Raw genomic sequence first — 64,752 nt, 5'->3', positions numbered from 1 at the left:
GGTAAGCAAATTTTGGCATTTTGTTCATACGTAAATTGACTAGGTTTACAACACCAACTAACGGACAATTGCACCTATCCAATTTTTTGGACATTCAGCAGGACTCCTTCAAAGATTGCTTTTGCATTAAGGATTGTCTTTTAAATTATTATTCGGTTAATAAAAAAACTAATGAGACCTGTTAATACCCTAATATCCAACATTATTTAAACTGTAGTTTGTATTAGAGACGTGACTTTTAAAAGGCTATGATAAAAAAACACATGAAAGCAAGATTCGGACATGTGTATTGCTTTTGCATAGAATTTGTTTTCTTTTAATTATTTGGTTGATAAAAAACTCACGAGATCCGTTAATACCCTAGTATCCGGTGAGATCAAATAAATTATAGCTTGTATTGACATATGACTTTTAAGATGTTATGTTAGACAACACACGAAAACAAGATTTGAACATATTGCTTTTAGAATCACTAATATAATATCTTATATTGTTGTCATATATTATATATTTCCTGTAATCTTTTTTGCTGTTATAATAAAATTTTATTAGAGTTAACAAATAGTGTAGGTGTTTGTGATTTTGGGTTGCATAATAAGAAGGGAACTAAACTTAGGTCAAGTTTTAGTATGGATTAGAACGATTAAAGAGGTGATAAAATATATAATATTTTGTTTTTTCACTGAATTTGATTCTTTAAAAGCTAACCATATGCGGATCAGATCAACGCAGTTTAAGGTCATTTTAGTAAGTTTGTTTATTTAGTTTGTCTAGGGCTATTTGCCTATCTCTGCACCAGTAAGTACCAAGCTAGTAAGAGATACAAATAATTAAGAGACTTTGAGTTAGTAACTAATTGTGAGTATGCCAATGTTGTAGTGATTGATGGTGGAGGTGGTAGTGGGGCTAGGAGTAAGGAGGTGGCGTGTGAGTGACATAAACGGGTGTTATAAATACATGTAAAGGGATAAAAGAGTAAATTTGCACTCAACATTATTTTGAAGTTTAATGGGTAAGACTGTATGATGTTTGATCACTCATTTAGAAATGTCCTTCCGGTAAACCAAAGAAGCTTAATGTTGACCGATCAAGAGATAACCTATTAATGAAATAATTAAGAGGCTACCAAACAACCCTTTAGTAAAATATTGCCTTCCACAATATGTCCCTAACGGACACAATGTGGTGGTAAGGTTCTCTATTTTAGAGGTCGAGGGTTTAAATCCTAAACGATACAAGTATTAAGTGGCTTATAAAAGTATTTATGAGTATGTTAGTTTGTCGTTAAAAAGATATTATTTTGGCTGATTAAACTAGAGTTGTATTATCCCATCATAGATCTTGTGTAAGACAAGTTGGTCAAAAATTCGAAATATTTATAAAATGTAACATTGTTATCAATATTCATATATTTAATTATCTATTTATCTAAACTATCATTGATCATCGACAACTCATACCCAGTATTTTTTAACAACAGCAATAATGTTTTTACTAATAACTAAATCATAATGCTACTTAAAAAAGTCCAAAATGGCTAGATTCGCTTTTACGAAATCGATAGAAAAATAAAAGATGACAAATAATAAATAAATACATAAACAATTGGTTAGGCGCAATTACTTAAATTTATATCACGGGCTAACGTATGATCCAAACAAGTATTGTTATTTTATTATTTTAGATGTAAAACTCAAGCAATATGAACTTTTAGTTGGGCCTTTAAAATATTTCTTAATTCAAAGATATCAATTAGAATGAATCCAAATTTTTAAATCTTCTAAACTTTTTTTTCAGTTTTAGTTTATTACTTAATATTATAATTATATACAACTCATAATCATTCATATTGTTTTTTTTCCCCTGAGTTGGAAGTATTTCCGGCCTATGAGTGAAAGTTATGATTATTTAAATCCAATAACCTTAGATTTATAACTTAATTTATTTTGACAAATTTAAGAAAATATGTATTTTGACTCAAATGTTTTTATCCAAGCCAATCCATTTACGCCACAAATGATGCATTCACCCACACATTTTATCACCTCATTTTTAGTTGTGATAACAACTGCGGGTCTAAATATTTTAGATTATATTAATAATAGGAATTTGTGTGTTTGGTTTTGTCCAAAAAAATTTAAATCGAACATGAAAACATGTTTAGCTAAATAGGTCTTCTTTGGTTCGAAAATAGATAACAGTTTGTTTGACCATCAAAATCAATATTTATTGTTTAAATGAGTTTTATATCATAACTTAAAAGAGAAATAACTACTAAGCTTTATAGTTTAAACATTCTAATTAACACATATATCTTGTAAATTACGTTGATACAAAAAAAATTTTCGTGTTTAAAGTTTGGGTCGAACAGAGAAATAAATGTAAAGTCCGTCCCTTTAAGCTTGAACTTTGTTGGGCCCAAGCTTTCATAAGAAAATGTGCATTTTTGGGTTGAAGCCCATTAAACACATTTTTTTAATAATCACTTTAGCTTAACTACATACATGCTTACAAAATTCAGTAAACTCTGAGGCTAACCATCAAGGACAAAGCGGACAAAGATATTAGCATACCAGGATATTAGCATACCAGCTTCGAAGGTTAAACGCTTCAGCTGTTGGAAGCATTTCCAATTTGTTGTAGACTAGTCAGAAGGCAACGGTCGAACCCTGCGCCTCAAAAAGAAGAGACAAGCAAGATCTATTTAAGCAAACGAGTTGGCTTAACGGCTCAGCTTAAATAAAAACTCTCCCACCATAAATAGACACCTTAGCATCTCATTCATGGACATTCTGGTTTCATCTTCCCTCTCTCGGGTTTTCTCTCAACAACTGCTTTTTACTCTCTACACTTACTGGAGGAAGCAACTCTCAAGCTCCTAAAGCGTTCTACCACTGAAGCAAGCAGATTCATGCTGCCGAGGCATTACCGTAACTTCTTGCAGCCACACTGGTTCTTCATAACCAACTCTCACTTACCTCGGAAGCATTTGATTAGTTTACAACTAGCCCGAGTGGTCCTAATGGTCGCTTCGCTTCATTCTCTTTTAATCCCACATTAATATACATTTGTTGTCTACTTTACTTGTATTCTTGTATCGTTTACATGGCTAATGTTGAGGGTGGTTCAGAGACCGACCCCTTCTAACGAGTTCTGTCATTCAAGTGAAGGGTGTGACAAAGCTGACAACCCATGTAACATTGGACCTTTCTTTTGTCCCTTGTTTGTTGTGGCAACAAACTCATTAAACGACTATGATATATTATTAATGTAATAAAAACTTAGCAAATAAATCGCTAAGAACAATATAAAAAACTTTAAAACACAATACATCAAGCTTCGAAAAAATATGTCATTATTGGTGACCCAGTAGCAAAGACTCGGACAAAGTTTAAAAGAAATTTAAATTAAAATAACCTTCATAAATAATAGCTATAAAAAAATTTAGTTTTATATATAAGTTCCTTTATCATCCAAAATTATCATATTTTAGAATTGCTAAAAATATAAGTTTGTACATTACACCATGCATAATTCATGGGTATCCAAAAACAGTTAGAACGAAGCGAGTCTGTCGCTTTGAGATCAAAAGTTAGGTTAACGGTTCGTATTAGACAGTTTAATAGTACGGTTCAGTTCATGCAAGTGGAGGTCATCTTGTACGTGGTTGTGAGCTTTCGCCTTGCTCGACTACTAGTAGAGCTGCCTCTCGAACCGTAGAAAATATCGCTTCCTTCTCTAAATCCGAATAGGGAAGAGTGCCAAGCTGGGGTGATAAAAGTTGGACATTGTAGAAGAGTCGGAGTCCATATTTTGAAGAAAATTTTAGAATAGAAAAGAGCATGAAATGATTTTAAAGTATAGAAAAGAGCATGAGATGTTTTGGCAGGGTGTTAATATAAACGAGGTACATAAAGAGAAAAATGGAATTTGAAAATGTTTTTTTTTCCTATTTGGAACGGTCTTATGACCGTTAGACCCCCCCTCCCCCCTGCCGGTGTTCCTTGACTATACCGCCCCTCTTGTACGCTCCATACCCCCCACAACATCAAGTATTAACATCTATCACTTATCTATATCTTTTTTTTAACATATAGCCACTTCATCATTTTAAAATTTCAATACAAACTAATTATTCTGAAAAGAAAATAAATAAAACAGTTCAAACCGCCAAAACCACACCGTTGAACTGCAAAACTGGCTGGTTTGGTTTGTCGTTTTTAAAACCAAAGTCTAGAACTTTTATCAAAACCAGCCGAATCTGGCATTAAACGCTAGTAGCAAACTTTAGCACCGGTTCATACAGGAGGTATGTGAAAAACCAAACTACCCCTGTAAATACCTCACTAACTTAATTCACCATTACATAAACACAATTAATATATTTAACTGATCTCCAGTTATTGAAAATGCAGCATCATCTAATAATGTACCTGTGAAAACATATATAAACTTAGACCCTTCCAAGTTCCAACAGGGGAGACAGGTGGCAGTGAAGCATAAGTTACAGGAGCCACGTCATCATCATCATCCACTCGTTTGGCCACATAAGTCCGGAGTTCCGTATAATGAGATGACTTTCTGCACTCAATGACCGAAATACAGATCGAAAACGCATGTAGAAGCGATAAAGACACGTTGTAGTCAACCGAAAATATTCCTTCATTTATTAGAGAGAGGCTAAAAAACGGTCCCTCGTTTATGACGTCTCCCTGTAATTGTAAACCACATGACACAAAATAATCAGGTTTCGGGTAGATATTTGAATGAAAAATTGTATTTTATAAGGTCAGTTGATCAACCTTACACTTGTTTGCAGCTAGGGTATACAAGCCAAGCAGCTCGTTAAGCTGCTAGAGATAGGCTCGCTTAAATCTCAAACTGAGCCGAGTTTAAATGAGCTCGAGCCCAAGCTTGGGCCTAAAAATAAGCTTGTTTAATAAATGAGCGAGAGCCCGAGCTCCACTTATCGAGCTCGCGAGCCTAAATGAGCCAATTATATAATATTTATTTAGCATATTATGCATTTGTATGATAATAGCTATTGTATACAAAATTATGATATAAAATAACTAAACAATATATTATAATATTATTGTGTTACATATGAAAATTATAATTATAGGTATACTTAAAAAAATAATTATAAAGGTGTATAATTTAATAATAAATAATAACTTAGTCAAGCTCGAGTTTACGCAAGTTAAACGAGCCAAACTTGGGCTCAAGCTCGCACAAGCTAAACAAGCCGACCTTGAGTTTAGAAACACAGCTTGAAACGAGCTGAACTCGGGCTCGAGCTCACACAAGTCAAACGAGCCAAGGTTGTCACCTTTATTTACAACTCACCAACTCGTTTATGACGTTTACAGTTTGATTACCACCTGTCAATCCGTTTACAACCATTCGACTCATTAAAAATGGGTCACACGATTTTTAAGTGTCTTTGTTAGCACTGATGTCTTTTAACACGAATAAAAATATACGTGATTTTCAGATTCCTCAATTCAACCCACCAACCTGACCGTTTACCATCCTACCAAAAAGAAATTCCCATTTCCTTATATTTAATAAAACCCTTTTGTAAATTATTCATAAATTCTCAACTAACATATAAATCTTGAAACTAAACCATACCTGAAGAAAAAGCTCAAAACTTTCAGGTGAATTCAATCTTCCACCAGTTTTCACATTATTACCAAGAGTCCTCAATCTGCAACCGACATCCCAACCGCCACAATCACACCTCCCGCCCGATCTCCACCGTTCAATTAGCGGTGACGGTTCACCTTTTCTCGGCACACTATGATGTCCACCTGGCAAAATAACTGTCATACCAAAACAATCTTGAATATCCTCATGCTCACTCGCCTTCCTTAAAAACCGAACAACAATGCCCGCCAATTCATTTTCCACCTCATCATGGTCAACACCCGAGTCAACAGAGAATAACACAAACTCTCTAATGGTATCATTTGAAACTGAAGGGTTTGAAACCCTCATTTGGGCTGTTACATTAGGAAGGTATGCGTTACTTTTATTATCTTTAGAGTTGTTATATAAAGATAACCAATTGCTTTTCTTTTTTTTAACTTCTTGAATGGTGAAAAATGTGTAAATCCAACTGTTTGAGTCATCTTTCGCAGTTAAACTTCTTACTGTGGCTGCAAGAATATTGTTGTTATTGTTATCGATGGTAAACGTAAATAACGGGCGACCATTTTTTACAGCAATCTGAAAAAAAGCCTGTTTTCTTGATGATGACGACGACGACGACAATGATGATGAACCGTTCTTCTTGTTTGTGCATGAATTATCAACTTTGACTTCTTTGCAACTTCCCAAATCCATTTTCACTTTTGATTTTATTTTTGAATCTTCGGGCGGATTCTGAGAAACTTGAGTAGATTCCAATGTTTTTGTACCAGATTTAGTAGCTGCAAGCTTTGAGCTAAAGAGGTTTTTGCTTCCTGTTTTACATTCTGAATTCTTTGAAGATATATTCAACTCTTTCTCCTCCAGGGTGGTCGTGACTTGGGGTGTAATGCTGGTTTTTGTTTTGGAATCGGCTTCGTTTTTGGATTTCTTTTTGCTCAAAGTTTCGTTTTTAAGTGAAAGCAACTTTGAACCGTCGGTCACATAAGATGAATCTTGAAAATTTCCATTTTTATTTACTAACTCGTCTTGGATTTTCATCTTGCCCTTTGAAGATGATGATGATGCTGCTGTTTGATAACTTCCCGAATCATCTGATAATTTGGGTTCAACAAGATTTTGAGAACGTAAATCATTCTTTTTGGAACCTTTTGGTTTGGTTCTTGATCGGTTGGTAGTCTTCCTATCCCCAGAGTGACTAACCGAAGCATCTTTACTTGAGACGTCTTCAGCTGATATATTTAAATGAGAACGGAGAGACGATCTATTACTTGAATTGCTTGTGACAACACTCGGTTTGTGATGCTGATGATATTGCCATTGCTCTAAACGCCCCCAATCCAAAACACCAAAATTCAAAGCTCGATCTTGGACGGGTTTGCCCCTCTCCAAATAACTTGGTAGATTCGACATGTATCTAACAATCTCTTCCATCTCCATAGATTTGCTTCCATCATGTTTCTTTTGCCTGTGGTTCGAAGACGATGACGATGATGCCATATCTACTAGTTCTTTACAGCATTATAACAAACGAGATGGCATGACAAATATTAATGCTCTAATATTTTACCAGTGTCCTCCAAAACCTGCAATGAGTGCGAGTAATATGAACTCTAAATAACCATAAAATTTAGCAAGTAATACTAAACTGATGCAAATGACATATTTAGACTAAAGAAAACAGTGTCCCTAACATAAATTGAGTGCAATTAATAGGTTCTTGATATAGACAATACAAGTACAAATGTACAAGCAAGATAGTATCACCAAACTGAGCTCATTGGGTGTTTTGTATCACAAATTTGGATACCTGCAATATAGGGACAAGTGTGGTCCTTGAAAATCAATCAATCATCAATGATCAATTCCATATTGATAAAGATAAGGTATTTTTTTGTTTACTTTTTAAAAACTGAAAAAAGCATACGTTTCTTTAAATTTTTTTACTTTTAAAAACCTCCCAACTCCAACCCTCTATCTTTCTTTTATCTCTATCCTACTCACAAACACTTTATTATTTTAGCGGTACGAACCCACCTATTATGGGTGCTCTCGTAAGGGGTGCATTTAATATAAAATTCGAGTGAAATTAAATGCACCCGCAACCTATACCCTTAAAAATATTTTTGCACCCATCATGTCTCTCATTTTTTATTCTTTTACACACTTTTTACTGTGCTATCTCTTACATTCACTCATATTGTTCTCTCTCACACAAGGTTACAACACCAAAACCCTAAAATAACACCATAGCATCACAAGAATCCCATAAACAAGATTCCCTTGATTATGGTCATGATGAATAACAATTATAAAAAAAATCCACTGATTAATGCATGTGTGAGAAAACTCAAAAAGATAATAAAATGTAGTGGGAAAGGAAAAAAGGGCATTAAGCACACTATCTCATTATTATCATCTTTCAAATATATTTATTTATATCTATAATAAAAAAAACTTCACTTTTCCTTTATTTTGTGTACCCTGTTTTCATGGTAATTAATAATTCATTTGACAAAATTGCACTACACCCAGATTAAATTATACTTCAACTTCATAAAAACAAGAGATAATCTGCTACCCTTTTATAACAAATAAAAAAAAATCAAAATTTATGAGCAGTCAAGCTTGTACCCAACCATATGACGTCAGCACATCTTTTAGGGCAATAAGTTGAAAAAAATTGGGGATTTAATTGTTATCCGAATTTGAATATGCTAATAAATAGTAATTTGAGTGAATAATAGCAAAACAAGGGATAATTTAGTTACAGTAATAATTAAGACATGGAAAGAAACAAAAAAGAGATAAAGACAAGAAAGAAGATTAATCAAAAGAAGGGAAATGAGTTGAGTGAGTGAGGCATGGGTTAATTAAATTGAAGATAGATAAATATGTCAGTGTCGGTGGTCACAAAATGACAAACATATAATTTTGTAACAGCATTAATGGGTAATAAGTGAATTCAAAGTTATAAAAAAAGAAAGAAAAACCCAGAAAGAAAGAAAAGATTTGACCTTTTGGTTTGATCTTCTTCTTCGTCTTCGCAGAATCCACAAAGAGAACTTTGACGGAGAGATTTTAGAGAGGTATTTGCGGGTGGTGAGGTGAGGTGATGACCAAAGAAAAGAAAGTTAAATATTGAGATTCAATGATGGATCTGCAGGTGGGACATTTGACAGTGCATAGGGATTTGTGCCAATATTTTCAAAGACAACTCACCCTTTTTGAATATTCACACACCCTCTTATCACACATACTATAAAGAGTGTTTGAATCATCTCGTACAAAATATCTATGCGTTATATGCTTGTTAGTTATTTAAAAAAGTTCAAAAAATAAATACTCCATACTTTTTATTTCAAGTTATTTAATTAATGAATCTTCCAATCTTTTTTTTTTCTTTACGACAAATTTCTTATCAATAGGTGAGACTTGAATTGGATTTTAAAAATTTTAAGTGTTTAAAAGATTTTATCTTTATAAGTGAATTAGTGATACGAAGCCTGTTCTAATTTCTGAAAACTTTAGTTTCTTACTTTGTTTCTTTTTTTTTTTTCTCACAAGATTTAAACTGCTGTTATTTAGTAGTTGGTTGTTCATCAAAAAAAAAAAAGATACCAATAAGCCAAAGTTCTTTGCTTTTTATAAAACTTTTTATAGACCTAATATTTATAACTTAAATGATATCGATGAACCATGTGTAAATCAGAATTACTATTTAATGATTTTTTAAATTGAATGTTAGTATAAAAGGAAAAAGTTTTATATTTGTTGAGTTGAACTATTTAAAGGCATGGGATCCTCCCACACCACCTTGAATCTTCATACACCAATTTTTGTCCCATACGGTTCGTATAGGGCTATACGGACGTATAGGACCTGAATCTTGTCAGAGGTTGTCTGTCATCGTTTATTGTGCCTCGTATAGGCCTATACGGCCGTATAGACACTTTTTTTTTAAAAAAAATGATGACCATATATGCAATATATGTGATTTATACGGGTCGTATTTGGCTCGTTTATAGACACTTTATTTTAAAAAAAAATGATGACCATATATATACAATATATATGTGTGAACCCTCGGGTGGGCAAAAGTGAAATTGCACTAATTTTGACGTTATTTTACTAATCTCGTGAAAATATCGTTAAAAGTGACGGAAGGTTAATCAGGCATCATGTGGTGGTGTTGATAGCCAAAAGACAAGGGTACATGCACCAATCAGCCGGTGTCCCGATGATTTCAGTGCTATGTGCCTTATTTCCAAGGCTTGATGCAAAACTACTATCGAGCCGGGGGTCTCACCGGAAGCAGCCTCTCTATCCCCATAGGATAGAGGTAAGGCTGTCTACATCTTACCCTCCTCATACCCTACCATAGCTTTGCTATTGGTGGGATATACTGAGTACGATGATGATGATATATATATACAATATATGTGATTTATACGGGTCGTATTTTGTTCATTTATCTTAACGGGTTTAAATGTTGAGCTCAAGCTTAACTCGTCAAAAGCTCAAGACTGTCTAGGCATATTTGTTGCTTACATATAATAAAAATTTGAGGTTTTTTTAACATCTAGTCAACATACATTAAAATAAAAATGTATCCCAAAATTTGGGAGGTTTTTTTTAACTCGTTTTCCGGCAGCGATTAAGGTAGCCTGAATGTTTCTGTTTCTGCAAATGTATTCTATACGGTCGTATAGCCCTATACGACTGTATAGCTTTTATTTTCTATACGGTCGTATAGCCCTATACGACCGTATAGCTTTTATGGTTTTGTCTGAATGCAATACGAGACATTTAATGCCTATACGGTCGTATAGGCCTATACGGTCGTATAGGCTGCAAAAAACTGTTTTTTTTTTGTCCCCTTGTCAGGCATGTGTACCCTATACGGCCGTATAGGCCTATACGAGCCGTATAGGCATGTGAGGGTGGTGTGGGAGGATCACATCCCCTGTTTAAATTAAAATAAATAAAATAGTTATGATAACTTGGATTCATGTTTTTTTTATTTAGGTTGGTGAGTTCAAATATAAGTATATTAAAGAATTTTGTAATATTGAAACACATAGTGAAAGTTAACTTACTTTAAGAAAAAAGAAATTAATATGTTTAATGAAACATTTGAGAAGACAATATCTTTTAACTTGAATACTCTTATAACTCTAATTCTGTGAGACATTTTATTTTAGGAAGCTTGAGCTCTCATCACAAGTTAAAAACTTAACATACCTTTCGATACAATTTAAGTCATATGCCTTTGGTCAAGTGTAAGTATAAGATTAAGCATTTAAACTTCAATCTAGCTTAAAGACAAAACTAGTATTTTTATTTCTTTTGACTTGGTGTTTTCTATTTTTAATTAAAACTATTATAAGCATGCTTCTTTCTTTATATTGTTTGCTGACATAAATGTGGTGTCCTATGCATTACATATATACGTTGGTTGTTCGAAATGAAATATAAATATTCTCAAAACACCAACCACCATTTAATAAATTGATTTATTTTAATCAATTTAAGTATTCTTGGAGTACAAGAAAAACCACCCAACTATCTTTACCTTTACCCGTATATTTTCTTTAATTTTTTTAATCAATTACTCTATAATTTTTAAACGATCATAAATTTTTCATATGCTAATATTTTATAAAAAAATTTACGCCATCAAAAGAGCATTTTATTCATTTTAATTTGACTATCATATTGCTGTAGTTTTACGTAATTATGCATGCCTGTGTTCCCCCATCTCCGCCGCATCACACAAACATCTTTGCAATACTCATTATATGCACTAGTGACACCGTGCCTCTTTTCGTGCGTATATGGATATATAAAAGGTCATCATTTCATTATGAAAACAAATTATATGGGATGTCAATTACATTGGGCATAATTTATTCATTATGATTGTGATTAAAAAGCAACTATATTTTGCTACTTACGTCGTTATAAAAAAAATGCTAGTTTTAAAGTTAGAACCGAGTGAAGTATTTTGGAATGACTACCCTTATAGTTAGACAATCTTCATCTTGGGCCCATAGAGCCCTATTGGACTACGTAGAGAAGTCATTTGAAGGTAGAGGTACACAAAAAACCGATACTCGGAATCGGACCCGAAAAAAATACTCGCTGTTTCTTTTTATACCCGGGTATTCTATACGCCAAATCGGAACCGACCCTATGGATAGGGTATGCATTTTGAGGTCAATACCCGTACCCGGAACCGTACAAGATTTATACCTGTAAATACCCAGACCAGGTCATACCCTATACCCATACCCAGTTATACCCGATACCAATTTTCTAATACCCGAAATAATACATGAGTTTTTTATAGTATTTTTTTATGTTTACTTCACAACTTTTATGTTTATTTATGTTTAAGTTTTGTAAAATGCATATTACTAAGTAAATAATTTGTAATTAAGTGGATTTATGGTTTTTGTAATATAGTTTAATTATTTTTATAAATTACAAAGCAAATTTTAATTTTAAACAAATTAAAAAATGTATAAAAAATTACAAATTCAAAACCGGGTATTAATACCCGGTCATACCCGGACACATACCCGGTTCCAATACCTGGTTATACCCGAACCCGATCATACCCTACCCGGGTACATAGGGTTGAGTTTTTCTCCTCAATACCCTACCCGAACCCTACCCGATTTATCTCAATACCCGATTTTCCAATACTCGATCATACATATCCGAACCCGAGTATTAGAAAAAACCCGATTTGTGTACCTCTATTTGAAGGGGTGTAAACCAGTCAATCCCGAGCTCGACTAGGCCCGAGTTCGGCTGGTTGTGACTTACAAGAGCTCAAGTTTGGCTTGTTTTGAGTTTTTTTTTCTTTCTAAAGCTTTAGCTCAAATTGTGAGTTTTTTTTTTAAGTTCAAGTTCGGCTCGTAAATTTTTAATGAATTAACTTATATACATTTTTTATTATTTCAATATAGGTTGGGAGAAAAAAAAAACTTTAAACGAGCTTAAGCTTGGCTCGAGCTGGTGTAGAACCCGTAGTCATTTGAAAGGGCGTGGTCGAAAATATGTAATATTTTAGTTTTAAATTTTAAAAATATTCATTTATATAATGTTTTACTATATTTTATTTCTATAATATATAATTTATTTATAACAACTATGTTAGTAATAAATATTTGTTATAATAATAAGCTGATTTAATATTTTAAATAACTTAGATAAACAAATGTGAGAAATGGTGATATTGCAAGGGATGTAGAGGAAATAAGTGTTTTTTTTCTTTAATGATTACTGATTAGTGATCTACCTATTAGGTGTGTATAGGTGTTTTGAGGTTTTGGTTTTAGATAGTTTTAGAGCTAAGAATCTTGTGGTCTTAAGTGGCAGTGGAAGTTTAAAATACACATTTATGTTCAAGTAGGTTGAATCATCACGGGCATTTTTAGAAGTAATAATTTGGGGAAAACTTTTGGCATGGTACTTGAAATGAAGTATTAAAGCCTGGAGGCATGTAATTAAGGAAATTGAACAAAGCAAACATTTGGAGCTAATAAAAGAGTTAAAAGACTTGCTGAAAGAGGAACTAGAGGAAAAAGTGTATTTGAAAATGAACTAACTGGGGGAGTTAAATAGGATTAGAATCGCGAATCTCAAGCAACAAGCTAGAATTATAGGAGCAACCGAAAGGGACAGAATTTCCCCCTTTCACGGGGTTATAAATGCTCATAATAGAAATTAATGGAATCAACGGACTAATGTTGAATAATATCTGGTTGTCTAATTCATATGACCTCAAAACGGGCATTAACGATTATAATAAATCGAAATGGGATGAGAAAGAAAAATATAGATAGTCTTTTGTTAACGTGAGTTCAAGAAACTGTCTTATGAAGATGCTATGATGATTGAGGACCTGTTCGCAATAGAAGAAATTAAAAGGGCGTTTTGGGACTATAGAGGGAAATAAAGCATCAAGACAGGACATGTTTTTTTTTGTTAATTTATAAATATTTTGGGATGTGTTTTGAGTTGTAATTCCAGTTTTATCGCCCTAATACATAAGTCCAAAGAACCATCCGATTTAGCATATATTCGGCCCATTAATCTTATGAGAAGCATCACCAACGTGTTTGTGTATCATACTTTACCTAAAAACCATCAAAATCAGGCCTTAAACATATTTAATACAAAACATTTACTGTCACAAGTAGATTACATTCGTTTTTATAAATAAAAGGGCTTTTTACCATAGATTGAAAAATGATTTTGATAATTTTTCATGTCTTTTCTTTCTTTTAATCTGTCATTTTTATTATAAATTTCCTTGTGGTATTGTGTAAACCGACTAACGAGTCCAAAATTTATAAAGGTTTGTTTTTAAAGAATTTAACAACTAAACCATCCATGGCACTAATAAAGTTATGCATACAAATGCCCTTTTTATGCCCAATAATTTGAGTTTTGGAAACATTAATAAAATACATAAAGTGTCCCTTGTCACTATGAAAGCAATTTTGTTCTTTTTGACCAAACGGAAACTCGAAAGTGAACATGTCCATTAAAAGACAAATGGGGACCCCCGATTTTAGGGGTGTGGGCTTCAATTTGAGTTTAATTATGTTTTTCTCAACGGCATTTGAGTTTAATATCTATTTTTAAGTATTCAATCCATAACTTACATACACTCAATTTGGGTTCCAAAAACTAGAAGTAGATCAAGTTTAAACGAGTTTGAACTTGAGCCTGAGCTCAAACTTAATAAAAAATGTTCAAGTCTAACCATGGCTAGACTCAAACGGTTCTAAATATGCTTACTATTTATAGTGTTTCTATGTGATATATCAAATATATATTTACCTAATATATATATTCTATAGAAACTTATGATACCAAAATTAAATTGCATATACATAAGTAATTAAAAAATAATTACGAAATTTAAATGTTAAAATATAAAGACTTTTAGTATCAATTAAACTTTGCCATCATATCCTATTGGGACTAAGGTTACATTGTACGTCAATATCTTTTCTTGCATTCATTCATTTGAGGTTTTCGCTCAATTGTATTTATATCCTCACGGACTCACGGTAGTTATCCATGGCTTTATGGGGAAAATGTGAAGGTTGCGCTCATGCATACTCTATGATTAATAAGATCGAAATAGTTACTAGACTCTAATGAAGTAACTATTTTGTAAAATTTATAACACAAAAGGCAAGAAGAAGTTTATATTGTTTTTAATCCGGTCATACTCTTTTGTGCTCCTTTCTCTCTTTTTTTTCTTCGAAAACCAAATTTTATAAAAGCACAGATCCGCCAGACATACTAGGCAAAGACCAAAACCGAACAACATATAGCGCCCCTATTTACATGAGGAATAAAAATTACATGAAAGCAAAATTAGCCGAGTCTATCAATCTAACCGACTTATCTTTAGACTGAATTTTAAACCATAGAAGTCCTATAGATCTAACATTATCAAAAATCCCTTCCACTTTGACCTATTTGACTGCAAAGATAACTTCGTTTTGAGCTTTCCAAAGATAAATAATATAATTGTGTAATTCCAACAAGTCTTTTCCGATCGACCTGAACATTTCTCTTACTCGGAACCAATGAAGTAGATAAGTGATCCATCTCATCTCCCCGCCAAAGAAACATGTTGCTCATATTTTCATCAAGTGATCAAGATGTTCAATATCCAATCGGTCAACACTAATTGAAAATCTCCTCGGAGTTGTGTTAGCATATTCCAATCTATTAGTTTCTACTTTCTATACTACAAAGTTTTTTATTTTAATATGATATTGCTTTTATTTAATTGATTTTTGGTTTCACAGGAAGCAAATATGGAGGCAATGGTAGAACACTCACTTTACTAGTGAGAGGTAGGGGGTTCAAACCTCACTACCACCAATTTATATGGGAGATATGAGGGATGACCATGACTTGCCATGGTTCGAATCCTGATCTCACCCGGTTTTACCGGCTCCTCGCTGTCGTGCTATTTGGCGGGCATGGGGGTTGGTTTTATCCGGTGAATCCCTCAATAGGTGGACCGCTAGGGGCTTCGTCCGTCCGGACTAGTGGCCGGCTCGGGCTACCTTTAGCCAATGGGCCGCGTACGAAGTACCTGGCAACTTAGTTGGTCGTTTAAAAAATATGGAGGCACAACGAAAATGGAATTCACAAATGAATCACGTGGAGTTCAAAATGGCGAACTGGGCCCACAATGATTATTATGATATTTGGGCTTAATGTTGGTTGATGAAACAAAAGCCCAGAAAAGTTTAAAAAAATAAGGCAGATATTATCGGCAAGGGGAGTTCGCACCCGATGGCAGCCCATTGGCTGTGTAGGCTTGACGATTTTTTTTTATCATAACCCAATACTGACCCGAATTATTGTTAGTTTGTTGTTATAAAAAACTTAACCCAATACTGACCCGAATTATTTATTTTAATATGTTAATTTGTTGTATTTGAGTGTTGCCGAATTTATTTTTTTGGTGTAGTTACAGTGTCGTAATCCAATATCGACCAAATTGGTGTTGGCTCATAGCCATATCCTGCGTGTTTTACTAACCGACTACACGTTGTCTTAAATATATTTTCTTACAATAAGCTATAGGAGTGACAATACTATTGTGTGCTTTTACTTTTTTGAGTAACTCATACCGACCGAATTCGTATCGTTGCACCGCCACATCGAAGGGTTTTCTTACCTAATTTATATAGTTTTGAGGAGTGATCCATTTTAGTGGCAATAATACTTATTTTAACAGCTTAGATAAGCTCTTTTTTTATGTTATAACTAGTAACCCCTCAAGTGTGGTCTAATAGAGTAATAGACATACAATTATCAAAGTTTCAAAAACACGTAATCACCAAAATGATTGAAAATAGAATTATGAAAACTGACTACCGTAAAGTTATATTATGAATTTATAACATATGCTCAATACATAAAATATTTAGGATCTTGCCTAAACTAACAGAACGTGTTGTATTATTAAATTATGATAGCTAAACCATATTGATGACTTTTCATCTCTCTTGTGTCTAATCACAATTCCAAAAATCCAATATATATCCTTCTTTATCCTGCAAGCTAGGAGCTTGATGAGTTTCTTTTTCTATAAAAGATAAAGGCTTGTGGGGGTGGGGGTGGGGGTGGGGGTATAGAAGGGACTCAATATATTAATTATTCAAGTATCAGTCAATTTTAAGCATTTAATTGCTCTCTAATCTCTATTACATGCTTATTACCTCATTGGGTGCTTTGTTATTTTCACAAAGAGGGCATTTCCTTGTTGGTATTGACATCTTTTCCTTGTTTGACAAATGAGTCCATTTCAATTACCTAATTATTTATTACTTCATCTTACGTGTAGTACTCTTAAAATGGTTAGTGGTCCTCCACAAATCTTTTTCTAGTTTCCATCCATTTTAGATACTTTCACAATCAAGGTGCTAGAGATTACCCGTTGTTGTCGTCTCGATTTATGTGTTCGACGTTTATTGCACCTATATGGAAAACGCGTACCATAATATTATGTTGTCTAATACAAGTAATGAAAGTGAGACAAATAAGGTGGGACATTAGTCTCAACTCATATTAGATGTTAGATGTGATAATCTTGTGTGTGACTTTGTCTTCCTGGTATACGTATTAAAGGTGCCAACATCATATTAAATAACATACAGTAATGTTGATTAAAGGGCCAAAACGTGTACAAGAAAGTCTTCTGTAAAAGATATTTTTTTAAGTCTAAGTATTATTACAAGTTTATTATCTGAGTTTGACACTTATACATAGAAAATAATCAACATTCACTCATTATATTATTACACGAGTTTGACATTTACAAATAGAAAATAACCAACATTCTCTCATTATATTATTACATGAGTTTGACACTTACAAATAGAAAATAACCAACATTCACTCATTATATTATTAGACGTTTATTATATGAGTTGACACTTATAAAAATAACTAACATTCACTCATTATTTGTAACGTGTCGAATTTAAATTGTCATTATGTATGTTTAATATCTTAAACTTAATCAGTTAATCACACAAAAAATAAATTACAATGACAATTCAGATACATCATGTGTTATAACATAGAGTTTCTATAATTTGAGTTTGATTTCTAATTGAAATTTGAATCTGATGCCAAGATGAATTCTACTAAGTTATTCAAGGAATTAAATGAAGATCCTCCTTTGCATAAACAATATTTAGCCTTTTCTTTCATATTATTTGCTCTCTTCCTTATCTCTTCGCCTTCTTCGTCCACCAAGAGTCTTCTTATTACAGTCATAATCACCCGTCTCTCCAAATATTCCAGTTCCAGACCCACCCGCCATACATAACTTAAGTACCTACAATTTACAAACTGGTCCCCCAAAAACGGCCTACATATCATTGGAACCCCTTGTGATATACTTTCCAAAGTCGAGTTCCAACCACAATGACTCCAAAACCCTCCAACGGCAGAATGTGCCAAAACTTGTTTTTGTGGCGCCCATTTCAGCACCAAACCTCTTCCTCTAACTTCATCCATAAACCCTTCTGGCAAAAACTCAATCCATTCGGACCCTTTGACCGAACCAGGTCGAACCACCCATAGGAACGGCTGGTTACTGTTGGCTAACCCCCATGCAGTCTCAGCTAGCTCATGTTCCTCCATGGTGGCTAGACTTCCTAAACTGACATAAATAACTGATCTTGGAGCTTGCTTATCAAGCCATGAAATGCAATTGGTGTCTTCTTTAAGAAAACTAGTAGACGTATATCGAGCCGTTTCGTTTAATGGACCGATGGCAAAGATTGGAACCTTGTAATGGTGCCGAAGTTTTGTGAGTGCTGAATTCTCAAGAAATTCCATGGTGTTCCAAATAATGGCTGATGGAGCTCTAATAATCTCTGATTGTGCAATCATTTCTTTTGTAACTTTTGTAGATGTGCTGTTGAAAGGTAAATCTTTTTATCGGAGAGGATATAGCTCCGGTACAATCTTCTCCCGCATATAGTCTGCAATAAAACAATAAAGTTATTATCAAACGAGCTTATTATCTGTTATAATTATTGTTATTTTAGTTATCATCTATTATTATTTTATACCAAAGGACATTTGGCCCAATGAAACATTGTTATATAATAATAATAATAATAATAATAATAATAATAAACTATTCCCTTTCTTGTTACATGTTGAGAGTTCGAGTCTCATGTAAACTTTAATCAATGGAAAAATAACAAACCTCTATTTTATCATCTATTAATTGCTATTTTAGTTATCATCTATAATGATTCTGTTATTCATTAATTATGATAGCTACTATTATTTTATTATCATCCATGAGAAAAATTGGGATGGTAGTTTACGTTTCATCATTTCAGTTATTTAATCAATATAAAATATTATTAACAAATAAACTTTAATAATTAAAAAAAATACTAACGAACCTTGCACAGGAAGCTGCCCTTCTGCATGAAGTTTAGGAAGAGCAACGAAAGCGGGCATATACGAAGCACTAGAACTTCTTAAAACAATACTAGGAACATTCAAATTCCTAGCAACTTCTTCTACAGAATACATAATATTATCATGAATAATCGCAATCATCCGAGAATCGTTATCTTCTTTCGCTTCTCGAACCTTTCGATTCAAACGATCTTCTAGTTGCAATCTACAGTTTTCATTAAGAACTTCAAGAAACTTTGTGAAGTTGGCTGACGCATCAATGGCTAAAAAGTTGTCATCAAGCGGTAGAAACTCGATTTCGGGATGGTTTAAGGGATCGCGTGAGTTTAGTTTGGTGTGAGCTAAGGTGATTGAGAAGCCTTTGGAATGAAGAACACTTCCTAGTTGAAGCATAGGTGTCATATGACCTTGAAATGGGCTTGCTACAAGAACCAAGTGTCCCTTATTGCTTGATGATAATGCAAACCATGTAATTAATAAGATATGTATATATATTATAAGTGAAGTTAAATAGGTCAAGATAAAGATTGTATGTCACAATCAGGCAGATGGGATTAGGTCATTGATTAAATTAGCAAGTGGAAAAAATGAATGGGAGTAGGGTGGTGCCACTTGCCATTATCGAAAGAGAAGAATGTATATTCAACTTTGCTAATGTCGAATCCAATAAAGAAGTATTAAAAATCATAGTCATGACATAGTAATCGATGACTCCTATCCAAAGAAAAGTCAAAAACTATGAGAAGCGGTCGGAGTATATATAATATGTTGTGTTTTTCAAAAACCAATACCTCTCAACTTTGGTACCAACTTGGAGAAGAACATACTTTGGTACCAACAACTTTCGATTTATTTTATTTTAATTTAGTTGATAACTAGGAAAGCACGTGTAGTCGGTAAAAAAGTAAATTTAATAACGTTTAATTACAACAATTTAACATATAAAAATCATGCATTGCGATGACACACCAATACAAATTCGATTGGTATCAGTTTGCGACACCGATGCTAAAATAAAAACTTCAACAACAAAACACGGGACGAACAAAAAAAACATGCACGTTATGCCCGTGAACCGACTTAAAATCGACCGGCATCGAAGGTGACAACATTAAATAAAATGATATCAACCAACGCTTTGTGAATGTGAACCAATAGGGTGTAGCAGCAGTAATAATAATAATAATAATAATAATAATAATAATAATAATAATAATAAAACAAAAAGAAAAAAAATGCAAATCAGTTAATCTAATATCATCATATAAACCAATAAATCTGTTACGGCACCAAACCGTCAATTTTAATCCATAGTGATAATAATATGTTAATATAAAACTGATTTAAATAATATGTTACTTGTGGAGTTGGTTTATTTGACAATTCATTTAACATGGGGATTTAATTTTTGTGTTGAATTATTTTTTTCTACGGATATCTTAATTAAGGTTTTACTAGTTATATATGGTCTTATGGATTTTTCTTGGTGAGCCATCGGAAATATTACTTAATTTTAAGATATAAAACAATATCAAAGTTCCTGAGAGATAAAAGAAAGTCATAAAGTATGAAATTAAACCTTACCATATACATAACTACAATAATTACAAATATATTCTTGTGACGTAACTAGACTTGAAATTGGTTGTGCAGAAGTTTCATTCATACAGTTTGACAAAAGAGAATAAAACTAGGGTCTTATTATGGACACCTCACACCCCTCTATACGCTTCGTATAAGGCTATACGCTTCGTATTGGTGGGTTTTTTTTAGCAAAAAGGGGGGCGGTGTCCCTAGAAAACCCCTAAAATTACATCATTTATATAAGTTACGCCAACGGTGCTCCATCTATATATGGTTGCCCCCCGAAAGGCATTACTCTTCAATGTCTTTCATTAAAGCATATTGAAATATACTGTTGTAAGATAACGAGCTTATGGTAATGATTGTCATCTATCATGCGTGTCTAAAAGAAAAAAAATTGAATATATAAAGTCGTAAATGTTGAATGTAACATCCTACTTTCGGTTATAATAATAAATTAAACTTCGTCTATTTTATAGTGGGTCGTTATCGGTTTAGATAAATAGAATACGAGTTGGGCTAGTGTTGGGCTAAATGGATATGGGTTATGGACTTGGGTTATAAAGAAAGAAGGAAGGACCATGGGCTTAAGCCCATGATCCCTAAATATATAAACCATAATCACCATTAAATCCCTCATTTCACATATTCCATACACCACCCAAAACACACACTTAAGCTTTCTCTCTAGCTCTTCCTTTCTCTAAGCCGAAACCAAGAAGGAAACCGAGCACAGACCCGAGGTAATAATAGTTTGATGTTTATAAACTTAAACCCGTTAGATTTAGTCACGAAACGACGAGCCGGCACCGTTAAACCGTTAAGTTACGAGATCCGGGTATTATCGGGTATAAACCGAACCTAAGATGAGCTTAGGGATCACCCTAGCTCAGATCCGGATCGAACGGGACGAAAAACGATGAAAAACGGTGTAAAATGGAGTAAACCGCATTTTTCCGGCCACCGCCCGGTTTTCCGGCACGGCGGCGCCGAAAAGGCGGCGCATGTATTTAAGGATGTCAGGGAATGTTCCTGACATTCTCTAACAAACCCTAACCCTAATTCGTTACGGAAGCTTAACGAACTAACCCATGATTCGTTAAGCCAATTCGCTATAGAAGACTAACGAGCTAGCTTCTTTTGCTAACTAATTCGTTAAGCAATTCGTATGCCAATTCGTTAAGTAGTTCGTTAAGAGGGAACTGGCTGATGAACCCCAGTTCGTTTAAGGTTCAGTTCGTTATAAGGGTTCAGTTCGCTATGAATTTCAATTCTCTAGCCAGACCAAATGAATGAGGTCCAATTCGTTACAAGGACCAGTTCGTTATGATAGTTAATTCGTTAAGAACTGAGTAACGAACTACAAGTTTAACAAAATGACAGAGCAGTCCCTGGACTTAGAAAAAGAATGAATTAATTACAATTAAGCCCTTAAACTTTTGAGTTAGCGAATTAAATAATGATTTAAAATCCTAATGGAAAATGTGTTACGACAGTTAATAGAAATAAAATTTTTCCAAGCTGACCTGGCAGCTCAACCCCAGCTAGGGGCTCTGCCCCTTGGACCCTGCTAGGGGCTGCTGCCCCTAGACCCCCCTGCCAGGGGCGCTGCCCCCGGACCCCCGCCCATTGAGGGTTATAATTAGACTAGAAACGCAATGTGGGTAGTGATAGATAATTGATACGTGTAATTGTTATACAGTTAGTCGTGCACAGCTCAAGAAAGGAATAACTATAAACGGCGAACGTAACCGCATTCAGGTGAGTTTCTAGCCCCATTTCCTTGTTATGTTTTCGGGGCTGTGTGCATACTCTTTGTGATAGTTAATACACTTACCTTAAATGGTAAGTGTATGCCATGTACGATTTATATGTTATGTATGTGTATCTTAAATGTGAATGAAAGCTTGTTGGTACGTAAACGATATTCGGATATTGCACGTTCTAACAAGGGAGGTATGTTTATGATAGATGGATGTGTATGATAGATATATGTACAACATATGAATATGTATGAATGATTAAAGAAAGTATGTATGTTATGGGCATGTATAGACAGTATGTACGAAGATGAAGAGAGAGGGATCAGACCCTAATAATATCTGAGATAGAAAAGAAAGGGATCAGAACCTAATAATATCTGAGATAGAGAAGTAAAAAGGGATCAGACCCTAATAATATCTGAGATAGACAAAGGAAAAAGGGATCAGACCCTAATAATATCTGAGATAGAAAAGGAAGGGATCAGACCCTAATAATATCCGAGATAGAAAATGACAGTAATTTATTTAGTATGAAAGTAATAAAGTATGAACGTATGTATGAACCTATGTAATGAAAGTGAATTAGTCAAGTAACGATTATGTGTTTTCGGATGCATAATCGAAGGTAAGTGTATGTATGGTATAATGTGTGATTAACTAGAACTCACTCAGCGTAGCTGACTTTTAGTATGCACGCAGGTTAACAGATTGAGACAGCTGGTTTGAGATGGACACATGGCAGGTTTGAAGAGGCTGGCATCTGAAGATGGTCATGATGTTTCAAATGTTATAATTTATGTTATGTTTTAAAAGACAAATTATGGATAATTGTAATGAATGGTTGATGTTTTATATTATTTCGTGAAAGTTTTAATTAACTCTGATATTTAGAACTGTGTTTATGAGTAAATCCAACACCAAATGTAGGGAACCGGTAACAAGGCCTTACATTGAATATATAATGTCATAAATATTGAATGAAGAAAATATTAAAGACAACCCTATCCAAACTGGAGTCAAATAGTAAAAAACGATGGGAAGCGGCCGGCCTAGGATATGTAACTTGTAAAATTCTTGTGGGTTGTCCACTCATATATAATGTGAATTGACTTTCTGCTGTTAAATCTCATGCCAAATGAGAGTGAATATGTTATATGTTGGTGGTAGGACATAATTTGATAAAAAAGTTATAATTTTTAGAAGTGTTCTAATTAGGTTATTTATTATGGATTTTCAACATGTATCTTAAGGGCATATATAAGAAACATTAACTATGGTATTATTCTTGTTGTAACTATAATTTTATATTAATTATATTCATCTCTTAATAACTATTACATGTAACATTAAATTTTCCCTATTAAATCTTACTTCCATTGATGACTACTAAATAAAAATTTTATAATCCCCTTTAAATTTACTATTTCATCTCCCACCATTTTATATTCATTTATATGTAAAGAATTTTCAAATATGAAAGTGACTTTTGAAATTCCTATAACGTCTTCAAGTGTTAAACCAAATCAAGATCAGCTTGCTCTAACGATTCAATATTTGACTTGCAAAGAAAATGACTCAGGTTTTGTTGTCAAGTATTACAAACGGCTCGATGGCATAAGGTGGTTCGGGATGGTAACATGGCTGAATGCACTTGCAAAAATTTGAATTTGTCGGGGGTACTTTGTTGTCGTGTTTTGAGTGTTCTTCTTCATACAGGTTGCTTTGAAATTCCTTTTAGTTATTAGCTATCACGATGAAGACACGAAGAGGCTCAATTCAATAACGTCTCTCAATTATACCAAGAAGGAACTTTAGATATACATAATCTTTTATTGAAAAATATGATCCTATAACTAATGTAATTGAGTTGGTTGAACACTTGGAGACGTTATAGGAATTTCGAAAGTGATTTTTATATTTAAATATTCTTTACATATAAATGAATATAAAAATGGTGGGAGATGAAATAGTAATTTTAGAGAGAATTAGTAAATTTTTATTTAATATTTATCAATTGAGCGAAAATATATTGTTAAATATGGTAGTTATTAAGAGATATAATGTAATTAATATAAAATTATAGTTTAACAAAAATATTTCCATAATTAATATTTCTTACATGTGCCCTTAGGGCACATGTTAGAAAATCCCTATTTATTATATACTAGGTTATTGACCCGTGGGCGCCACGGGCGGAAATAATTAAATCTTGCAACATCAAACGATAATTTGAAAGTCAAAAACAAAATTCATACATACATATTGCGATGATAATAGAATATACAATTGATAATATCTTTTGTATCAAAGTTAAATTTTTATTAAAGATAACTTTCCAAAGAAAATAAAAAGATTTTTACAATAACTCCATCGATAAAAAATAACAACTTCATATATTATTAAACAGTTCCTTATAAACCACATTTGTAGTTTGATTTGTAACTTTACCCTCCTTGTCTAAGATAAGCATTTTAACTCCGGCTCTACTCTTCACTCTGGATAAAGCCACATATAACTGACCATGTGTAAACACCGGATGTCGAAGATATATTCCAACTCTTGCTAGGGATTGGCCTTGACTTTTGTTAATTGTCATTGCAAAACAAACCGCTATAGGGAACTGTCTTCTTTTCAACCTGAATGGCAATTTTTTTATCCGTAGGAGTTAGTGTACTTCGAGTTAAGTAAGTGCGATGACCAATGTTTGTACCCGAAATGACCTTTACTTCGATAAAACGCCTACCGCATTGAATAACCTGTAATCTTGTTCCATTGTATAAACCGTTTTTCTAATCAATATTCCTTTGCAACATTACTAGCACACCAACTTTTAGAACCAATTTATGATTAGGCATACCAGAAAGCTTCAAACCATTTAGAAAATCCGGTGAGTGCAATGCTTGATCAAAACCAGGCCCAACAGTATCAGAGTTGTCAATACTATCCGAACTTAGATATTCAACTTCTTCTCCTGGAAAGAAAGTTAAAAATATGTCATTAATATCTTGGACAACCTCGTTTAAGGGTGCAAGTATGTCCCTTTCTTGGAAATAAGAAATATCATTAAAATTATCCAATAATGTTGGATAAACAAAATCAATAAGTTCCGAAATTGGATCAGAAGAATCACCGATCAAAAGATCATCGGGTATTTCTATAACGGAATTACCATCATTGTCACCACCAAGTGTACCTTCACCAACTTCCAACAACCAATTTGCAAACCGGGAGGACTCTTCAAAATCGGATGGGTTACACCCGACGGTTAACCTCATGTTTTTGGTTAACCTAAGAACTTTACAATTGGACCACAGATGGGATGAACAAAGTGACGCATTAACAATATCACTACGTGATCCATTTTGTATTACGGGTAGTATTTGACGCATTAACAATATCACCCCCAAAAACAACAACTTCCCCCCAAATGGATGTCGAGAACTATCACGGTTAACACCTTTTAAAACATCTTTGAGACTCCTATCCAAAGCTTCAAATGCATGCTTATGTATCATAGGAGCCTCATCCCAGATAATCAGATCAGTTTGCTTTATTAAGTTGCAAATATCTGAATTTTTTATTATTGAACAGGTACAATCCTCAGTTAGATTTATAGGAATTAGAAATCTAGAGTGAGCGGTTCTACCTCCTTCAAGTAACAAAGATGCTACACCGCTTGAGGCAACATTTAAAACGATTTTTGATTTCGATCATATGGAAGCAGATAAAGTCTTCCATAAAAATGTTTTTCCCGTCCCTCCATAACCATAAACAAAGAAAACACCCCCATTATTTGCATCAACTACTTCCATTATCTCGTTATACATATTGCGCTGCTCATCTGTTAACGAATTATAAAGTTGTTCAAACTCACCCGTCATATGATGTGTATTGTACGCAAGTTCTTCGTTCATAAAACGATTTGTTGATGCGGAAATTGAAACATCATCAGGGAAAGGCATGGTGGGAAAACAACGCAGACTACAATTGTTTCGCAGCAGGAAGTTTTGAATTTCAAGTAAAGCGAGGTTCTTTAGTTGCGTTTCTGAAAGTAACAAATCTGTAGGGAATAAAAAAATTGTTAAACAATTACGTTTTTTATAAACATACTTGTTAATAGGTAAATAAATTTATAAAAAATAAAACAAAAACATTTGATACCTTTATTTTTCTGCTCTATTTGTTGTTTATATAGAATGCCATCAATTAAAAACTTCCAACTCTTTTCCCAAACATCATCCGGCCGAGATAAACTGTATGTGATTAACATTGTTGCAAATAAACTGCGTAAATAGTAACCACTTGCAATATGACTTGCTTCTTCAATAGCTTCTATATACTCGTTGTCATCATCTAGAAGCCCTCTTTTATAACATGCATCTCTATACGTAGCACACACTTCACCATCAACCGTACGAATATATTCAAAGCATTTAGGACCTCTAACCTTACTTAACAAAATTCTTAAAAAGTATGCTTCATTAAAGGCGGGCGGAACATGATGAATTCGACCGATGGAAAAATCATGTTTACGAAGCTCCCAAACCCTTGCGTCTTGTTTCCAAACAAATTTTGTTGGAAACTCAGCGTACGTTAGGGTTTGTGCAAGATCATATTTCTGGTTACACTCCATCCAACCAGTGAATCTTGACGAACCAACAGTGGGCTTGTTTAAAACGTCTTCAACATCATCATCATCTGCAAACACAACTGTCTGTTGTCCGGGTAAATGAAACGGAAGTCGAGTAACTGAAGGAAATCTATAATGAACATCAAAAGCAAAAATTCTCCATGCCACCTCAAATGCAGATAGATATCTGCAATCATAAAACGCCTTAACTTCGTCTACATTTTCATCTTGATTAGCACCATTGTTTTGTACAAGGGATATAGTAGCACGATCGGGATCTTTATTAATGTACTTAAGAAAATACTTTATCGAACCCTCTTGATTACACCATTCAACATTGATATGGGCTTGATATTTTTTTAACAATTTCTTGTTATAAGGAACAACATGTCTGTTGTCTAAATTTACCCCAGACTTGACAACCACATTACCCAAATCTCTTTTTCGATAAACAGGAAACCCATTAGAATCAATTGACGTCTCATTTTGAAGTTTCTTTGGGAAATTTTTTGAGCATGCGTTATCCACCATGCAAGAGCATTTAGGATGAGTAACACCACATGGACCATGCATCATGTGGTCGCTTACAAGCGAATACAACTCCGGATCTTCATTCTTATCTAGAATTTCTACTGAGATAAAGTTGTCTATACACTCCGGATTATGAATTTTGTGATCAGAATGCAAAAACAGGCAAATGTGTGCATGGGGTAATCCACGTTTTTGAAATTCAATTGTGTACACACCTGCATGATATAAGTTGTTGTGAATTAGATAACTTATTGAAAAAAAAGATAATATGTGTTAAAAATATTGTTTTGGTAGCTTAATTTTGATATTTATAATGAACAATAACTTAAGAAAACAATGTTATCATGAACTACAAAAGTAAAACATACCTGCTTGAAGCTTCCCAAACAAAGCTTTATCCTTCAGATCTTTCATTAATGAATCAAGCTTCATCTTAAATACCCTACATAATATATCGGGCCTGTTTTCGGACTTTCGATTTTTATTTCATAAAAATCGTTTGATTTCCGGCAAATTTGGGTTGCATGTTATGGTTATAAAGAAATCAGGATAACCAAACCATCTACATATACTCATTGCATCAAGATAATTCTGCATCATATACCGAGCACCTCCGGTAAATGAAGAAGGTAAAATAACACGTTGGCCGGTAGAAGAAACGTCAGATGTTCTAGCCAAATGTAGATTTCTTAGGTTTTCATAAGTTTCAGACCTAAGATTTTTTTGTTGTGTGCGTACATAATGCAGCCTTTGAGTCTCTATCATCGTGTACAAATCTACAAACAGCTGCTGAGTCAGTCTTCCGCCATTTAAAATCAGTGGGTGGCTGTCTGGCCTATCTTGAAATATGTACACATTAAAAAAATCTAACAATATACATTTATTGATGAAATTATTTCTATTTTAAGTGATTGTTACAATTAAATTATATGTAACTATGAAAATAAATAAGATGTTTATATTTGTTCATGATCTAATAATTTAACACAATGAAGATGTGAAACTATAAAGCCGTATATTAATTTTTAAAAATATACGTATAGAGTAAATAAATATTATTAATGATGAAGTGTGAACTAACATATAGCAATGATGTTAAAAGTCTAAACTATCATATAGAAATGAAGAAGATTCCACAAGTGAAAGAAGAATCACAATGATGAAGATTCCATAATTCAAAGTGTTATAAAATAAAAATGTTCTTTGTAAACAAATAATATAGAAAATAAAAAATCTTATTGATCTGAATTTATAACACAGTAAAATAGATAATAGATAATACAAATATAAAAGAACACATAACATGAGGAAAACACAACTTCATTGATATCCATATAAAAATCAAGCAACATAAATAAAACCCAAATCACAATGTCAAACAAAGAACAATAAAACCAAACACATCCATAGTCAAACAATTAAAAAAGACAAACAATGCATGCAAGAAACTGCATTTATTAAAAACTTGTGCCTTCATCCCTTTTATATGTTGTTCATTAGAACGATATCCACGTCAACAACATTTGCATCAACAATTGGTTGTTCGTCAACCTTCGTCTTGGTTGCAGACATACCAGTGTCATCCTGACCATCATAAGTGTCATCCAACTTCCGCTTGAGTTTTACATCAATCATTGGTAAAGAAATATCCTTCCCATCAAGTGATGAAATACGATCAGGAATTACATCTTCAGAATTTGAAATAGGAGTCAAGTGGTCGGACGAAGGCGTCAACAACTCCTACGAATCAGTTTATCATTCATGTTTTTAGTATAAACATTTAGATTTATAAAATTATTATATTAAGAGAAACGGATTAATAATTCAGAATTATGTTAAAGGTGTTACCTTTTCGGTTGATTTCAGGCCAAAGGTTGATCCAACTGTTAAAGACTGATTGTCATTAGGCTGCACATGAAGTTAAATTTAATTATATTATAAATGAAATAAATACACAATTTGGTTATGTACATTTGAGTAGTTCTAAAAACGAAAACAATAATCATACCTGACCATGAGCACGCTGTTTATCAAGATCATTAAGAACGTCCTCGTCATCTGTTAACTTGCTGACACCGTATACGTCATACGAGTTTCTGATATTGTAGTCACTAACCTTAACAATGAACGCAAATTTTTTCTCTAATATAATATTGAGTTCTTCCGGAAACGTGTGCATCGGATCAAGCTTCAACATAACAATTAAGGAAATGATTGTAACTAAACAAAATCAAAAATCATTTAAGGGATTTCAAAATTATAACAAAAGAAAAGTCAACGATTTGAAAATCAGGTTCAATCGGATAGAAGTAGTTTGCGTTTTATTTTATGTATATAGGATATTAGAAAACTGATGTTTCTAAAAAATGAAACAAAAAAACAATATAATAAATACAAAAGTAATATATTGAAGTCAACAGTGTACAAACGTGGAGTTTTGACAAATAATGGATGATATAACAAAATATAAATTGACTTATTATCTAAGAAAGTCATACCTCAACATCACTGGTAACAAATTCATCAGCAGCCTTATTGAACAACTGTCTTGCATCACGATCAAACAACGTATGCGAGACAACACCGGTTGTATCTTGGACATGAATTGGAATACGGAATCTGTAACATAAAGAGGATTATTTAAAAAAGTCTTATAAAACACCTTTTAACTTTAATATTATTAAATGAAAAAGTATTAGTATTATATATTTTAAATCTATAAAATAGTACCTTGGTCCAGCGTTTATGCCTAGAGAATTACAACTTGAATTCTTACATTCATAAACCTTCACTCCATCAACAAAAACAGAAGTAACTTTACGACTACAACGTTTACATCCATTATAGTACCATTCCTTGTTACGCACTATTGCCTTAACGGTTGATGTACATAGAAATATACATCTTTTCAGCATCAAATAATCTCTAAAAACTGCAATTTCTATCTAATAACATAGCATAAAAGGATACTTATCATAATAAAATGTAATTTCAGGTGAAACCAAACCTCAAACGAAGAAACAAGCAAAAAGACGAAGAAAAACAGAAGAAAACACAAAAAAAACAAAGAAACACGCCCCCATGCTTATGGAACAAGAAAAGACAAAATCTGAGAACAAAAGCACGGGGTCGTGCTCAGCATGCACGGGGCCGTGGACGGGAATGCAGAAAAGACAAAGAAGAATTGAGCACATGTCACTAAAAAGAACGGGACCATGCCTGCTAACCACGGGGCCGTTGCCAGCTCACACAAAAGACAAAACAAATCTTGCACATATCATAAAAATACACGGGGCCGTGCTCATCAAGCACGGGGCCGTGCCTCACCATCCAGATTGCCTATAAATAGTGGCTCATGTTGTATTCATCAAGTGTGCCTTGAAAAGATTTCTATCCGATTCTCTCTTATAAAAACACACACTAACACTCACCTTGAAGATCTAGTGAAGAGTTTGAAGGTTTGGAGGTTGTCACCACTAATCATCATCATCAACCATCATCCCCATCATTAAGAAGAAGGATTCATCTACATTTTGTTAGATTGTTCCAAGTTTAATCATGTATTTGTTATTATCAATCATCTTAATGTTCATCATAATGCTCATTATGAGCTAAACTCCTTTTACCATCTAAAATCTATGAAGAAGCTTTGTTTTACTTGATAATTAATCAAGATATGTGATGTAGTCTAGTTAAGTACACGGTTATATTACAATTATCTTTTGATGAGAAATGTTTCACCATCTTAAATCACTAATTCAAAGTTAGTGGTTGTCAATCTATTTGGCAATCGTTCATGATCGATTCATGTTCTTGAAAGATAGAAATACTTTGATACATTATCGAAACATGGATCCTTATATTGTACTTAGAAATGATGAGATATAAGTTATGGTGTATTTTTCTAAACCTTGGTAATCCGAAAATGGCTTTGCTTAGGATATCAAATTAGCTAAAGAAACCATATGTTAATGGAATGTGTAATCATAACCTACTTAAATCAACCAAGGGGAGGTTGTGTGATGAACTGCAATCACCCGAAGTTGTTAGAATTGGTATTCGAGAAATTGAAGTCAATCCTAATCTTTCTACTTAACGAAACTACTTGCCAACTTAAATTGACATCATTGAGATGATATGACATTAGGAAAGGGTGGACTTTAAAATGTGCATATCATCTCCTTAGTGCCAAAGATGCTCACTTTGGGTTAAGGAGTTATCTATCATATATTGCTACGGTAAGTTTATCACATGTCTACATATTAATTATCAATGCTAAAATGGAGTGGATTCTTGATCTTAGATGGTAACCTTCGTATAATTGAACAACTCGTTTAAGATCTCTTATCTTGGTCACCTATATATATATTATATATATATATATATATATATATATATATATATATATATATATATAAGTATTTATATATTATAAAAAGTTCAAAAATTAACCTCAAAATGATTAAAACCTCCGATTGAAGTAAACAACGATTTATTATTAGAAACCTTTGTGTCCACGGATCGATACTTGGTTCTTACCAATACTATTCTACATATACGATAGGTACACTTGCCTATTTTGTGTGTGTTTAGTCTTTGTAGAAATCACTTTTATAAATTTAAAACATGATCTTGTGCAAAAGCTAAATATCCAATCTATCATATTTTATACAAGCTACACAGCACGCATCAACGGTACCAATTATGATGACGTTTTTAGCCTACAATATAACACATAATGAACTTTTTAGTAAAAAAAACTGAACATGAGTTTTTATAAATACAAATGGTTATATACCTCCAAAATGGTACAAATATCATTAAAGGTAGCAAAAGACAATCCATAAATGTGACCTTTAAACTCATCACAAATCAAAAGTCGAGTTTCTGATGTGAAACAGAGCTTATGTGGGCTGTCAACATAACGGTATGTTGACAGTTTTGCACCAAGGGAAGGTTTTCGAACAATCAATGATCGATTCTCAGCAAGCCAAACATCATGTTTCGGTATGCAAGCTTTCCTTACATACGCCTGCATTCTATGACCCTGTTACATTATTAATAAGACAAACATTATAACAATTAATTTTATATAATAAGAAAGAAATAAAAAAAAAAATATAAACAATTATTGTATGCATAGTTTGCATACCATCTCATCTTGTAAAATCATTTCGATGGACCAGTCCTCTCCTGGTTTATTGTTGTCCTTCAAACGCCACAGTCTAAGTATACGAACCTTCAATACACAATCGTTGTTCGAAACATCCAAATCGTTAAACATGGTAATGTTTGATGCTTCCATGTTGCTGTGTAACAAAAACAAAATTCAAGCAAAGATTCAAGAATCAGTAAATAACATTTACATGAGTGAAAAGAAATATTTATGTGTATGAAAGAAAATGAAAAACCTTGACAATGAAAAAAATATGAAACGAAGACCAAGAAAGTGAGAAGTGTGTGTATGTCTTCATTATGATTATAGTATATATAGATACAGAGTCTTTGTTACAAACTTTGAATTGTCAAAAAAAAAGGAAAGCTCTAAATATAGTTAATTGACGGAATACAATCAGGGATTTAAAAAATAGTATTGATATCAACTTCTTTTGGTAATACTATTTTGGTACTACGCTTTAGCTACTACTAAATTTAGTAAAAGTAAATAATACATTATGGATTTGTAATTGTATTTGTATTTTTATAATAACTGATTAACAACTTTCCAAAATTTGCAGAATGTAAATAGGGATATATTTATAACCAAATTATAAAAACTAATAAGTCATAGCTGACTACGAATTCAAATTTGAAAATTAAGTTGACTAAGAATTCAAATTTCGAATTTGAAAAGTTATTACGTATTATTAATGATATTAATCAATACAAATCAAAATAATATCATTGTAATTTGTAGTTAATTACACATTAAAAAATTAAAAAAAACTTAAAATTGGAAACAATATAACATTAAATTGAAAATTTAACAATGAAATATAATGTAAATGAAATTGAAATCGGCAATGACACATATAATGAAGTATGAATTAAGTAATAAGCAGAAAGTATTAACCATAGGAAACTTAGTTGATGTTATGTATATAAGATTTAACTAACATTAACAACTAAGATTACCAATACCCAATACTAACCTAGGTAAAATAATTACAGATACCTTAACGAATAATACAAAATACTAAGCTAGTTTAATTAAACATAATATATTAACCAATATAATATACTTACCGGAAAATAAAATACATTGAGGATAGTGCAACCGTCTCTAAAGATCTGATTAAGAATGAACATGGATCTACTGAAATCGGTTGAGGGATGTAATCAGATCAATGATTATTTCAAACCATCGTGTATTCCGGTTAACCAAAATCGCCCTAATTTAGATGGAAATCGCGTATTCCGGTTAATCAAAATCGCCCTAAGACGGTGTAAATTGAATTTGTAGGATGCAGAAGTATGATTGTACGGTTGAGATGAAGACTTGAGTTTTCTTATCATTGTCTGATTGAACTGTCAACTAATAGCGATGGTTGATTTTATTGATTAGGTTAGGTTGAAAATGAAGAAACTGGTATAATGAGATGGAAAGGATTGAATCCTAAAAATCCTAAAATTCGTTAATATATTGATATTGAATATTGATTTAAATGAATTAATTAAGTATTTAAAGTATTAGAAATATAATTTCTTTTTGATTTATTTAAATTGTAAGAAAAATATAGAAGTGATGGATAATTTAGGAAGGATAGAAATTCATCCAATAGGAAAGGGGCAAGTGGCAGCAAACTCAATTGTTTTAATATATAGTAGGATTTTGTTTAAATTAGGTAACTAAAGTTTCATTTATTGTAACAATCCTAGATATTTAACCTTTGTTATGAGATAATTTCAATTAAAATCAAGTGCCTTAAATGACCTTGTCACATGTATTATATATAGTATAAATATTTAATTAAAGTCGTATACAATAGACTCGTGAGTCTACTTAAGCTCGATAAGTGAAGCTCAGGCTTGTATGTTAAACACGCTTACTTTAGCTCGAGCCCCGTTTAAGTTTAGCTCGACTCAAGCTATAAGCAAGCAGATCTTCAACGGCTTATGAGCGACTTGACTTGTTTAGACGCCGAACTTTCTTTGTTTTTTTCCCTTTTTCTGATGCTTTTTTTTGTACGAGGTGACAAAGAGCTCATTGTAGAATCATCTTTGGCAAGTCCCACTAGCATCTTCATGTGTAAACTGTCATAATTGCTCTCTGATTACACAGGACCGATATTGCAGATTGGAAGCTTATTCAAACACATGCTATGCTGCTAGTGAATCTTTCTGGGTTTTTTTTTTCGAGTTTTTTTAGTTTAAAATAATTGTTGTTCCAGTTTCAAGGATTTTTATTTTATATTAGAAGTTTAGAACACTATTAATCAAAATCTTGTTTTTAATCTCTAAACAAACAAATGAACAATTTATGATGACACCGTAAATACGCTGATTATTAATTTTTTAATCTTTCAGTTTATCTAAAACTTTTATAAAATCTAATTGTATTTATATAATCTTTCTTGTTTTATCAAGTATGAGTTTGTTTTTATTTGTGTTCTTGAATTTATATATATGTTTTTCTGCTTTATTGATATTAATTATTCAACTAAAATCCATTTGTTTGTATAATGAACACATTATAAAGACCGATACAAATACACTATACTTCTGTATTATATATCTTACACCTCACATATATTATGGGTTTGATTTTGACGGCAAAAGCAAATATAAACAATTAAACAGGGCAGTGTTTGGTGGTATGAAAATATAACAAGGTCGAAAAATATGTTGAAGAAAATTGATACAAATTCACATACATGTAATAGAAAGTGGATACACCCATTAAAATTCCTCCATAAAAATGATATTTTTTAGATAAACATATTTAAAGTTTTCACAATTGATATTCAAATGAATTAAACAATAAAATTAACTAATTTTCTAAAGACAGTAAATAACTTAAGCAAATACTAAACTATGATCCATTAAATCATAGTTTAGGTTATTAAGGAGTAAGGATGATGAAGCCTGAATGTGGGGTCATAGACGACCACTAGATTTTAAAAGATCATTTTAACACTAAAATATTTGAAATGTGCTCTTATCATTTAACTTTATTTTTTTGTCAATTCCATTAGCAAATTTACAAGCCAAATGCATTCCATATTTCCAATACCTTTAAACACGCTATAACCAAGCAAACACTAACTTGTGTTGGCAGTTTTAGGTGCGAGTGAGACCATCATAGGCTTGCATGACATATTAGTGCTGAGCCGAAGATGCAAAACCTAATAAATAACGTGTATATAATTGTGCTAGTGAAAGGGTAACACAGCTACGAAGTTGTCTAGGTGGTGTAGTTGGTTATCACGCTAGTCTCACACACTAGAGGTCCCCGGTTTGAACCCGGGCTCAGACACTGCTTTTCATTTTAATACCCTTTTTCTGGTTTTTTTCATTTTCAGTTTTATACATTTTTGGTTTCTTTCGTTTTCATACTCCATTTCATTTTTATAAAGCTTCATGTTTCTTAGCATTTCATTTCTGTGAAGCTTTTTTGTTTCTTTCCATTTCATTTTGTAAGCATTTTGTTTGTTTTTTTCTTTTTTGATGTCGTTCCTATAAGGCTTTCCTTTTTCTACTTTCAATATCATTTTTTTTCCTCCTTCCTGTTTCATTTTAATAAAGATTTAGGTTTCTTTCAGTGTTATCTTTTTTCTAACCCCCTCCCAAATTCTCATTATAGATGCTCTTAGAGGATGAGTGTTTATGATCAAGAGCATAAAGAAAAAGGGTTTCGTGAGATGGAACATTTTAAAGTTATTTTTCAAGTCACTTTGACCACGAGAATGACAAAGCCTATAGAGGATGAGTAGGGTAACATGAGACTGATTTTTGTAGTATTATACAGTGATCACTCTTAGTTTATAATAACTATGTAACACTTAAATCAAATCAATTATACACAGTAAAAACCCCATCAATAGCAAAACTATTAACAGGGTTTGGGAATGGTGAGATGCATACAGACCGTATTTGTTATAGAGATGTTGCTTTTAGAAATACCCTACTAATACCTTTGTAACACTAATATACCTAAAAATCATATAGGAGTTTTTTCATTTTTCAGTATTACTCCATTTAAAAGTGCCACATATGGTAAATTTATTATTTCTTTCAATATCGTAGTAGGAAACAACTATAAATTCATTTTAGAGGCATTTGCGTGGTTATACTGTGGTAGAAGTCAAATTTAGTTAAGAGAACCTAAAATCCTATAATACATGTATCGCTTCAATCTTCACATATATCTTCTAAAGGAAAAGAGCAAACATATGTAAGCATAGTTATCACACTAAAAGCATATAATAATGTTTATACAATTTATAGCTCAAAGACTAATATTAATTACTAGCTTTAGAAACCCTTGCATACATGGTTAATGTATAACTTATAATGAATAATTTAATACAAATAAGAAAAGATAATTAAGTCTCTTTATATTATTTAATTTTTAAGACTTATTAAAAATTCAATATTTATAAAATAAATAAATAAATTATTATAGTTTTCTTAGATGGCTCAAAAATTAAATGTTAGTGTACTTTTTAGAGAAAAGATCAAATAAGAAGTTTGATTTTCCTAAGAAGGCTAGGAATGGGGGTATTTTTGTCTAATACCTTAATATTGAAAACCCACTTAATTTAATTTCAAAAACCCACTTAAATTTTCACTTATCTCCTACAACCACAACTGACCACCGCCACCCACCGCCACCACCTTGCCGGAAAAGTCTTCGGAAATTTCGCCGGAAAATAAAACACTATGAAAAACACAATGAAAAAGACACAATGTAAAAAACACAATGGAAAAAACACCATGAAAATAAAAACATAATGACAAAAACACAATGAAATAACACAATGTAAAAAACATAATGCAAAAAACACTATGAAAAAATAAAACGCAATTGTATAACACAATTTTGTAAAACACAATTATGGTAAAACACAATTTGTAAAAACCCATGAATTTTTTTTATTTTTATAACGCAATATGGTACTCATATAAAAGATAAAAAAACACTCGTTTTTATGGTGAATTTGTTTTGAAAAAAAAAATGGCGTATAAAAAAGTTATAGACGTTTTAAAATGATGGGGGAATTTGACATGTGCCTTGCATGTGGAGAGAGAAAGTCAACAAATGTGTATTCCTATTATGCCCTTACCCTTGTTTTACACTTGATGATCTCTCTAATTTAATCTCAACCATTCAATTTTAAAATGAATGGACAAGATTATATCCTATCATTCCTAAGAAAACTAATTTTCTTATTATAACCCAACCCGTACTTTTTAAACATAAACTCTTTTATATACATTTTAATTTTAAATAAAATATCTTTTATGCCATTTAATTATTATATTAAGTATGTTTACGATATAATTTATGACATTAATAATTCAATTAATTAAGATTGACCAATTAATACGATATGCTGAATTTATAATCAATTATATATATTGAAAGATATTTTTTTTCCATTAATAGAATAGAAGTGATTTTAAAAGGAATTTGATAGTAAGAATTAATCTTAAAATGCCATGTATCTAAAATTATTTTTTTTTATTAGTATGGGTAGATGTTTCAAAACATTTCCTTAAATATGTTTAATGATTTGTTTCATCTCAAAATCAACATCTCATATCCATTAAAACAATTTTAATAACTTATACACCAAAGGTTTTATAAGTTTTCAATCATATTTTTGCTTGTAAATCCATTCACATCACCACCATCTTCTGCCCGTCTTCACACCAACCTGATTGACTTTCTATCATCTCTTTTTCCACGAACACCTCCCTCTTCTCCTTTCTTAGTCTCTCGCATACCACAACTGAAAACCTTTCACACGCTTTCTTTCTCTATTGATTGGCTTGTCCAATCATATCTAAAGAGATCGACATATCAACATAAATGACTTTAACTAACTTATTTTCCAATATTTATGAGAACACGCCACTCTATATGTTTCAAACTTTATAGGTGGGATGGGAAAGTATGCATATTATGTCAAAAATACATAAATTCACAATAATAAGGAAAATTGGATGTGAATAATCTAAACTATTAAATATTGGCCAATAATAATCCATACTAACAATCTAACTAGTAGCAATCCCAATTTTCAATTTTGTTACTAATAACAATCCCAGACTAACAAAACGTTAACTTCGTTAAATTTGATGACGTGGCGCGTGATGTGGCGATTATGTGGGAACGACATGGATTATTTTTTTCAACTTATTTGGATTTAATTTCTTCCAGGTCATTAATAGGTTATATTATTTTTGTTAGATAATGTGAATTGACTAAATTGCCCCTTGCTATCAAAAATAAATTTTATAACTAAATATAAGAAATACAAACTACTTTAACAAGTGGGACCCACAATAATATTAAATGAAACCTAAATAAATTAAGTAACCTACGGCGGCTGGAAGATCACCATCTCGCCACCATCTTCTCCGGCGAGACCCGATATCGCCGGCCACTACCAACACAACCATACGAAAGCCATCGACGAAATGTGACTAACACCATATTCCTTTGAACACCGACGGCAAAATAGGGATTTGAAAAATTCCTAAAACCCATATTTACTTCTCGATCTATCTTCAAAGACCCACCATCGCCGCTTAGGTTTTGAAGACCAGTAACCCTAAATCTCATGTCTGATTCACGTCGTTTGGGGGTTTTTAGGTGATGAAGACGGTTCGTTTACGGTGGTCTTCAACGACGGTTACGGGTGGGGGTTCTGAACACCAGATGAACAACTTGCCGGCGATGATGAATCTCTAGTGTTGGTGATGGTGGCTTCCAGGAACCAGTGTAGATGTGGGGTTTGCAGGGGACAATCGGTTTTAACTTTTAAGAAATGAACAGATGGCTGGCGGCGGTGATCGGCGACGGTGGCCGGAGTGATTAAGTTTGGATCAACGAGACGGTGGGGTTGGGGGTGTAGTACAATGGGTTCGAGTTATTAAGTTTTTTTTAATTTTTAATATACTTAATTTTAATAAAGGGGGCAATTTAGTCATTCATATTATTTAAAAATAATAATATAACCTATTAATGACCTGGAATAAATTAATTCCAAATAAGTTGAAAAAAATAATCCATGTCGTTGCCACGTAATCGCCACATCATCAAATTTAACAAAGTTAACGCTCTGTTAGTCTGGGATTATTATTAGTAATAAAGTTGAAAGTTGAAATTACTACTAGTTAGATTGTTAGTAGGGATTATTATTGACCAATTGTTAATAGTTTGGATTATTCACATCCAAATTTTCCCAATAATAATAACCTCTTTAAACCAAATAAATATAACAGTTTACCTTCCATTAATAACATTTATTTTATTTTGTACACACAACAAATACAGTGAGTATAAATTAGATGTTTCAATGATTGAACACTCATATTACTATTACTAGTGAAAGGTAAGATATTAAAACCTCACTGTCATTACAAATATAGTGAGTGACACAAAATCAACTCCAACTTGTTCACTTACACATATAGATATAATAAAGTCAGTGTGCACGTGCTCATCAGATTCATCTCAAAAACTGTCTGGCATTCACTCGTGTCTTCTTCACCGGATTCCATGGCGTCCATCGTTGAATCTGCCTGGACGGTATATTATTATTACCTCTTCATTTGCCCTAGATTTCGTCCAAGTCACTCATAACGTTTGTTTTCCGATTTCAATCCATGAATATCTGACTTGATAAGCTTAATTTCTGAAATTGATTGATTTGTTTTTCAGATGATGATAGATTGATAAGAGTGTGAACTCAACATTTGAATTAGTAGATATGCGAGAATTTTAGTTATAGTATTTTAGTGTTGTTGATTGGATGCTTGACCTACACGTTATTATTATTATTATGATTATTAAGTGTAATGTCATTTTCCTAATGTTGTTTCAATTGTTTTCATATGATGATAATTTGCTTTTCAATTATCATTATATAATAGAAGGTATAGTTGTAACATGGAATAATTGTATAATTATATTGGTTTTAACATATGTAAAAATTTGCTCCCAATGTTAGTCAAGTCAAAATTGGTCAAAGTTAGGGTTTGTAGGATAAGTATATGTAAAAACAAGTGGTCAAAATTAAGGTTTGTAGGATACTTATATGTAAAAAAACAACAAAATATACAAGGTTTGCTTGATAAAATGGTTATATTGTGAAATCGATGAGAGAAACGCAGCTTCTGGTTGTAAATCAAGCTTACGTCTCGGCCTGCGCCTTTCTATGTTAAGTTTCTTATTTAGGAACAAATTACTCCCGTAAAAGATTCGTTAATTTTTGTGCTTTTACAACAAGTTTAGGGCTGATTGCTGACCTTGTTTCTTATATTCTTGTTTTTTGTAATTGCAGTACTTGATCACTAATTTCAGTGACTTCCAGTTGGCATGCCTTGGAAGCTTTTTGCTTCATGAATCTGTTTTCTTCTTATCTGGACTTCCTTTCATTTACTTAGAGAGGGCAGGATGGTTCAGCAAGTACAAAATTCAGGTTATAATTCACTTAACAGTTGACGCATGCTTTTATTGGTATTGTAAATTAAAACTTTTTTATGGGCATGGAACTACTTTAGCTGTTTAAATCTAGTTACATTGTGTTCTGTAAAGCCTATAATTTGAACTTGAACCTTTTATGACATGATTTTTGAATGTTGCTAATGCCAAAGATTCAGTTAGCATAATTTGTAGATGTACAAGCATGCTGACTGTAATGGTTGAGATCATCATTATTGATAATTGTAAATTACCAGAAGTTAGTTTTCTTTAAATTAGTGGTATGTTAGTGTTTTCACATCTAGAAACTAAGTGTTTTAACTGAGAATGGTCGATGGAAATGACAAATAAAGTTGTACTATTGTTTAATCATGTTATGTCCTAGCTTTGACAAATGTAGATTTGATGATGATTTATAACTAAATACTTGGCTAAACAAAATAGATTAAAAGTTCTTTTGTATGTAAAAATTCGTATGCAGGCCAAGAATAACACCACTGAAGCTCAAGATAAATGCGTTACTCGCCTACTGTTATATCATTTTTGTGTTAATCTGCCCGTTATGATTGCTTCATATCCAGTCTTTAGATTCATGGGAATGCGAAGTAGTCTTCCACTACCATCCTGGTATTTTCAAGTTCTTTATGTCATACAAATGTATAATTTGTCTACATCTTATCATACTAGTTTTCTTGACGCATTATTTTATGCTATGCAGGAAAGTAATGTCGACACAGATACTATTCTACTTTATTTTGGAAGATTTTATATTTTACTGGGGGCACAGAATCTTGCATACCAAATGGCTATACAAGCATGTTCATAGTGTCCACCATGAGTAAGTACAGGTTGCAAACGTCACAGTCAGGAGGGTTGGGTAACGGGTCGGGTCGGGTCAAGATGGGTGGTTTTTATTAAAAGTTGGAATGGTACAGCTCATTGACCGTGAGCATTCTTTTACCCCCCTTTTCTTAACTAAAAGGGTAACCCTGTTACTTTGTAATATGTAACAAATTTTTTTATGGAAATTAAGACTTAAGACTTTTATAATGTTGCAAAATGATAACTACTGATCTCAAACATGTAACCTTCTAAAGTTAGACCATAAAGATGTTATATTTTTGACAAACCAAAGGGACTACTTTTGTAGTTAACTCAAAACTTTTTATTAAAACAAAGGTGAATCTATTTGTTCCAAGTTTCTTTACGTGTTACACCAAATGATTTAAATCATTTGACGTTAGTTAATACATTTTTTTGCTTTTCGTTTATAAGTTTCAAAATATAATGTTTTATAAATAACATATATGGCATTGCAATGTGTTTATTTTATCTATGTTTGGATATAAATTTTATAGAAAACAAAGCCATATCAAATATAAGATTTTGTCAAGTCAGTATATTTGATACAACTCCGTTTTTTGTAAACTTATATCAACATCTAGATAAAATTAACACACACAACGCCGTAATCATTTTTGTTATAAAACATTATACATTTATAGTTATATAGAATAAGCGAAAGTACATATTAACTATTGTCAAATCATTTGTTGCAACAAGGAAAAAACTTGGCGCAAATGACCCTAAAAACTTTTATTTAATAACCTAATTTATTTAAATAAAACGATTTACAAAGTTGTATGAGTTGATAAGACGTTATGGGCAACTTTCAACCCGTTTGATCAATTTGATCCATTTCTTTTTTATCTGGTTTATTTGACCTTTAAAGATAAAAAGCAACCCAAACACCATTCAAAAGTAAACCAGCTATCTAATGTTAGGTGCCTTTTTTTAATAAACTTTAATGTGTTACAACGTAAAGTTTGCTTATATTCATACGGTACGTGACAGGTATGCAACGCCTTTTGGATTGACTTCAGAATACGCACACCCTGCTGAAATATTATTCCTGGGCTTTGCTACAATATTTGGGCCTGCTATCACAGGCCCACATCTGATAACACTTTGGTTGTGGATGGTAGTGAGAGTTCTAGAAACAGTTGAGGCCCATTGCGGTTATCATTTCCCTTGGAGCCCATCAAACTTCTTTCCGTTATATGGAGGGTTAGTTTTTTATGCATAAACTTATGACTAATTGACATGTTTTTAATTTTTTATTCCCTCGTGTTGATAAGTGTCGTTTTCAATAAATTGAACAGTTCCGACTTTCACGATTATCATCACCGACTTATCTACACTAAGTCGGGTAACTACTCGTCAACTTTTGTCTACATGGACTGGTAAGATTCTAGAATGTTCCTCCCAGATTATCTTCGAGCCAAGCCCGAACTTGATTAAGCTTGAGCTTGGATCATTTCGAGCTTGGCTTGTGAAGAAACACTAACCAGACCCCGGGCAGATTACTGGTAACCTGGGGGTTGGAGAGCTGTTTCCCACGAGGGGTTAGACCCTTGGAAGATGGTTCTTCTGATAACCTGCAAAACAGACACCGTGAGCTCGTCACTGAGAAGGGGGGGGTTCCTCCTTGTGACCACCCTCCGGCGTGAGAATCAGACTAGATTGCTCTTTAAATATAAAAGTATATTAAGAGATTGCTAGAGCAGATATCAGGTATATATGATAAGATAAGATGTTGTAAGATGATCATACCATTGGGGTATTTATAGCCGAAGGTAGGTTTCCAAGGGGTTTAGCCGGCCCAACACGCTACCAACTGTAACCTATGCACGTGCCCTGCCTGTGAGTGGTGGATAGGTAGCGGCTGACACAGAGCAGGCGTGTCGTGCACTCTTCCTCTTCTGCCAACTACAGGCTAGGCACGTGGTATGGCAGGAGTTGGTGGGTAGGCGGCGGCTATTGGTCACAGTGCTGTGGCGTGCTGTCTGCCATGCTGCTGTCAGTGAGCTGTCGCATTCTTGGTCAGATCTTTTGTCTGTACCTCGTCAGGTACAGTAAAAGATCCTTCAGTATACGGACTAGCTTATTTGGGCGGGAGTATTCCCCCTCCCGCCTCTGTGCGGGATTGCTCCCGGCTTGGCTCATTCCTTCAGGTGACACTGAATGATCGAGAGCTAAGTGCCTTGTGCGTGTAGCCATGCTGCGCGGGTGGCCTTCCCTAATGGCTTGTATCCGAGGCTGCGGGGACAGGCGGAGTCCTTCACCATTGGGAGGCATTTCCTGCGGGACCAGCTTGCGTACTGCGCGTAAGGACGTCACGTCTCTGAGCATGGTTGGTCCTGCGGATCCAGTTGGTCTCTGCGCAGACGTCCCTGTTTAAGGTGAGTCTTGCGGGTCCAACTGGGCTCTGCTGGGACCTACCTCTTCAAGTCCCCCCAGTCCAATGTTCTTCTCATGAGTGTTTAATAAAGTGAGGTGAACTTTTGGACTTGAGCAAAGGGTTTTGAAAAGGGGTTTTGTAAGGTTTTCCATGGGGATTCTTTCCGCGGAAGTCCTTGTCACTTGCAGAAATGCCCGAGTTTCCTGCTTGGTCTTTGGGTATGATGCGGGTAGGTCTGTAACCTCCTCGCAAGTCAGGAGCATTGAGTCCCAGTTGTATGTATTTTCCATGAGGTTTTGGTAGTTTTGAACATAGTGATCAATTATGTTAAGACCACCAATTCCATCTTGGAGCTTCAAACAACGTAGTTCTCGACGTTCCCGCTATGCGGGGATGTTATTTCCGTTTCCGCAAGCATTGCCCAGAAGATCCTTCTTGGTTTCAATTCCCAGCGGAGCGCTAGGTATGTGAAGGGTTTTGCCTTAACACTGTACCTGCGCTCGTCTTACGGTTACTTTACTTCCAAGGTATTCCTGGCGTCAATTCCCTGCGGGTGCTAGGTATGTGAAGGGTTTTGCCTTTACACTTTACCCGCACCCGTCTTATAGTTACTTGGTTGCCGAGGTACTTGGCTTCAATTCCCTGCGGGTGCTAGGTATGTGAAGGGTTTTGCCTGAACACTGTACCCGCATCCGTCTTACGGTTACTCGTTCACCAAGGTTTTCTTGGCTTCAATTCCCTGCGGGTGCTAGGTATGTGAAGGGTTTTGCCTTAACACTGTACCCGCATCCGTCTTACGGTTACTTGCTTGCCAAGGGGTAAGGGGTATTTTCCCGCTTACTTTTTAATATTTTCAAATTTTGAATTTTGAAATTCGAAGAGTTGGTGAAAAGATAACAGTCCAAACCTCTGAAACGTCGTGCGACGGTTTCTTCTGACTGTGTCAGGACGTGCAAGAAGTTATGGCGACATGACATTATGTGGTCATTCCAGTTGCTTTTTCAGGCGCGTGGGCACGGGATTTCGGGCGCGTAGCCGCGAAATCTCTGGCATACGTCCTTGTGACAGATGTTGCCAGCTTGCTTTTGCCACGCGTCATAGTTTCATTGCACCTTTGATTTCTCTCTCTTCCGTATTAAATTCATCGCATTAATTGCGATTACTATATAAAGGGGGAGAGGGTTATTTGCAATTCACACTTTTCACTTTCATCTCTTCTTCTCAAGTAATTTCCGGCGAATTTTTCTGTTCAGTAAAGCATTACCCTGAAATCTCTTTTCATCTTTCTTCCACCATGTCTTCTCATGATGCTGATGACCAGAAGACTGCTGGCGAATGCCAGTGCTCTCTTCCTGTCGATCTGTACCAGTATATCGTCAGGAAGTTCATGCTCGAGTCTCTCGAGCCTGAGTTTCCTGAACCCCACCATACTGTGTACGATGCCCCTAGTGGCAAGATCGGGGTTTATGCTGCATTCTTTGTCTACGGAAACCTTAGGTTTCCGTTGACAAAGTTTGTGTACCGTGTCCTGGAGAGGCACGGTGTGCACCTGACAGAGGTGCACCCCATGGCCATTGCCAAGGTCCGGCACTTTGAGTGGGTGTGCCGGATACTGGGCCTTGAGCCCCTCGTTGACCGTCTGATGACCTTCTACACTTGGAGGTGCATCCAGGGGTGGTACACTCTTACAACCCGTATCAAGGGTTTAAAGATTTGTACCACCGAGCGGAGTCTTCGCTCATGGAGAAGAGAGTTCTTCTTCATATCCGCTCGCGCCATCCCCATCGCCATGAAGTTCAAGAATGGCCAGGCGCTTCCGAACCTTCCCGCCCTCAACTACGAGGAGGCGGAATGGTTCTCGAAGATATCCCGGGTCCAGTCCCCGGTTTTCCGTTTTCCGGAGTCGGCGATGGTGATGCTGGGGATGAGCCGGGTGTGGAAGGCGGCGAATGCGGATAAGGTTCCGATCGTCCTTGAATATGGTTCGAACTCTGTCCCTTATGGTACGTCTTGTTTCATTTTGCTGACTTCGATTTTTTCTAACTTTCTTGTTGATTTCAGAGGGGAACGATCTTCAGTCGCTCCTGAACCCGCGGGAGGAAGATGGTCCCGCGCGGATGGGTACTCGTGCTCTGGACGAGAACGAGTTGCCCATCTTAGAGCAGACCGCGGGTCGGTTCGTGGAGGTTTACCCGCCAGGCCAAGAGATCCTGAGCCACCGACGGCCAGGTAAGCCTATCTTCTACCCTGAACCTCTCAATGCTGTGCCTGCTGCTGGAGTTGACATTTCTTCTTCTGAGGAATCCGCAGAAGGTCCTCCACTGGTGCGGAAGAAAAAGGCTGCCGTCGGGAAAGGCAAGGAGAAGGTGGCCTCTACGGCCGACCCGGTAGTCCTATCTGACTCGGAGTCAGATAGTGCAGAGGTGGCGGGGAAGCCCGGTGGTGAGGAGACCACCGCTCCGGAGGCTGTAGCTGTTACCTCCGGGGAGGCAGCGACGACGACGGTTACCGGTGTCAAGAGGCCGGCTCCATCGGGTTCGCCCCCGCTCGTCCGTACGTTCAAGCTCAAGAAACCCCGTAAGTACCCCCATAATTCTTGTCTAGATTTGTTGTTTCAAATAAATTTTTCTAACACTTTTGCTTGTGCAGGTGTGGATGTTGACGCATTCCAGGGTGGAGTTGGAGCAAGTATTCCCCCGCCAATGAGGGAAGGCTCGGTCAGCCTTCCCGAGGCGTCGACCCAGGCGTCTGCGCCTGCTTCCGTTAGTTCCAGCCTTCCTGAGGCTGTTCCAGCTGAGAAGGTGTCTCCGCCGGCCGTGAGTGCAATTTTTACAGCATCTTTCACGGAGCCGGCGGTTACTGTTGCTGAGGAGGCGACGCCAACAATGGCTACCACAGCGGCTGCCACTATACCTGCGCCACCGGCACCGACGGCCGGACCATCAGGTACGCGCCGGGCTTCCCGCCGATCTATGCCACCTTCCCGTCTGCCTGACCTGTTGGATGGATTTTCTTTAGGTTCAGGTGATGGGTTTGGCGGCTATCGGCCTGTTATTGACCCTACAGGTACGTAGGGTTCTTTTTCCTTTGTATATTTTTGTCATCTTTTCCTAACTGCCTTTGTTTCTTTTGCAGTGTCGGATTCCAATGAAGTGTATGTTCCAAGATGGAACATACGCCGAGGAACAACCCTTCGCACCCCTGTGGAGTGCGTGGATTGGGCTCGCCACGCTGCTCCTCATGGTGCGTTGGGGGAAGCCATGGCTAGCTACCAGGAGGGTAGGCTAACCAATGAGCTTCGGGTTCTTCAAGCCCGGATGCAGCCCCGCGTCGAGCTGCTTTGTCGTGAAAATGACAAGTTAAAAGCAGCTCGCGCCAAAGAAATATCTGAGACGCGGGCTCTGCGGGAGGAGAACCGGCAGTTGGACGCTGCCGCCGCCGAGAAGGAGAGAGCATTCAAGGCCCTCGAGGTTGAAGTCCAGGCGCGACTCGAGGCCCGCTCCAAGGCTGCCCAAGCTGTGAACAGCTTCGGCTGGCTAAGGAGACTGCGCGAAACTCAACTGAGAGGGCTGCCAAGGCTGAAGCTGTTGCTGAGCCGCTTCGCGAAGAGAATGAGCAGCTTAAATGCAAATTAAAGGCTCTTCAGCATGCTCATGACGCCTTGGCAATGGAAGATGCCAAGAAGCTGCAGGAGATCCTTGACCAGAGGGGGGTGCTTGACCGCACTGAAAGGAAACTCAAAAGCGTCGAAGAGGCTGCCGCCAAGGAAGTTCAACTTGCCAACCTTGATAAAAGCGGAGCCGAACGTGCTTACAAAGAAAGTCAAGCTACCCTCCAATGGCTGCTTCGAGAAGCGTTGCCTCAGGTATCTTTATCTTTTTCTTTACGCTTTCCGTTCGTAATTAGAAAATGTTCTAACTTGTATTCTTTTGTAGGTTGTGCGTCGGGTCCTTTCAGAGACCTCTTATGACGATGCGATGAGCGCAGCCCTCAACGCTTCTCATGAGGATGGGGAGAAGACTGGCTTCCTGCTTGGTCTAGGGTTTGCTGAGAGAGGCTTTCCGCCCTCCAACTTCCCTTTATTCAATGTTAATACTGAAGCTGCTTATGACCAAGCTGTGAACCAGTACGCTGCCTTCCCGCATCCAGTGGTGGAGAAGGTGAATGAAGCTGCTGCTGCTGATGATGGGCTAAACATCCTTAAGGCTTTCCTTGGGCAGCCGCGCTCTGACGGTGCTGGTCCAAGCGGAGGTGGCCCTGAAGCCTGATCCTGAAGATCCCTTCCCACTGCTAGGATAGACTTAGCTTTGTATAGATTTCTTTTAGGCGGGTAGTTACCCGGCCACTGTTGTAATATATCATTGAAATATACGATTTGTTATTCCTTTCATTGGATTCTTTGCTTTATAAACTTATGACTTGCATACTTAGTTTAAAATAGCAATTTTCCAAGTGTTTAGAATAAGTTAACCTGTGAACGTGGTTGATGGGTTAAAGTTTTGCTTCCTCTTTCGTGATTGTGCGGGTAGACCCGTCACTTGCACTTAGTAGGATGGCATAACTTTACCCATATCTGACCTGCGTGTAGGTTTACCTGTTGAGGATAAGTTAACCTTTGAACGTGGCCGATAATAGGTGTGAAGTTTTGCTTCCTCTTTCGTGATTGTGCGGGTAGACCCGTCACTTGCACTTCGTAGGATGGCATAACTTTACCCATATCTGACCTGCGTATAGGTTTACCTTTTCCTCTTAAGAATTTTGAACCGTCCCACGCGCGGTTGTTGATAGGTTGGTGCAGTTCCCTCGAATGATTCATGCGGATAGACCAGCACTTTCATATGGTAACTTTTTTCCCCTTCAACTGACCTGCGTGAAGGTTTATCATGCTTTTTGGGTTCGTGCGGGTAGGACCGCCTTCCCATGCAATGACGTTTTTTGTAATTATGCGGTGAAAACCGGCATATTAGTGTGTACAAAAGTATAAATGTAAATCATCAGCTTCGACGTTTGAAAGAGAATCATTTCCATTAGAAGTGGCTCTTGGCCTTTTCTGTACAAATTGGAATTGATTACATGCAAACTGTGTAATTGAACTCCCTTCCATGTTTGGACAGGAGTGCCATCGAGCCGACACGCACCTGTTTCGGGATCTCGTTCTTTACGCAGCATGTAGTCTCCATATTGAAGCTGATTTTTTATTCGTGTTTACCCCAGCCATGGTTCCACACGCACCTGCCTGCCTGCTTAGCTTTTATTTCGCCACGAGGTGTGCGAGCGTCCCATCTCTGACGAATGTTTCGACCATGTCTTTTACGTCTATGCATTCTTCAGTGTTGTGGCCTTTTGTTCTGTGATAGTCACAGTACTTGCTCCGATCAGCATCGTGACGATGTCGGATTACTGGAGGCTTTGGCCATGGGAGCTCTTCAGTAGCAAATATGTCAGTGACGCTTTTGGTAAGTGGCGTCCATCTGGAGTTCCGGTGCAGCTTTACATTATCCCTTTCACCCAATCGGTGCTGTAAGCCGGATGAGGTGTCAAAGTTTACCCTTGACTGCCAAATGCCTTGCTTCCGTTTTTTGTTCAATCGGGCGGTGAGGACGTTGTCCTCTCTCGTCCTCTGGGTGTAAAGGTTTGTGCTCTGCGGAAGGTCTCTACCCAGTTGCTTCTCCGTTTCCGCATAGCGTTTGGCTGCTGTCATGATGCCATCCCATGTGGATGGCATTCCATCTTTACCCGTTAGGGTGCGGATAAGCTCTGGGTCCTGCGCGCCCTGGATGAAGGCTGCGCGAACAAGATCCTCGCTGATATTGCCCAAACTTAACTTCTTTGAGTTGAAGCGAGTGATGAAGTTTGGCAGAGATTCATCTTCTTCCCGTATGCATTTGAGGATTGTCCATTGCTCCTCGGTATACTTTCGCTGCTGGCTGAAGTGTTGGCTAAACTTCTGCTGGAAGTCTGCCCAGTCGTAAATGTGGTTAACCGGTAAACGATCAAACCAAACCCTAGCAGCCCCCACCAGCGTCATTTGAAACATGTAACACCACGTGGGTTCCGTCCAGTTGCTGACGGTTGCCCCTGCTATGAACCTGTTCAAATGGTCGTCTGGGTCGGACATACCATCATAAGTGCCTATGTTGGGCATTTGTTTGGCACTTTTTGGGGCAATTGCTTCCGCAATGTCCCTTGCAAATTTGGACGTTCCCGCATTTGCAACGTTCGGTCTGAACGTTTTGGAGAAGTCTCGTGAACTTCCACCTGTATTTTTTGGTTTGAAGGCTTGTCCAAACTGCCTTTTCGGTTGGGGTTCCGTTTCCTTACGCTTCCCTTTCGCCCTGTGGCGAGGGTTTACGTCGGAGTCGGATTCCTCCGAGTCAAAGCATTCGAACTCGTCGGCCTGTTGCACGGAACGCAAGCGTTCGTCCAACTCAGCCTGGAATTCCTTTTGCCGTGTTTCCGCCCATGCCTTAACTTCATCAAGAGTTTGGTGGGGGAGCCTTCGTTTCTCAAACTGGGTATTAGTGGACCTCAGTAGACGATCTTTTACTGCACTTGCCCCAGCTTGAGTAACTGGGGTAGTGTTCGTAAAATTTGCTTCACTTGGCCCGACTTGGGTAGCCGGGGTAGTGTTTGTAAAAACTGTGTTGCCGGTGTTCTCCCCAGTAGGTGGAGTTGTGGTTACCGGAATTTCTCTAACCATCTTTGAAGTTTGAAAAAACTGGAGAAAAATGTAGTTCTAGCTTTATGCACGGATGGCGCCAATGAAGAAACACTAACCAGACCCCGGGCAGATTACTGGTAACCTGGGGGTTGGAGAGCTGTTTCCCACGAGGGGTTAGACCCTTGGAAGATGGTTCTTCTGATAACCTGCAAAACAGACACCGTGAGCTCGTCACTGAGAAGGGGGGGGGGGTTCCTCCTTGTGACCACCCTCCGGCGTGAGAATCAGACTAGATTGCTCTTTAAATATAAAAGTATATTAAGAGATTGCTAGAGCAGATATCAGGTATATATGATAAGATAAGATGTTGTAAGATGATCATACCATTGGGGTATTTATAGCCGAAGGTAGGTTTCCAAGGGGTTTAGCCGGCCCAACACGCTACCAACTGTAACCTATGCACGTGCCCTGCCTGTGAGTGGTGGATAGGTAGCGGCTGACACAGAGCAGGCGTGTCGTGCACTCTTCCTCTTCTGCCAACTACAGGCTAGGCACGTGGTATGGCAGGAGTTGGTGGGTAGGCGGCGGCTATTGGTCACAGTGCTGTGGCGTGCTGTCTGCCATGCTGCTGTCAGTGAGCTGTCGCATTCTTGGTCAGATCTTTTGTCTGTACCTCGTCAGGTACAGTAAAAGATCCTTCAGTATACGGACTAGCTTATTTGGGCGGGAGTATTCCCCCTCCCGCCTCTGTGCGGGATTGCTCCCGGCTTGGCTCATTCCTTCAGGTGACACTGAATGATCGAGAGCTAAGTGCCTTGTGCGTGTAGCCATGCTGCGCGGGTGGCCTTCCCTAATGGCTTGTATCCGAGGCTGCGGGGACAGGCGGAGTCCTTCACCATTGGGAGGCATTTCCTGCGGGACCAGCTTGCGTACTGCGCGTAAGGACGTCACGTCTCTGAGCATGGTTGGTCCTGCGGATCCAGTTGGTCTCTGCGCAGACGTCCCTGTTTAAGGTGAGTCTTGCGGGTCCAACTGGGCTCTGCTGGGACCTACCTCTTCAGCTTGCGAGTAATTTTTCAAGCTCAAGTTTACTGTGTATTTAATATGTTAAATAAAAGTTATACAAATAATAGGTTCATTTAGCCTTGCGAGCCGGTTGTAGCTCGGTTAGTGAGGCTCGGGCTCGCTTATTGAACAAGTTTTTAAGCTCGAGCTCATTTATGCTCGGCTTGATTTGAGCTTTTAACGAGCCGATCTCGAGTAGCTCGCGGGCGCTTGGTTCATTTACACCCCTAGGCTACACACAGACACCAAATTGGTTGTGTGTTTGCTAATTTGCATACATTCTTATATCAATGAAAGATGTGCATTATGAGTTGGCGGTTTGGGTAATGGGTCAAAAAAAGTACTGTCTTTATGGGTTGAAATGGATACCATTTTGTCCAAGTATATATACTTTATTTGCTAAGTATTTAGTGTGCAAAAAGTGATTACAAAATCTTTTTTACAAAATAATAGTTCAATAAATGAATAACCTTGCCAAGTGAATATATTTCTTTGGACCGGACTTGGAGAACATAAATAAATAATTTTTTATTGCTAGCGCTGAGGGTATTCACAAACGAGGTTATAGGGATGCTCATGATCTGGTTCTGCTGGGATTTCTGGGCCAAACCGGTAACTATGGTTTTTGAATAAACTAAACCAAACCAGCCAATACGGTTGGTGTCTGGTGTTTTTTTACATTTCTTGTAGTATTTTCAATGTTAAGATATTTGAAAATTCAGCAAAATGGTAAGCTTTAAAGAAATAACGAATGTTTTTTTATTATTTTTTTAATTTTTATGTATGTTATTAATTAATGGATTTAAATGTCTTTTTTTTATCTTTTAAACATGGGGTGTTTTTGTCATTTCACGCCCATTTAACAGAAAAAATTAACCTTATCTGTGAGCTGGGACAAATGTGTTATTATTTTTTGAAAATGTCTGGTCTAAGGTGTAATTTTTGAAAGCTATGCATCAAATCCGTGTAATTTGTTCTTAAAAATGTGCACGAAATCAGTTAAGATTAATAATCTTTACTTATTATAATTGAAGATTGTTGTAGATATTGTTAGGGGGCAATCCTGTAATAAAAATACTTTATTTTTATATTTTGTTAAAATTTGTTTAGATTCAAATTTTTAGTTTCTCTTTTTAAGTTTTTATTAATGTATCAGCCGGTTCAGTTTACACATGTTTCAAACTGTGAAGCCTGGTTTTTTAATCTGTAAACGGGACCAATACAGTATCTATTAATCTATTATGCATTTATATTACACAGTGACATCTTTTTGTCAGGCTTTTTGGTACCGACACCGGTTACAGAAAACTGAAGGCAATGAAGAATGAAGAGGAAGCCAAATGTAAAGAGAATTAACAGCTCGTTGACGAAGACGGATTTTGAACCATTTTCGTCATACATCAAGACAAAGGTCCCATCTTTTCTTAAAAGCAAATTTGTTTATTTTTGTAGTTTTTTTCTTGAGTGATGCCTATCAAGAACAAAACTTGTAAATTTCATCACGGGTCGGGTTGGGTTAGACTTGGATAGTGACCAAACTTTGTTACATATTGAATATTATGTGTAATTGAGCATACTAGCAGTCCAGCACCCTCTCCTTTTCTTATATATCCATACCATTTATTATTTTGTATATTATATAGTTTGATATAATTTTGTTTGTTTTCCTTTTCGTTTCTTGTATCTCCACAAGCTAAGTTTATTTCATATTTAGTATCTGTTATAGTTTGTGTAAATACCGAATAGTTATGTTAGATTGCTTAGTTGGTTTTTCATTATAAGGAGTCTTTTTTTATCTAAAAAATAACCAACTTCTCTAATTTTAAAACATTTTGTCAACATCTAAATCAAGTTTTAATTTTATATAAGTTTAAAAAGAGTTAATTATATAAATAAATAGCTGATGTGGGTTAGCCTTCTTTTAGGGTCCAAATTTAGAAGACATCGTGTTTGGGTTACGTGGTTTGTATTTTGGAACGAATTTTGAGGTTTCTGTTAAAGTTTTTGTTTTTATATAGAATAATAATAACTAAAATACTTTCTTTAGATCAACTCTCATTAGATATCCACTTCAAGTATATTGTGAAGTTAAATCTTATGGTTTTTTTATGGTTCAAGAATTGATCCAGATGTAAGTCGATAGTTTAATCAAAGTGTAGTAATTTTAGTTTAATATATTGTTGGTGGCGGGGCTCCTCTCTGACTTGCGGAGAGGTGCGTGGTTTCTTAATTGTTTATAAAAGTTATGGTTTGGAAATAAAATGACTTGTTGCTTCACAATTATAATCTACATTAAACCACTATACGATATTGTGTAAAATTTTTAAAAATTATAATTATAAAAAATTTTACAACAAAGAATAATATTGTTGAATTTGTTTTTGTAATTTGAAAAAATATACTTAATTTATGAAAATTGAAATTTTGTTTAAATAAATAAAAAAAATAAATAAGAAGAGGCCTAACTGGTCCCAATAGGTGTCAAAAAAGGTTGCCAGCTAGTGTCCTTTTTCCCAGGAACCATCAAATCATTGGACTCAGCTCTCTACATCACCCCTCCCTCGCCTACACGTGGTTTCCTTTCCCAAATAATTACTTCAAATTTTCCACGTAAATAAACCCGTCTTTCTCTTTTCTTTGTTTGAAACAGTCATAGTCTTTCGGAAAGGAATCTAATCGTTTATACGACCTGAATGCTGATTCACTTAAGAACACTCATGGAGGAACCTTTTCATTGTAAAAAGACCCTATTGAGTCATGTTTCGACCTGAGAACTCAAAGATTCAAGGTTTAACCATCACTCCTCTGACATTAGATGCGGCTTAAGATCAATGACAAATAAACTCTTCTTAATGATTATACTTCATATATACTTTAACCCGCTAACTCATTTATAGCTCATTAGACATGTTTACAATTTAATTACAACCTTTTACAGCTTGCTCAGTTGTTTACAACCCGTTTGGCACATTAAAAAAAAAAAGTTGAACCAATGTTATACCATTTTATGTTCTCATTTAGAATCGATATTCAGTACACAAATAAATATACAAATGTGATTCATGTTTAACCCGTCAACTCAACAACCTCATACGACTTACACTCATGTTTAAGGTGCGATCAACTTATATGTTTTCCGGTTTGTGTTTTGAAAGATTAATTATATTGATCTATTGGCAATATTAATAATATATTACCTATTTAATTGATAAATATGAAAATCCAATAAATATCGAAGTAATGAAAAATAAACTATTTTAAATTGAAATATCATTTCTTAAGCAAAATACACACACGTCGCTTGTATTAGATTGTAAATTATTGATACGATTCGAAATAACACAATATACGAAAATGATAAATTTTAAACAAATTAACAGGGTGAGCTTGTCTCTCTTCTAACCGACTCGTTCAAACCATTTAACAAGTAAACATGTTAGTCCGTTTAATTAAACAGGTTGATTCATTAACATGATACGAGCCATTTCAAATTTATCACAACATGTTAAACATGCTTACAACCCTCATATAATCCATTAAGCCATTTATATCTCCTTTGTATTAATGGGTTAAACCATTCATATTCACCGACATAATATAAGAATTTTCGAGTCATGACCAATATCTTTTACACAAATAAATACATGTATATGTTCGGGTTCAAGTTACCGCACAACCCGACATTTTCATCATAAACACAATCAACTCATTTGTTAACTCTTTTTAAACAACTAATATTCTACTTTTAAATTCGCTTAACCCACCACGCCTTCTACGGAATTTAAACCCTTAACCTTTAAAAGAAGAGATCAACAATTACAACACCAATACCATTTATAGCATTTGCATTCAATTCTTTATCTACAAGTCTAAGACTACATTAAAAATTACTGTCTTTCTTCTTTTCTTTTTTATTAAATAATATTTTTATATACTTAAAACATTAAATTTTATCTTTATAGTTTATTCCACTCACGATCACCTTTAAAAAGTTTTTTAAAAATTTATAATATATTACAAAAAAATATATTTTCTCTATTTACAACGCCCCAAATCACATCTTAAATTATAAAATCTACACTCGTAGAATTTGATGGGTAAACCGTGAATCATCTAAACCACTCCTTAGCCAGCCAAAGCGAACATTATTTTGAAGATTCATTACTTGCTTTCAGAAAATGTAACTTAATGTGAAGGGAATGTACATGAATTCAACACCCCCACACACAAATACCAAACAATCTCGTACTTCACAACCTCCACCACGTGTCTTTCTAGAGACTCCACGCCACCTGACCAAACTAACCATTCTTTATTCCCTAAAAAATATTAATTTCCCAAAAACTAACCACATGCGTGTCAGCCCGTGACTTAACTCTCCACATTCCGTGTTTCAATCGCAATGGGCCTTACATTACACGCGTCTCAAACCAACGGCCCAGATCACCGGCATAGGTTCTTACCCAGGCCAGGGAACAATAAACTCCCACACGTCACTTGTTCAGTTCTTCCCCTGCCCGTACTTTCTCGGGCACCTGCCCATCTCCTCACCAAAAACCTTCCATTCGTATTAAGCTCCATTATGCTGATTATTTTATATCACTTATAATACATAACATATCATAATCAGTTATTAAAATTGAACTTCACCGGTTTTTCATGATCGGAGAGTTACGACGCTTATTTTTTTCACTGAAAACGTCGTCGTATGGAGCTCCGCCGCGCGAATTACGCCTCCGCCGGAGTACCGCCGCACGAAGCCGAAAACGGAGTTAAACGATCGAGATTTTCAATCTCTCCGGCGACGTTCTCTCAGTGCAACACGTCGTCGTTTCATAACTGTAACTGTACGGAGAATGAACGGATACCGGAGGATGACAGCGGTGATGTTGTTAAGCCTAAGCCGTTTGTAGCAACTGTTTTGAGACCTACCGGATCTGCGGTTTCTGTTGACTTTGAAACGCCGCCGAAGTACGGCATCGCGTCGGTGTGCGGACGGCGGCGGGATATGGAAGACGCCGTCGCCGTACATCCGTCGTTTTTAACCGGAGATGATAGTATGAATATTCAACCGTCAAGTTTGCATTATTATGGCGTCTATGATGGCCATGGCTGTTCACACGTACGTATAATTTAAGACTGTTCAAAAAGCTTGTGGCTCGTAACTAGGCTAGTAGCTCGGTCATTAAAAACTAGAATAAAATTAGCAAAGAAAATTTGATTTGAAAGGAGACGAGCCGTCTCACTTTTGTAACGATCCAAGCCTAGCTCGGCTCATTGGCGTTCTTAGGCTCTTTTAACTTCAAGCTCAAGTTCGAGCTGAGCTGAGCTGAGCTGTCTCGTTAAATTCAAGCTCGAGCTCAAACCCACACCGGCTCGACTCATTTACATCCATAGTATAAATATATATAAAACTATTAAAACAATAATTTCTTTGATAATTATGAAATTATATATAAAATTATTAAAAGAATAATTTGATAATTATGAAATTATTAATTTATGTGATTATTGCAGGTGGCGACGAGGTGTAAGGATCGGCTGCACTTGTTGCTGAAGGAAGAACTGAACAAGAAGGTGGAAATAATGGAGTGGAAGAAAACAATGGAACGAAGCTTTAACCAAATGGATAAAGAAGTAACCGATTGGAATAATAGTACGGTAGGCGGTAACTGTCGATGCGACCTTCAAGCTCCGGAGTCTGACGCGGTTGGATCTACTGCGGTTGTGGCGGTCACGACTCCTGATAAGATTATTGTTGCAAATTGTGGTGATTCGAGAGCGGTTCTGTGTCGAAATGGGAAAGCGGTGGCTCTATCGAACGATCACAAGGTTAGTTAGGGTTAATCAGTTAGTTAGTTAGTTAGTTATGATGATAGTTGAGGTTAGGAATTTTTTTAGATTAGTAGGTGGTTTAGGATTCAACTAGTAGACAGACTTCCAATGTTTGCTGGTGCGGCAAACTAACTTGGTAAGTTCCTTTATGTGACGAGTTAACTCGTTGAAATGTATAGATATTGTTCTCATCTATTTAGATCTGATTGATTTTGCAGCCAGATCGTCCAGATGAGCTCAATCGGATTCAAGCCGCTGGTGGAAGGGTGATATATTGGGAAGGCGCAAGGGTTCTAGGAGTTCTTGCAATGTCAAGAGCCATCGGTGAGTTTCAAATCAGTTAGACTTTATGAGGGGGTGTTATGATTTCATTTATGTCATTTTCAGGTGACAGTTATTTGAAGCCCTATGTAATATCTGTGCCGGAGGTGACGGTTACTGACCGAACGACAGAGGATGAGTGTTTGATAATGGCGAGTGATGGTTTATGGGACGTGGTTTCAAACGAAACGGCTTGTGGAGTAGCGAGGATGTGTTTGAAAGGGAAGGGGCCGGTGACTAAAAAGGACCCAATTGAGAAGGAAGAGGGGTCGGAGTGTTGGGACAAAGCATGCTCTGACGCGTCAACATTGCTGACAAAGTTGGCGTTGGCACGACGGAGCACTGATAACGTGAGCGTGGTGGTTATAGATTTGAGGAAGAAATAAAAATGATGGATTATGAACTATTGAATTTGTAGTGTTTTGCGGGAAAACTAAATTTCTTATCGATCAAAGTTTAGAACATTGTAATTATTTTTTAATGAAATTAATTGTTGTGTTTTCTTAACTCTACTCTTAATTGTGTGATGCTATTTGAAGTGTTCAGTTTATGTAAAAGTCTTGATGATATGATCATGTAAGCGAGACCTTTTTCGTTACTTTTTTTTGTTAATATAGAAAAACCCCGCATAGACATGAGAGTTAATGGGAAGATGGGCGGGACTGATGTGACGAGGAGAGATACATGTGAGGAATGAGCGACGAACGTGCGACTGCAGAGAAAAGGAGCGTTCTTCATGAAGTTTCATTCGATCAAGCCAGCGTGGAGGGGCATGAACGCTCGTATAAAGCTAGATGGAGATGGTTTGATGCATAAAATAGGAATGATTAATCATGTCGCCCATAGCTTGGATCTTATAAAAGACGATACAGAAACTTTAGTATTTGAATTATGCTTTTAGTGTTAAAATCGGGTTACTGTAAGATATTTGGAGCTTTGGATTTAATTGAACGCGCCGAGCGTTACCTTAACAAGGTATAAGCCTTTGCTTTATACTCCCCACCGGTCCTTAAAAAGGTTTTAAGGATTGGAATTAGAGGGTTATCGATTCATATCTCTCGTCCGTTTTTGTTGTGCCTTTGATTATCGTTCATCTTTGTTAATTCTTGTTTATTTTGTTATGTTCAATTACAAAATGTGTTCATCCTTCAAAGTAAATATAAACTCTGAAATTCTGTCTTGCTACGTAGGATTTAGGAGTTACTATGATGAAATAAATCTTGTGACATAGACTTTTGCGTTTGATCATCAAATGCAACATGTAATAAGTAACATGTGGTGGCTACATGTATAATAATAGATTTACTTAGTTATGTCTCTACATTCTTTTCTTTTGTAGAAATAAGAACCATTCGTAATTTCAAAACGTCTACACCCCTAGATGCATTTCAATGGTGGCCGTGTCTTAAGTAATTTTATTGGTCAAGCACTTCTATAAATGTTTGGCAATTGAATATCCTCCTCTAAACTCACCAAAATTACATATTTCCTCAAATTATGTTAAAAGAGAATTCAGAATTCTACATTATGCATTAACACAAATAGACCTGTAAACGAACCGAACATTCAGTAGTTGTTTGAGAACCGTTTGACGAGAAGTTCGTTTATTTAATATATGACAGAACAATTGTATTCAATTAATTAAGCGAACGAACACGAACACATGTTTCGTTAGTGAATCATGTATATTTGACAACTTATTGATGTGATTTTTGAATGAATCATCTACTTAATGTTTTATATTTGCCCGTTTGTGTTCAATTATGTTTTTGTATGTTTGTATTCGTTTACGCATGTTCACATATATTCGTTTATCGTTGTTCAGTTATGTTCGTTTATGCTCACATATGTCCGTGAACCGTTCGTTTAAATTTTGAATAATCATAAACAAACACGGACATGTGTTAAACAAACGAATATGAACACATATATTTGTCCGATTATGTGTACGTGTTCGTTTAATGTTAAATTAACAGCTAAAAATAAACTAGAATACTATTTTGGTTTTCCTCACTGCCCCAATAATCCACAAAAGCTTCTTGTTGCAATCCGTAAAATGGGTAAATCCATCATTAAATAATTAATGATGGGCATATTGTTGGTAATATTAACTCTTGTCACAAACTACACTTCTTCAAAGATCTTGAACACAACACCAAACAAATAAGAAAGATAACCAGAAACTTATTATTAGAACATAAATCTTTTACACCACCGATTTAACCAACTTAAAAAGAACTTGGATCTCCGATATGATGATCAAACAAAACTAACACTTAAAAAGATGAAAAACCAAAAAATATCTCGACCAAATAACAATGAGTCTTCTCTTTTCTAATTTAAGTATATAACAAACTAAATCACAACAAACTTGATAATGGGCCTTGACATGAGCTTCAGTCCAATATTCGGCCTTCCAACCAGCTTGAAGCCCAGCATCAGCATCAACATTCAACAATATCTGCCCGTCAAACTTTAAGTCATGTATGTATGTAACGTCCAATTTATTCCTCAAACAAAAGATACACACCATTTAAACACAAATATAAACCAATTATAAAATACTGAATTGTAAATAAACTATATATATATATATATATATTTTACAACTGTCAAACACTTTGGTAAGTTTTTCTTCATAAGTCATAATACAAGTTAAATTTAGATAGTACATACAGATCGTGAACTACAAAAGCTTGATGCTGCAATTGATAAAATAAGCATGTATTGGAGACGATGGACATTGTTACTACTTTAAGGCATACACATTTTTGGTTGCGTTTTCTATATACTGTAATACAATATGAATGATCCACGCCATATAGCCCGACTGAGCCGATCTTGTAAAAGAATCCAGACATGTAATGATTCATTGATATTTTCGAAAAAAGGATTTAGACAATAAACAGTTTTTACAATAAAGGCAAAAGTCATATATTCTGCAAGCTTCAAAATTCATATGAAAACAGCAATAACTTAGTAGCAACTCCCATGGAATATGTATGTACTTGTGTTTGGGTGATTTTTCATAGACAATTAGACCATACATGTAGAGGCTTCTCCTGCCTGGGTGCATCTTCTTTTTATAACGGTTGCATGACTAGATCGTGTATTTTCTTATTATTTAATTATTTAAATTTGGGTGTTTACGAATTTATTTTAGTTTCGGTGCCGTAATGCGATACCGATTGAATTTGCGTTGGCTGGCTGCCGCAAAACACGTTTTTGTTTTGTTTTAAATATGCTAATATGATGTATGTGAGCATTAACAACTCTATTTTTTGGTTTAGTTTCGGTTTCGTAACCCGATACCAACCAAATTCACATCAACTCACAGCCCTACCTCGTGGCTTAATTTACTTTTTTGGGTTATTGTCGTTACCATTACTTAATTGATGCCGACTAAATTCGCGATATGGCGCAGACGCGACTGGTTTTACTAGCTTGTTAGGCTTGACCAATAGCCACCTTTCGTGTATGTGTGTGTGTTTCTTTTTCTCTCATAACAAGCATTCTATAAAATGGAGAAGGTTTTTAATCATGTTAGTTAGAGCATTCTCAATGGGTTCTCCATATTCATTTTCATTTTTAAAATTTAGAAAAAACATCTAAATAATCACTCCAACCCATTCTCTATCTCCAAACTACATATCTAAATTTTAGTGAAATGATATAAGAAGCCTCCAAATTTAGAGTGTTGACACAACACTCCATTTTCAACTATCTTTCTATAAATATATTATATATATTAGAAATAAATTTATATTGAAAATAATAATAAGACAAAAGAATATAGAGATGGTAATGGAGAATGAGTTGGGGGGAATTATTAAAAAATGATGTATAAATTAAAGAAATTATGTTTTTTAGTTAAATTTTAAAAATGAAGATAGAGAACCCAATAAGAATGCTCTTACATTAAAGAACACTTTGATTATCTTCTATTTTTATTTTCTAAATTAAGTGCATGCTAAAACTTAAAAAAAAACTTTTTACATTTTTGTATTATATTTTTGTAATCAACCCAACAATAACCGTTGGCTATAAACTTTAATCAATTTATCCTCGAGCATGAAGCCTGTTGGTTTATGGAGGGCATGCTAACCATTAGTGGGCCTGCTAGAGGACGGCCTAGTAATTGACCATTGTGACTTCTCCAACATTTTGTGATATTATACTAATAATATACTGTCATTGAATCAAAGATGTGACGTGTTCAAATGTTAACACAGTAAAAGACAATTCACATAGATTTATTGGTACGTTTGACGGGACAACTTTGTGTCTTTATTGATGTTTTCAAAGACACGAAAAGATGGGTTGTCGACAGTTGTGAGATTACCGGATGTACGTAATTTGAGAGTGACATAAAACGGGATGTGAGTAACAAGAATGCAAGATGGATTTTGACCTTAAAACAGATTTATTGTATGTTTCTAATTAAAAAAAATTGGTCGTAATACTTACCTGATCAATGTATTTTTGTTTAACATGGTATTCAAGTCAATAATCTTTACATTGATGATAGTTCTATCCGTGCCGTAGGTTTCTAAAACGCCGATCAAGAAATAATGAGAAAGCTCTAGGTAAATTTGTTTTGTTTCTGGCAAGATTCCAACCAAAATCAGCGGTTTCTGACGAGATTCAGACCAAAATCGGCAGTTCTGCGCGAGATTTTAGCAAAAACCAGCGGTTTCAATTGAGATTTCAACCAAAATATGTTTGTGAATGTATAAAACTGAAAGTTACATATAAAAATGCGTGTATATATATAAAACCGAAAATTATACATTAAAGTACGATCCGATTAATCCTGATTAATCACTAGTCCCCACGCCACCGCTCGACTAGCGACTAACGATTTTTACAACAGTGCTAAAAGGTATGAATGTCCCACAAAAGCTTTGGGGAGGAGGAGTAAGACACGTTGTGTATGTGCTAAATCGCACACCAACAAAAGCACTTGAAAATATAGCATCGTACGAAGCATTGAGAAGACGACGCCTAATTTAAAACATCTAAGAATTTTTTGCTGTACAGCTCATGCCAAACTTCATACAGTATACATGAGGGGGCATGATGACCAAACTTAAAGTACAATTTATTAAGGTAACGAAACCGGCAGGAGGCAAAGCATATTGTTGGTATAATTACCCAAGTAAAAATCAAGTAATGGTGAGCCGTGACGCAGAATTTGAAGTGAAAATGGCGTGGGATTGGAAGGGCCATCTCACAGCTGATGAAGGACCCAAATAGGTAGACCTTGTGATCGAAGGAGAACTGATTACAACTGACAATAATTTAGCGAGAGCAATAGGGAGATCCTTGACGAAACAATAGCCCCAAACACCCAACCTAGCCACGAATCTCAATCAAAATAAATCTCCTTTGTTTTCATCTAAGGCAAAAATATATGAAAACACTAAGAGTCAAATTTTAGACCAAAAATTTGATGACACGAATTAAAAGTCTACATGGTTTAGAAGAAGTATATGAAAGATGTCTAACAACGGATGACAACGGAGACATTATAATTCCACGTGGTGACATGTATGGTTATGAACTGAGACTAATGCACAAAGAACAAATGATTTACAAAAGAAGTAACTAGAAATACTGCATGGCAAAAGGAAATGAAGATGAGTTAATTAGACCATAAAAGATGAAAAATATAAACAATAACCGATTTATCCGTTGGGACAGAAGCCCGTTGGCTTGAAATGGGTGTTTTAGTTGATGAAATGCACATAATTGGCGAAATACCCAAACATGAAGCACGTATTTAAAAAAAGATATGCACAAATTAAGACATCGCGCGTATTGACTAGAAGGATGGATATTACATCTCCTCAACAACGAAACAACATTCTTACATGGTGAATTAAACTTAGACGTCTGTGAAGAACAGCCTGAAGGTTTCATGAAACCAGGAACAGAAAACAAGGTTTACAAATTGATGAAAACATTATACAAGCTTTGAAAACCTAAAGGTTTTTTTTTTCTTACATACTAATAAATTTAAAAAGTAGGTTGCATGCGTATATATGGTGGTGTTGGAGGTAAAAATACACTTTTAAAAGAATGGATAAAAAACTGATATGACTTGCTAATAATGTTTGAATGACTGAATAATGAGTTATAACATTACGAAAAGTCTTATAAATTTACACTATATATACAAACTTTATTACTTTTTAACATGAGACCTCAACCTATTATTTTTGCTAACTACATGACCGATTGACCGGTTATAACCTCCTAACTTCTAGTGTTAATTTTAATATGATTTCACCAAATAAACTAATATTA

The 64,752-nt window shown here is 35.3% G+C and overlaps 5 protein-coding genes, 1 non-coding gene and 1 pseudogene across 7 annotated transcripts; 3 read left to right on the top strand and 4 right to left on the bottom strand.

Moving 5' to 3' along the window:
- Positions 1-4,271: 4,271 nt before the first annotated feature.
- LOC143555208 (uncharacterized) lies at positions 4,272-8,744 on the bottom strand. Its single transcript, XM_077044804.1, has 3 exons — positions 8,673-8,744; positions 5,638-7,241; positions 4,272-4,712 (listed from the first exon to the last, which is right to left on the bottom strand). Exons 2-3 carry the CDS (start codon positions 7,153-7,155, stop codon positions 4,422-4,424), a joined length of 1,809 nt encoding a protein of 602 aa, XP_076900919.1. The 5' UTR covers positions 7,156-7,241; positions 8,673-8,744; the 3' UTR covers positions 4,272-4,421.
- Positions 8,745-17,734: 8,990 nt separating this feature from the next.
- LOC143553609 (UDP-glucose iridoid glucosyltransferase-like) lies at positions 17,735-19,911 on the bottom strand (annotated as a pseudogene). Its single transcript, XR_013138859.1, has 2 exons — positions 19,140-19,911; positions 17,735-18,704 (listed from the first exon to the last, which is right to left on the bottom strand). The product of XR_013138859.1 is annotated as a UDP-glucose iridoid glucosyltransferase-like (transcript).
- Positions 19,912-25,294: 5,383 nt separating this feature from the next.
- Positions 25,295-26,020, bottom strand: LOC143556101 (uncharacterized). Its single transcript, XM_077045520.1, has one exon. The coding sequence runs from the start codon at positions 26,018-26,020 to the stop codon at positions 25,295-25,297; it is 726 nt and encodes a 241-aa protein (XP_076901635.1).
- Positions 26,021-26,215: 195 nt separating this feature from the next.
- Positions 26,216-28,098, bottom strand: LOC143556091 (uncharacterized). Its single transcript, XM_077045517.1, has 3 exons — positions 28,035-28,098; positions 26,667-27,881; positions 26,216-26,565 (listed from the first exon to the last, which is right to left on the bottom strand). The coding sequence occupies exons 1-3, from the start codon at positions 28,096-28,098 to the stop codon at positions 26,216-26,218; spliced, it is 1,629 nt and encodes a 542-aa protein (XP_076901632.1).
- A 7,970-nt stretch (positions 28,099-36,068) lies between these two features.
- TRNAV-CAC (transfer RNA valine (anticodon CAC)) lies at positions 36,069-36,142 on the top strand. Its single transcript has one exon. It is a non-coding gene; the product is annotated as a tRNA-Val (tRNA).
- Positions 36,143-40,280: 4,138 nt separating this feature from the next.
- Positions 40,281-53,861, top strand: LOC143553598 (methylsterol monooxygenase 2-2-like). The gene is made up of 7 exons (XM_077043564.1): positions 40,281-40,426; positions 41,181-41,318; positions 41,802-41,947; positions 42,039-42,158; positions 43,175-43,387; positions 43,483-43,563; positions 53,565-53,861. Exons 1-7 carry the CDS (start codon positions 40,397-40,399, stop codon positions 53,641-53,643), a joined length of 807 nt encoding a protein of 268 aa, XP_076899679.1. The 5' UTR covers positions 40,281-40,396; the 3' UTR covers positions 53,644-53,861.
- Positions 53,862-56,509: 2,648 nt separating this feature from the next.
- LOC143553587 (putative protein phosphatase 2C 24) lies at positions 56,510-59,024 on the top strand. Its single transcript, XM_077043557.1, has 4 exons — positions 56,510-57,409; positions 57,805-58,119; positions 58,341-58,446; positions 58,510-59,024. The coding sequence occupies exons 1-4, from the start codon at positions 56,996-56,998 to the stop codon at positions 58,827-58,829; spliced, it is 1,155 nt and encodes a 384-aa protein (XP_076899672.1). The 5' UTR covers positions 56,510-56,995; the 3' UTR covers positions 58,830-59,024.
- The last annotated feature ends 5,728 nt before the right edge of the window (positions 59,025-64,752 follow it).

Source organism: Bidens hawaiensis, unplaced genomic scaffold (assembly GCF_021521415.1).
Source record: "Bidens hawaiensis isolate Kalapana, Puna unplaced genomic scaffold, B.hawaiensis_p1.1 tig00001032_1, whole genome shotgun sequence".
In the NCBI taxonomy this organism is placed as follows: Eukaryota; Viridiplantae; Streptophyta; class Magnoliopsida; order Asterales; family Asteraceae; genus Bidens; species Bidens hawaiensis.
This window is presented reverse-complemented; position numbering and strand designations above follow the sequence as displayed.

Bases quoted from the DNA above. Each gene is read 5' to 3' on its own strand.
- LOC143555208 (XM_077044804.1), bottom strand. From the start codon at position 7,155: ATGGCATCATCGTCATCGTCTTCGAACCACAGGCAAAAGAAACATGAT. The intron at 4,713-5,637 runs GTATGGTTTAGT...TTACAATTACAG, and splicing joins GTTTTGAGCTTTTTCTTCAG to GGAGACGTCATAAACGAGGG.
- LOC143556101 (XM_077045520.1), bottom strand. From the start codon at position 26,020: ATGATACATAAGCATGCATTTGAAGCTTTGGATAGGAGTCTCAAAGAT.
- LOC143556091 (XM_077045517.1), bottom strand. From the start codon at position 28,098: ATGAAGCTTGATTCATTAATGAAAGATCTGAAGGATAAAGCTTTGTTT. The intron at 27,882-28,034 runs GTATGTTTTACT...TATATCATGCAG, and splicing joins GTTTGGGAAGCTTCAAGCAG to GTGTGTACACAATTGAATTT. The intron at 26,566-26,666 runs GTATCAAATGTT...TATTCCCTACAG, and splicing joins AATAGAGCAGAAAAATAAAG to ATTTGTTACTTTCAGAAACG.
- LOC143553598 (XM_077043564.1), top strand. From the start codon at position 40,397: ATGGCGTCCATCGTTGAATCTGCCTGGACG. The intron at 41,319-41,801 runs GTTATAATTCAC...ATTCGTATGCAG, and splicing joins TCAGCAAGTACAAAATTCAG to GCCAAGAATAACACCACTGA. The intron at 43,388-43,482 runs GTTAGTTTTTTA...TAAATTGAACAG, and splicing joins TTCTTTCCGTTATATGGAGG to TTCCGACTTTCACGATTATC.
- LOC143553587 (XM_077043557.1), top strand. From the start codon at position 56,996: ATGGAGCTCCGCCGCGCGAATTACGCCTCCGCCGGAGTACCGCCGCAC. The intron at 57,410-57,804 runs GTACGTATAATT...TGATTATTGCAG, and splicing joins ATGGCCATGGCTGTTCACAC to GTGGCGACGAGGTGTAAGGA. The intron at 58,447-58,509 runs GTGAGTTTCAAA...TGTCATTTTCAG, and splicing joins TGCAATGTCAAGAGCCATCG to GTGACAGTTATTTGAAGCCC.